The 67,280-nt window shown below is 39.4% G+C and overlaps 10 protein-coding genes and 1 pseudogene across 15 annotated transcripts; 6 read left to right on the top strand and 5 right to left on the bottom strand.

Annotated features, from left to right (window-relative positions):
• The first annotated feature begins 338 nt into the window (after nt 1–338).
• Nucleotides 339–5,028, top strand: LOC106416366 (phenolic glucoside malonyltransferase 2-like). Its single transcript, XM_048761310.1, has 5 exons — nt 339–598; nt 670–1,403; nt 1,558–1,673; nt 1,739–1,793; nt 3,466–5,028. Exon 5 carries the CDS (start codon nt 3,544–3,546, stop codon nt 4,933–4,935), a length of 1,392 nt encoding a protein of 463 aa, XP_048617267.1. The 5' UTR covers nt 339–598; nt 670–1,403; nt 1,558–1,673; nt 1,739–1,793; nt 3,466–3,543; the 3' UTR covers nt 4,936–5,028.
• A 120-nt stretch (nt 5,029–5,148) lies between these two features.
• LOC106416666 lies at nt 5,149–6,758 on the bottom strand (annotated as a pseudogene).
• A 5,393-nt stretch (nt 6,759–12,151) lies between these two features.
• Nucleotides 12,152–14,450, top strand: LOC106416739 (probable polygalacturonase At1g80170). Its single transcript, XM_013857653.3, has 9 exons — nt 12,152–12,505; nt 12,574–12,702; nt 12,790–12,960; nt 13,054–13,074; nt 13,149–13,356; nt 13,446–13,527; nt 13,602–13,710; nt 13,785–13,901; nt 13,983–14,450. Exons 1-9 carry the CDS (start codon nt 12,152–12,154, stop codon nt 14,295–14,297), a joined length of 1,506 nt encoding a protein of 501 aa, XP_013713107.3. The 3' UTR covers nt 14,298–14,450.
• A 425-nt stretch (nt 14,451–14,875) lies between these two features.
• On the bottom strand, nt 14,876–19,897 carry LOC106355434 (PH, RCC1 and FYVE domains-containing protein 1). The gene is made up of 9 exons (XM_048761309.1): nt 19,527–19,897; nt 19,228–19,314; nt 18,955–19,044; nt 18,762–18,848; nt 18,573–18,686; nt 16,461–18,491; nt 15,830–15,976; nt 15,314–15,747; nt 14,876–15,219 (listed from the first exon to the last, which is right to left on the bottom strand). Exons 1-9 carry the CDS (start codon nt 19,572–19,574, stop codon nt 15,096–15,098), a joined length of 3,162 nt encoding a protein of 1,053 aa, XP_048617266.1. The 5' UTR covers nt 19,575–19,897; the 3' UTR covers nt 14,876–15,095.
• A 12,933-nt stretch (nt 19,898–32,830) lies between these two features.
• On the top strand, nt 32,831–34,642 carry LOC106418292 (ADP-ribosylation factor 2-B). Of its 4 annotated transcripts, none has more exons than XM_048761307.1 (7): nt 32,999–33,064; nt 33,144–33,355; nt 33,475–33,636; nt 33,718–33,788; nt 33,903–34,022; nt 34,118–34,236; nt 34,312–34,642. In XM_048761307.1, exons 3-7 carry the CDS (start codon nt 33,489–33,491, stop codon nt 34,397–34,399), a joined length of 546 nt encoding a protein of 181 aa, XP_048617264.1. In that variant the 5' UTR covers nt 32,999–33,064; nt 33,144–33,355; nt 33,475–33,488; the 3' UTR covers nt 34,400–34,642. The 4 variants fall into 4 exon arrangements, with proteins under 4 accessions (XP_013714414.2, XP_048617264.1, XP_048617265.1 ...); XM_048761308.1 differs by having other exon boundaries at nt 33,022–33,064; nt 33,144–33,191; XM_013858960.3 differs by lacking the exon at nt 33,144–33,355 and having other exon boundaries at nt 32,831–33,064.
• Nucleotides 34,643–34,737: 95 nt separating this feature from the next.
• Nucleotides 34,738–36,764, bottom strand: LOC125574929. 2 transcript variants are annotated; one of them, XM_048761306.1, is made up of 6 exons: nt 36,514–36,764; nt 36,022–36,159; nt 35,779–35,922; nt 35,571–35,693; nt 35,359–35,502; nt 34,738–35,287 (listed from the first exon to the last, which is right to left on the bottom strand). In XM_048761306.1, the coding sequence occupies exons 2-6, from the start codon at nt 36,136–36,138 to the stop codon at nt 34,859–34,861; spliced, it is 957 nt and encodes a 318-aa protein (XP_048617263.1). In that variant the 5' UTR covers nt 36,139–36,159; nt 36,514–36,764; the 3' UTR covers nt 34,738–34,858. The 2 variants fall into 2 exon arrangements, with proteins under 2 accessions (XP_048617263.1, XP_048617262.1); XM_048761305.1 differs by having other exon boundaries at nt 36,402–36,748.
• Nucleotides 36,765–38,612: 1,848 nt separating this feature from the next.
• On the top strand, nt 38,613–39,637 carry LOC106416705 (transcriptional corepressor SEUSS). Its single transcript, XM_013857624.3, has one exon. It carries the CDS (start codon nt 38,839–38,841, stop codon nt 39,355–39,357), a length of 519 nt encoding a protein of 172 aa, XP_013713078.1. The 5' UTR covers nt 38,613–38,838; the 3' UTR covers nt 39,358–39,637.
• Nucleotides 39,638–39,872: 235 nt separating this feature from the next.
• On the bottom strand, nt 39,873–43,316 carry LOC106416704 (proline-rich receptor-like protein kinase PERK13). The gene is made up of 8 exons (XM_013857623.3): nt 42,082–43,316; nt 41,502–41,984; nt 41,343–41,429; nt 41,184–41,254; nt 41,004–41,080; nt 40,679–40,826; nt 40,432–40,593; nt 39,873–40,191 (listed from the first exon to the last, which is right to left on the bottom strand). The coding sequence occupies exons 1-8, from the start codon at nt 43,010–43,012 to the stop codon at nt 39,934–39,936; spliced, it is 2,217 nt and encodes a 738-aa protein (XP_013713077.2). The 5' UTR covers nt 43,013–43,316; the 3' UTR covers nt 39,873–39,933.
• Nucleotides 43,317–44,387: 1,071 nt separating this feature from the next.
• On the top strand, nt 44,388–46,214 carry LOC106418529 (probable inactive poly [ADP-ribose] polymerase SRO3). Its single transcript, XM_013859254.3, has 5 exons — nt 44,388–44,890; nt 44,977–45,215; nt 45,328–45,464; nt 45,546–45,659; nt 45,877–46,214. The coding sequence occupies exons 1-4, from the start codon at nt 44,451–44,453 to the stop codon at nt 45,645–45,647; spliced, it is 918 nt and encodes a 305-aa protein (XP_013714708.2). The 5' UTR covers nt 44,388–44,450; the 3' UTR covers nt 45,648–45,659; nt 45,877–46,214.
• On the bottom strand, nt 46,148–49,826 carry LOC106418527 (serine/threonine-protein kinase BLUS1-like). Of its 2 annotated transcripts, none has more exons than XM_022710140.2 (19): nt 49,546–49,826; nt 49,253–49,423; nt 48,885–49,139; nt 48,698–48,822; nt 48,540–48,584; nt 48,376–48,457; nt 48,242–48,310; nt 47,975–48,145; nt 47,850–47,906; nt 47,697–47,774; nt 47,523–47,636; nt 47,371–47,453; nt 47,134–47,272; nt 46,932–47,042; nt 46,797–46,839; nt 46,670–46,710; nt 46,531–46,589; nt 46,395–46,446; nt 46,148–46,313 (listed from the first exon to the last, which is right to left on the bottom strand). In XM_022710140.2, the coding sequence occupies exons 2-19, from the start codon at nt 49,418–49,420 to the stop codon at nt 46,260–46,262; spliced, it is 1,746 nt and encodes a 581-aa protein (XP_022565861.2). In that variant the 5' UTR covers nt 49,421–49,423; nt 49,546–49,826; the 3' UTR covers nt 46,148–46,259. The 2 variants fall into 2 exon arrangements, with proteins under 2 accessions (XP_022565861.2, XP_013714705.2); XM_013859251.3 differs by having other exon boundaries at nt 47,706–47,774; nt 49,546–49,824.
• A 12,842-nt stretch (nt 49,827–62,668) lies between these two features.
• Nucleotides 62,669–63,749, top strand: LOC106417664. The gene has a single exon (XM_013858443.3). It carries the CDS (start codon nt 62,800–62,802, stop codon nt 63,616–63,618), a length of 819 nt encoding a protein of 272 aa, XP_013713897.2. The 5' UTR covers nt 62,669–62,799; the 3' UTR covers nt 63,619–63,749.
• The last annotated feature ends 3,531 nt before the right edge of the window (nt 63,750–67,280 follow it).

Raw genomic sequence — 67,280 nt, 5'->3', positions numbered from 1 at the left:
TTTTTAGATTATTTTATTATTTTAATTTTTTTCTCTGCTTAAAAAAAATAAAAGAATAATAAAAAAAGAGCCAATCGCGGGTTTTCACATGGCGATGGGACCCGCGCACAGTAACGAGTCTGTCGGAAAATTGGTCCTTAACTAGAGACTGCAAGAGACTAATTTGGCACAGATTCTTAAATTTTAAGGACCCCACAAATTATTATAATAACTTAATGCTAATGATTCTTTGTTAAGAATCATTGTTGCTCTAATACCATCATTATCGCTGATCCTTAATAGGGGTTTTTAGCTAAATGAGTGATTTAATTAAATCAAAAATAAATATAATTATAGTTACCGATCCCTTAGTAAAGGATTTTGGCAACCGATCCTTAATAAGTCGTCGTCTTCGTCGACAGCCAAGGATGGACGGAGATCGCCGGATCTGACTCGTTCCGGCGGGAGTTTGTTATGGCTCTCGAGTTCTACACGATGGTGCTGGAGTCCCGGAGATTCGGCGGCTCCGGGATGAGGTCGATGCAACTTTCACGACTATCGATGCTTTCTGGCTTTCTCTCTGTAATCTCTTCTCCCTCCTTCTCGCCTCCATCTTCAGGTACTGTATATACGTTTTCTTCTTTCTTGTTCCTTCCTCTGTTTTTTGATTAATGGGCTTTGTTTTATTAGAGTTTATTCAGACAAAGAGACAAGCTTGACCGTGGTTAAGACTCACAACAACAGCAACAACTCAAGCGAGTCCTCTGATGATGGGAGTTTTCTGGTTTCGATCAGCAAGAGATGCGATTATTTATCCGACAAAAGCATCATTTGTTATGTAGAAGAACCTAAAGCTTTCCGCTTTGTTTTTCATGATTATTACTCCTCTCCTATACAAGAGAAGATGAAGATGATAACTTTCTCTGATGAATCGAACACGAGTTTTGTTCTCGAGAAACCGTTTGTAGTTGAGGACAACAAGTTGAAGATATCACTGTCGGAAGGTTGTTTTATAAAGGAACACGTGAAGGAAGAGATGTTGATTTACAAGTTCATGAGTTGTGGTGTCTTTATGTTGGTTTACGAGTTCATGAGTTGTGGTGTCTTAAAAGGACTATTAGCTCACAAGCGATCATTTTCTATTAACATTCAGCTAATTATAGGCGCCGCTCATCGTTTCCTTTGGTTTCAAATGTTAATAGCAAATGATCTCTCAGTGTTATGTGCATGTTTAAAACGAGTGCTTATGTGTTGTTGCTGTTCTTGTTTCATGACAGAGAAGATTCTGGCAAAGGCAGCAGAGAAGTCGCAAGTGGTCCCTGGTGATAACATTTTGGGTTAACGTTGATGTTCTTATGACTCATGATATCTGTGGCCCTGGTGCTTTTGGTATCTTCAAGAGAGAGTTCGGTGACAAGGCTAAGGTAATGCATCCAGTGATCTCTTCTTTGCTCTGTTTCTTGTGGTAGTACGTAGCAGTTGGAAAGAGATTTAGTCGTTTTGAATCTTGCTATGATGATATTATCTTAGTTGTATCGTTATTAGAGCTTATTGTAATTTTTACTTTCCACGTTGAAGGTTTGGGATTCAGAGAAGATCGTTGTTATACCAGACCATTACATATTTACAACTGATAAGCGTGCAAACCGCAACGTGGACATTATGAGGGAGTACTGCAGGGAACAGAACATCAAGTATTTCTTGCTTGTGAATCCCTATCTTGCTTGCATGTGAATAAAGTTTCATTTCTCATCTGTAGGCTAATCCTGACTACAAAGGTGTTTGCACAAGAAGGTCATTGCAGGCCAGGAGAGGTAACAATCTCTCTCGCTGGATATGATTAGCTTTGTTTGGTTTGGTTCGGTTCTATGTGTTGTTGCTGTTACGATTAAAAAAAGTTAAAAATTTTTTTTTAAGAAACCCAAATTAAGAAACTACCATTGTAGTTCAAAAATCAGGTAATTTTTAATTAAGATCCTTAGCTAAAATTTATTAATTAAATAATCATTAAAGTATACTTAAGAGACCTTATGGGTTTTTAGGGATAATTATGCTCTTATGAATGTTAGTGTTAGCAAACAAATAATTATTTTTAAACAAATATATGGACTGCTCCTACAGCTCACTTTGTTTATGGAGACTAGCATTTGCGGAAGATTATCATTGGTTCTATATATTTGATCATAAAAAGGCAAGTATTTGCATATTTATACTCTCTTAGTGTTTGGATGAACACAAGACTATTGTAAGAATCTTAATATGCTTGCTCTTACAAAACTGAAGAACACATCCAAATATCTTTAGTCTTAGCACATGATCCTCACGTGCTCATAATAACCCACCTTTTATAACATCTTCGGGCTTAGACAAAGTGTTGCAATACTCCTGGGCATCTCTAAAAGACACTCTATAATTTCAAATATTAAATTTTTTGCTCTTCAAAAAGAAACTTCAAAACTTCAAATTTAAAGTTTTAATAAATGAAATTCTATATTTGAAGTTTCATTATTCAAAACTTCAAATTTTGTTTACATTTTGGTCCCTATAATTAAATATCACATTTATAATTCTTATGTATTTTCTCATTTATCATTTAAACCTTAAAAATTTCATATCTCATAACAATTGTAATTATTTTTATATATTTAAGTTTTACACATAACATTGAGTAAAAATTTAAAATAAGATTTAAAATATTTTACAACTAGATTTATACAACAACAATACAAAACAAACTTAACAACAAAACAACTTTTAAAATTTACATGAAAGCACAACTATTACACAAATTTAAAGATTACAACAATACTAATAGTAAGGTAAATTTGATTTGGAACCTCCAAAATCTCCAAAATATTGTTCAAACACATTTTGTGTCACCGAAAATGGTTGTTGTTGTTTTTGATGTCATTTTTGTACGATTATTTCTTGTTTAGATCGAATGTATTCACGAGTATTAATATCATTGTTCGATAGAAGCTAAGTGTTTTAGCAATATTTTATTTTACTCTTTTACTTTTTTTGTTCATATCTAATGTATTTACAAGTATTAAGATCACCCGATTTCAACAATTTTATCTTGTAATCTACAAATTAAAAATGAAGAGAGTCATTTTTTACTTCGAAATGCACTAATTGATCATATATACATTACATAAATATTTTTATGGAATAATATGTTATTTTTCTTGAAGTTTAATATTAATTATGTTATTTCTATTTAAATTTATATTTTAATATAACATTTTATTAATTGATACTCTTGTAATATTTTTATATATGTACTAGTTATTTATAAAAGTTTTATGAGTTTAAATTAATTATAACAAATATAAAGACCATAATATAAAATACAAATAGTTTTGAAGTTAAAATTGAAATTTTGATCTAGGAGAAGAACCCTTTTAAAACTTCTATATTCAAATATAGAGTTTTCTAAACTTCCAAAAATTTTGAATGTCTTTTATTTTTTAAACCAAGTTTCAGATTTCTTCGTGATGAATCATATCCAACATTTATAAAGGATCGTGTCGAGTATTGGATCTTCTGTTCCATCACCACCAAATGACAATACACGTCGTTGAGGTTTCCCGAGTCACCCCCGCTCCTGACTCGGACTCGGTCCTAAACTCAGCCAACTCACTCACCATCCCGTTGACTTTCTTCGATCTACCATGGCTAGTGATCAACCCCGCCAAGCGAGTCTTCTTCTACAGACTCACCGAGTCGACTCGCGAGCATTTCCGCTCCTCCATCCTCCCTAAGCTCAAGCTCTCCCTTTCCCTCGTCCTCCGCAACTACCTCCCTCTCTCCGGCCGCCTCATCTCCCACCCAAACGAGCCCAAACCGAGCATCGTCGTCTCTCCAAACGACGTCGTTTCGCTAACCATCGCTGAAACCGACGCAGACTTCTCTCTTCTCTCCAGCTACGGACAACGTCCAGCTTGGGAGTTGCACACTCTCATACCCGAGCTACCTGTTTCCGATGACTCAGCAACCGTCTTATCCCTTCAGATCACGTTGTTCCCGGGCCAAGGATTCTCCATCGGCGTCGCCGCACACCACGCCGTTTTAGACGGAAAAACGTCAACCATGTTCGTCAAAGCTTGGGCTCACACGTGCAAACGAGAGAACACAGTCGTCGCCCCTCTACCGGAGACTCTAACTCCGTCTCTCGATCGGTCGCTGATCAAAGATACAACCGGACTCGATGAGCAGATGCTCAAGATCGTGAGATCTCTCAACGACGGCGGCAGAATCGCCGGGAGCAGAAGAAACCTGAGTTCTATTCCCGCTTGGGAGCGGGGAGACGACGGCGTCTTCGCCACGCTCGTGCTGTCGCGCGGCGACGTCGAGAAGCTCCGGGAGCGAGTCAAGAACGAGTCGCCAGATCCGAGTCAGCTTCTTCACCTGTCCACTCTCGTCGTCGCCTACGCTTACGTGTGGACGTGCCTCGTGAAGGCGCGCGGAGGAGACATGGAGAGGCCCGTGAGTCTCCTATTCGTCGCGGATTTCAGAGAGCGGCTCGATCCGCCGCTTCCGGCGACTTACTTCGGGAACTGCATGTTTCCGGCGGGTTGCTTCAACAGCAAGACGGCGGGGGATTTTTCTGGAGAGGGAGGTTTTGTAGCGGCGGTGGAGATGCTCAGCGGTTTGGTGAAAGGGTTGAGTTCAAGGAAGATAGAGACTATAGCGGAAGAATTCAAGATTGGTTTTGATTGCGTGGGTGTGACGTCACAGTTGGGGTCGTTAGCCGGGTCGACCCGGTTGGGTGTATACGAGTCGGATTTCGGGTGGGGAAAACCCGTTAAAGTTGATATTGTCTCCATTGAAAGAAACACAATCTCAATGGCAGAGAGACGTGACGAATCAGGTGGCATCGAACTCGGACTGTGCATGAATAAGGCTGAAATGGACATTGTCCTTGCTTTGTTCAACAGTGGTTTACAGAACTAAACTCTGTTTTGTCTCCTACAGAATTTCAAATAATGTTAAGTTGCTTCTTGTTTCTTGTGATACTTTGGTTAGAGCATCTCCAAGTCCTTATGATTATTAAATTTTTTTTTTTTTTAGAATAGTTAAAGGATTCTAATCAAAATAGAATGTCCAATAGTGTTTTCTAATTTAGAGTCATTAGGAATAAAAAAAAAAAAAAAAATTTAAAACATGTAATATGATCAAATGTGTATGGAAGATTTCTCAATCTTTTTTAAAGTATGCTGTTATGAATGAGCGTTACCAATTTCCCCATCAAAACTAAAGTTTCCAAACTCAGACAATGAGACTGACAAAACAGAAATCGACAAAGCAGTAACAAAAAATAGAAATCGAAAGGTCATTCTCCCCTGGAACTTCTCTTCTCTCTGTCAAAAACCAAAAATTCTCAGACCATTGCAGCAGCTTAAGGGCTCTGAGTAGCAAATCCATTGGCTTCTACATGACCATTCTGCTTAGCTTCAACCACTTCTTCTTCTTCACTCTCAGTTTCATCATTGTTCCCATTCTTGAGCACATTTGCCAGCTTCAGCCCTTCCTTGTTCTCCATCTTGTCGCACAGCTTCCTCAGCTGCTCGGTGTTTAGCGACATGCAGAGATCCTCCACGTATGCAACAGAGATGCCAAGCAGACGCTGGGACAGAACAGGTGCAGAGAGAGTCCTGAGCCGACTCCGTTCCTTGGAACGAAGCTTCTTCTCCTTCTCCTTGTTTTTTCTTTTGCTGCTGAGCAGCCTCTGCAGCGAGTTTAGCTTCCTCTTCTTTTCTCCTCTTCTCTTCCTCGATAGCTGCAGCAGCTTCTTCCTCCAGCTTCTTCTTGGCCATAACTTTTTCATCCTTCTTTGCCTGCTTCTTCGCCTTCTCCTCCTCCTTCCTCTTCACTATCCTCGGGTCCTTCTTATAAGCGTTGTCCACAAGAGTCCTTATCCGAGCGTACTCCTCCTTTCTAGCCTTCTGTGTTTTCCTCGCGTTCTCTCTCTCCATCCACCTCTTCTCCTCGCGAGAATCCGCCTCCTCGAGATCGTGCTCCTCCTCCTCGGGAAACTCTCTCCAGCTCTTGAAAGCGTACCAGAAGTTGTAGTAGCTATCAACCTCTTTCACCGGCGTGTTCTCATCTCCCAGATCAGGCACACGAGTGTTAACAGACCACCTCGCGTTCCTCTTGAACGCTGGACCAAACACCTTAAAGAAGTCATTCTCCCCTGGGTTCCTGATCTCTGTAAATCAAAACCTCTCATCAACACTATCTCTAACAAGTGATCAATCAATCAGTTACACACAAACGACTCATAGAGATTCAAAGATTTTGACTTTTGCCTCAAACGTTGAACCCAACATCAAAAGACAGGAACTTTGAGAGGACTAACTAACCTGATAAGTTTTTGTCACCGACGACAAGGCCGTGAAGGGAAGACCAAACGAGAGCATCGTAGACGAGTTTCTGAACAAACCCATCGTCGAACTTTTCGAAATCGAGGATGGGTTTCGGGGATTCCATCGTTAGTGAGCTCAGACACCTTAAAGGTGCAGGCTTTCTCAGATTTAAAGGGCACTGGATAAGGAAGCTTCTTGGAAAGAGAGATGTAGGAGAAGACAAAGTAGTAGTGGCAATGAAAGTGGAGGAGGAAGAATAAGACAGGGGAGAGCAGCCACCGACCATTTGCTCCCATCTTCGAAGGAGAGTGACGGAGAAAGAAAGACCACAGAGAGAGAAACTACAGAAAACGCTAAAACGAAGAAGACCACGTCAACAAGGATTCATTCATTTTATTCCTTAATTAGGGACTGCTCCTTAGATTATTTAGGTTTTATATTATTATTGTATTGGTATTTGCTTAGGATTATGTGCTAAGGATTCATTTAAATCCTCCGTTGCGGATGGTCTTATTATAACGAACTTTATTTACGAAATCAAGCATTTGAGGAAGATTATCATTAGTTTTTGGATGAATGAGCTAGGCGTTGAAACAATCTTGCAATCATATATTAAATCTCTTAGGAAACAAAAAATTATAACAACAACTTTTCTTATTAGCTTTAAAAACTATTCAAAACTAAAGCTCTCAATGTTTCTCTCTTAGATCATATGAAACACATCTCCATTACACCTATATTTATATGAAAGACAATTCCCTTTAACATGTGGATATAGAAAACACCAACCTAACCTAAGTAGAAACTTATTTTTCTTATTTCTAGGTTTCCTTATTGTGTTTATCTTAACATATTAAACATCTAATAATATGTTAAGTTTCCAGAAGCTTGGAATTATCCAACAATATATTGCCCACAATGTTACTGCTAATACTTTGATACTTTTAGAAGATTGAAACACTTTTTTTTTTTTAAACACTAAACTTGCATTAATTTGAAAGAGTTTAGGCCCTGTAGGGAGCTGGTACAACAGACGCATTTAACAAGGCTTGCTTTGCCAGAGCATCAGCTTCCTTGTTATATGTACGTCGAATCCAAGAGATAGAAAAATGTTCAAAAGCCGAAGACAAGCTGATAATATCAGCTAAGATACCATACAGTTCTGCGATCGGAGTCCCTGATTTCAGAGCGTTGAAGAGGATTAGAGAATCCGTATTGCAGTGTAGCCGCCTAGTGTCCCTGGCGACATAGTCCGTCATTGCCTCTCTCAGTGCTAGTCCTTCCGCTACGAGTGGGGAAGCAACGAAGTAACAATGTGACATTCGTTGTGTAGTGGAGTTGTCCTCTCTGATGGTCCATCCTAATCCCGCTGTTCTCCGGTCTGCTTGCCACGCTGCGTCTGAATATACCACGGTTGTGTGCGGTGGTCTTGTCTCTCTAGGTAGAGGAGTCGGTGTAAGGGTTGGAGTCTTGACCTGTTCAGAGAGCCATTCCCTTGCTGCGCTTATGGCCGATGAGATGACTTCCTCGGGTGATGACTGCTTGTTGTTGAAGATCAGATTATTGCGCGCGAGCCAGATACCCCAAAGAATCCACGGAGCAAGTTGCCCTGAAACCCCCGAAGGTGGGAGACACTCTAGAGTACACAGAGAATGCCAGCAGGAAGCTAAATCTACCAGTCCTCTAACATCAACACTTTGTGAGAAAGGAGCGAGGCTCCATACTTTTTGAGCGAAGTTGCATTGAAGAAAAAGATGATTGGTAGATTCAGTGGTGTTACATAGATTGCATAGGGTCGAGTTTGTTATGTTGCGGGCAGCAAGATTGCTTCCTACCGGGAGTGCCGCACAAAAGACCTTCCATAGAAACAACTTGACTTTCGGGGCAGTTTCTATCTTCCAGATATATCGAACCCAGTTGATGTCAGTAGCCAGGGGGTCTTCTAGATTAGCGTTCTGCTCCTTCAGGGCCGTTTCATATCCTGAGCGAGTCGTGTACTCTCCAGAGGTGGTGCCTAGCCATATCAGTTTGTCCGGAGCCCCGGTTTTACTTGGTTTCAAGCTTAGAATAGTCTCTTCCTCCTGCGGTAAAACTCGTCTAATTTCCTCTATGTTCCAGTCTTGCCTGTTCGGTTGGAGCAAGTGACCGACTTTCATGTTTAGCTGCTCAAGAGGAGGTGGTCCCATTGGTCGTCTCTTTTCCTCAAGACTCAGCCATGGCGCTTCCCATATGTTGATAGATTCTCCGTTTCCAACAACCCAACCAGTGTTTTTCAGTATGAGGTCTCTGCCTATCATTAGCCCTCGCCATCCATGTGACTCCACAGCTTTGTTTGATGCTTCGAGGAAAGATGAATTTCCAAAGTACTTCCCCTGCAGAATGCGACTGAGTAGGCAGGAGGGGTTATGGATCAGTCGCCAACTCACTTTGGCCAGGTAAGCGTCATTGAAACTCTCAAAGTCCCTGAATCCTAGGCCTCCTTTGTCCTTTGGTTGAGTCATCTTAGTCCAGGAAACCCAATCAATCTTTTTCTTTCCATCTTTGTCGTCCCACCAAAATCTCGTTACCGCTGATTGGATTCGAGTGATGAGAGATTTTGGGAGCTTGAAACACGTCATGGCGTGGGACGGGATAGGAGAAAGGACACTGTTGAGCATCACCATTTTACCCGCTGCGGATAAGTGCCTTTTCGACCAACTGCTTGCCTTGATCTTTATTCTGTCCACTATGGATGTGAAAAGATCCCGTTTTCGTCGACCAAAAACCTCGGGTAAACCAAGATATTTCCCGGTGCCACCTTCTTTTTGGATTTGTAGACAGTCCTTGATCTGTGTCTTGACGGAGTTTGGCGCTCTTCGAGAGAAAGTAATGGAGGATTTGCTGGTGTTGATTGATTGACCGGATGCTGTCTCATAGCTAGTCAAGATCGATTGCAAGGCGGTTGCATTTTCCGGATCGGCCTTGAGAAAGAACATTGTGTCGTCCGCAAAGAGAAGGTGATTTATCCTTGGACTCTCATTTGCCACTCGAATGCCGGTCAGCCGACCAGCTTCTTGAGCTCTATTACAAAGTCCCGAGAGCACCTCACTACACAAGATGAAGATGTATGGTGAGAGTGGGTCACCTTGTCGGATACCCCTACTCGGTTTAACTCTTCCTCTAGGCGAGCCGTTGATGAGGAAGGCGTAAGTAACAGAAGAAACACATTCCATGATCCATGAGATCCATCGATGATGAAATCCAAGTCTTTCAAGAACAAGCTGGATAAACTCCCACTCCAATCTGTCATAAGCTTTACTCATATCCGTCTTGACAGCCATAGAGACCCGCTGCTCCGCTTTAGAGGTTTGGAGGTAGTGGAGAACTTCATGGGTGATCAAGACATTATCTGCAATTGCTCTTCCCGGAACAAAGGCGGATTGAGTTTCTGAGATGATTTCCGTGAGTAGAGGTTGCAGTCGCTTTGTCAAGATCTTAGAGATAATCTTGTAGTAGACGTTGCATAATGCTATCGGTCGATAGTCCGTGACTGCTTGCGGCCCAGTAACTTTTGGGATGAGTCGGATAAAAGTCGCGTTAATCTTCGCTGGGAGCTTACTGGTTTCGAAAAACTCTTGCACTTCTTTGACAATATCAGTTCCAATGGAATCCCAATTGGTCTGAAAGAATCCCGAGGAGAATCCATCCGGACCTGGTGCTTTATCCGCATGGATTGAGTAGGTAGCCGCTTTAATCTCCTCAGCGTTTGGTATTGATATCAGCCTTTCATTCTCCTCCGCTGATACTTTTGGTTGCAAGGCAAGCTCAACTATTTCTTTTCTTTCTCCCGGGGAACTTGTGAAGAGGTTCTGGAAATACCGGACAATCACTTGAGCGATCTGCTCCTCTCTATAGACTGGATTTCCCTCTTCATCTTCAATGACAGAGAAGCTGTTAGCTCTTTTCCTGTTCTTTGTGGTCGCATGGAAAAATCCGGAGTTCCGGTCTCCCAGCCTGAGCCAAAGCAGTCTACTCCGCTGGCGCCAATAAGCTTCTTCGGCCTGGTATGCGCTTTTGAGTTCGGTGGTGATTTTGTGGATCAGTTGGACGTCATTGACTCTGCTGGTTTGGGCTTCCTCCAATTCTAGCTTCTTTTGCGAGATCACGAGTCTGCTATTTGTCTGCTTCGTCTTGTTCCATTTGGAAATTGCTCCTCGTACTAAAGCGATCTTCTTCGAGACTGTCTGATGTCGAGCTTCAGACCATACAGACTTAATAAGCTCTGTTACTTCCGGGTTATCCTTCAGCCTCCTATCGTATCTGAAGATGCCCTTGTGTTTCTTATTTCCCGGTTCAAAAACAGATATAAGCGGCTTGTGGTCTGATCCCTCGTAGGGGAGGTATACACATCTTGCTGTCGGGAAAAGCTCTGCCCAGCTTGTGTTTGCAGCTGCCCTGTCTAAACGGCAGCGGACTAGATGGTCTCCACGCTTGCCTCGCCAAGACAAAAAATCCCCTGAGTGCGGAATGTCAAATAGGTCTCCCTCCGCATAGAAGGTTCTCAAGTCTGAGAATGATCCTTCTGGTCTTTCGGTTCCGCCAGTCTTCTCGTCGTTGTTGAGTAGGTCGTTAAAATCGCCAGTGATGAACCATGGTTGGTCTCTAGCATTTGATAAATCTATCAGCTGGTCCCATATCGCTCTCCTCTTGATTCTATCAGTGTTCGCATACACAAAAGTCGCATAAAAAATTTTCCCTTCAACTTCCATACAAGTATCCAGTACATTAGTTGTAACATCTAGAACTTCTAGCTTGATTTCCTGTTTCCAAATTAGAGCGAGGCCTCCTGCGCCATGTCCTGTCGGAGCTACTAGTTCATAGTACTCATAATTCAAGCTCTCCAACTTCTCGAGGACAAAGGCGTTGGGGTTTTTTGTTGATTGAAACACTTTCAAATTGCGAGTTTTCTATTTTTTTATAGTAGGAGTATCAGAAGTGGAATTTGTCAATAGTGATAGTGAAAATATGTTCAATGATTATTCTCCGGAAATGACTTTCTTTGGCTTCTAGAGGCAACATCATCTTCAAATTCTTGGACCTTATCACCAAACAATTCAAAGTTGTCTTGACATGAGGATGTAGTTATCTACAAAACAAAGTACACAACATAAGTTATAAACCTACCATCAGTCACATTCTACCTACCACTCTCATTCAACAATCATTTGAAGTTAGATTCTAAGCAACTTGAAGCACACAATCTTCAAATCCCACTGCCACAAAAAAACCCTGGACCATACATATTCATTGTAGAAGCCAATTCAGAACATGATTTCATACATACAACTGATATGGAAGGCATGACACAGTTTGCGTGTTATGCCAACTGCCAACTACTTGTCTGAGACAGTTGTTTATGATTCTCGTTAAAAAGAAGATAGAATCCATTAGAAAGCTCACCTTTTCAATCTATCTGCAATGAGAACAAGTACACAAGTACAACAAACTCGTTAACCTAGTACTTCTATATATTTTGCTATGGAAAACAACATCTTGAGGTTTAGGTATAAAAAAAGCGCAAAGCTTTCTGGTCCTTCTTTCTAGATTTGTCTTCTAGATTCCAGGGGACCAATATTCACAACTATGTTGACCAAGAAAATCTGTGTAGAGGTTTTGGAGTAAAGCAAAAGAAGTGGAAAGGCACATGCCTTGTGCTTTAAGTTTAGATGTGTTGAAAAATAAGAGTTTTTTCTTCATTTACTTTTAAGCCAAGCCAATACAAAACTCACAAATGTCCTTAATTAGTCCGCTTATAAATCCAAACAATGTATCATCTACTACAAACCAAACATGTTTGCATAGAATCTCATTACTTAACTATACAGAAAAAAATCTTTCTCGATCGTTGCGTTTTCTTAAAGAATAAGATGGATAGGCTCTTCATTTTGTCTCTCTTGGCTCTGTTAATGGTGACTTCTTATCGAGCTGCGGGAGAAACATCTTATAGGGAGCTTGACATTCTTGGAGAGCTTGAGAACCTTGATGTACCTCAGGATGATATTGACGATGACGTGACGTTCTTTGATTTCTCTTTGTTTACTAGCCAATTTTCTGGTAAGAATCTGGTGAATGTGGATAGCTTCGGTGCAGCTGGAGATGGAGTTTCTGACGATACTCAGGTGCGTTTGACATATTTATATGCTCCAAAACCTCCACTAGTCTGATGCAATGCTCTTCTTATAATCAGGCATTTGTAAGTGCATGGAAGATAGCCTGCTCTGCACCAAGATCCGTGTTACTGGTTCCACAAGGACGTAGCTATTTAGTAAATGCAACCAAATTCAATGGTCCATGTCAAGAAAATTTGATTATTCAGGTTATCTCTTAACATTTTAAAATTCTTTTTGAGATGATACATATTACAATATTGTCTTATGCATATTTTAAAACTTGATTTTTATAGATTGATGGAACAATCGTTGCACCAGATGATCCCAGCCAATGGAACCCTAGATTCCAAAGGGTTTGGCTCGAGTTTTCCAAACTCCAAGGAGTTATATTCCAAGGAAATGGAGTCATTGATGGTTCTGGTACCAAATGGTGGGCTGCTTCTTGCAAGAAGAACAAGTCAAACGTAACATCTTCTTCTATAACACAACTTGAACATTACTTCTAGTTCTAAACTGAAAAAAAATCTGACACATATCTTTCTTGTTTTGTCTTATAGCCTTGCATAGGTGCACCAACGGTATGATTTTGTTTCTCCTTTTGGTGTTCATCTACCATTAATTTTCTGTTCAACTAAGCTCTTGATATATACAGGCACTAACTATAGAATCAAGTTCAAATGTGTATGTGAGAGGCCTAACAATCCGGAACAGCCAACAGATGCATTTGATCATAGCTCGGTCAAACACTGTTAGAGTCTCTAGAGTTATGGTCACATCTCCAGGAGACAGTCCAAACACTGATGGAATCCACATTACTGCATCAACTAATGTTATAGTCCAAGACTGTAAAATCAGCACAGGTTCTTCCCCAAATCCTATACTAAACTGTTATGATAGATAATTTTAAACTCATAATATTATACCACTTTAAAAAAAACTTGATAAACAGGAGATGATTGTGTCTCAATTGTGAATGCAAGCTCGAGGATAAAGATGAAGAAAATATACTGTGGACCAGGGCATGGAATCAGGTAAACCATCTCTATCTAACCTTGTCAAACCAAACACTTTTTTCAAGATTCTTATATGCATTCTTGTTCTTTAGCATTGGAAGCCTTGGAAGAGGAAACTCGACAGCAACTGTCTCAGCTATTGTGTTAGACACTGCTGTTTTAAAGAACACAACTAATGGTCTAAGAATCAAGACATGGCAGGTAACATCTCAATTCTTGATTCTTGTTTATTTGATACTTTTGGTTCCTGAGAACTATGATGATCTTCAAAACAGGGTGGTAATGGTTACGTAAAGGGTGTACGTTTTGAGAACGTAGAGATGCATGACGTTGCAAATCCCATTATAATCGATCAATTCTACTGTGATTCACCATCAACTTGTCAAAATCAGGTTTCTTTCTTCTTCACGAAAACCATCGACTCAAGATGAGATCAAGAATCTTTGCTCATTTGTTTTTATTTTATTTTGCAGACATCGGCAGTTCATATAACGGAGATAATGTACAGAAACATAACCGGAACCACAAAAAGCAAAAACGCCATCAAGTTTGCGTGCAGTGACGCAGTTCCTTGCAGCCACATTGTTCTCAACAACGTCAATTTGGAAGGCAATGATGGAAAAGTAGAAGCATATTGCAACTCAGCTGAAGGGTTTGGTTATGGAGTGGTTCATCCCTCTGCTGATTGTCTGGATTCACATGACAATAAGGGCTTGGACCAAACTCCGTATTTGTCAGAAACTGTTTTGGTCGGTGAAGATGCTAAAAATGCTCACGACGAGCTTTAACATAGCTGTACGCATTCATCGTAGCACTAACATATATTTAGCTTCTAAATGAAGCGAATACAATGAGATTGACAAGCATTGTGGTATTTGATATACAGCAAATAATCTAATATGTATTATTAAAAAGAATGATTACTTAGTTTTGTCTGAGAACTTTTAGGACAAGGGTAAGCTCTCTCTTTCTCTCTCTCTCCCTCTCTCTGTTCATCATCTAACCATATCAAAAACCAAACTCAAATCATGTTCTTTCCTCATACATGAAATAGAGAAACTGAGGCTAGACAAATTATCCGATGTTTTTATCCATATTATTCAAAATTACCCAAATAAATCAGAGCCGAATTGGATCCAATTTTTTTTTGGATATTAACCGGTTTTCAACTTTGCTAACCGAAACAAACCGAAAACCAAAATAACTCAACCAAAACTGAACGAATTCAGATATTAACTGTACGCCCAGACCTAATCTATCCATATAAAAAACCAAACTCACAAATCAGAATCAATGAAAAATTCAGAATCTTCTTTCCTCATACATGAAATAGAGAAACTGAGGCGCACTGTGGTAGATAAACAAATAGCCAAAACGATGATAACTAGAAAAGAGAAACTGAGTGCAGTGTAGTCAAGAAAAACCTAAACATCATGAAGTTAGCACATACATCAGACTGGAGTTGATTAGTAATAAATTATCAAACTCACGACACACTCTTTGTAAACAACACAATAGATATTCTCTATAATATACAGTGCAAAAAGACCGCTTCCTATGCCTGTTGCTTTCGTTGTTTAGTTGGATCATGTCTGGAACTGTGATTGCACACTTGGTCTATCCGTACCACGAATGTTATACTTTTCGTATACTCTTTCTCGGTTCTCTGTCCACCATGCCTCTGCTTGTTGTTCCTTGAATCTTCTCCGGCTGCAAACAAACAAAAAAACACATTGTTCTTTATCTAATCTCTACAATGCATTGGAGAGATAAGAACTTGATATTGATTCTAACAAAATGTTACCTAAAGCGCACACGTTTGAGATCTCTGGTTCCATCTCCTAAGGCCAGTAGTGTGATATAAACACCAGGCTCATACTGTTCGATCCACTCAGCCTCCACTTGAGAGGCATTTGATGTTGCTACCGAGCTTCTCGAGTTTCTGCGAGTGTCACCATCTTCTGAGAAACCATTACTGATTCTAACACCGTCGCTTTGAAGCTCGTCTGTGTTTCTTGGCGACTGGGAGCTTCTCCAGAGTCCATTCATCGAACGTGAGGGAGGGGTCAAAGGCGATGTAAGAGGGGTGTCGCTCACTGAATCAGATCGTGATGAACGCTGTCCCTTTGCATTAGCAAAATGAATCCCGTTTTGCTCAAAACCTTTCAGCAAATTAGTTGTTCTTGCGGTCTCGGCTTCGTGAGCGCCAGGTGGTAGTAGCTTCACTATATCCTTCAGCTGGAAAGATCAAACTTAATCATGTTAATGGGAGTCACAGAGAGACGGTTTAAGAGAAGCATAGATAAGGAGTAATCAAGACCTGTGTTGTAAGAGATTTTATAACTTCTTTTGCAGCTTCTGATTTGGCGGATTCCTCTGATGCCTGTTTCATTGCTTCTTGTGCTTTCTTCAGAGACTTTTGGACTTCAAGTTCTTGGACCTCACATCTCTGCCTCAAGCTTTCGGCCTAGACAACATCAAAGCTTCTTTTAATAAAAAACAAACAATTTCGTATGAATTGAGTTTAAGGTAGGCCTGCTTATTTTGTCCGAACCGAACTGAAATTTTCGGTTCTCCGTTCAGTTTCGGTTTTGAGTTGGGTTTGGTTCGGTAGGATTTTGAAAAATTATTCAATTTGTTTTCGATATTCAGAAGAAAAAAAATTTACCAAACCGAACTAACTAAACTAACCAAAAATAACCGAATTTAACCCAAAAAAACGATTTTAACCAAAAATATCCTTTTTTTTTTGAAGTGTATACCGAATACTAACAGAAAACCAAAAATTTGTTATTTTCAGAACTAAAAGTAAAAACTGAAATTAACCGAAAACCGAACCGATTTTTTTCAGTTCACTTCGGTGGGATTGAGGCCGAACCGACTAAACCGAAACCGAAAATACTTGAACGAAACCGCGGGCCTAGTTTAAGGAATGTAGTGGACAAGTTTACCTGAGCACGCAATCTGACCACTTCCTGATTCAAAAGCTCATTAGTTTTCTTCAAACTCTCAGTTACACTAGTTGAAAAGCCAATACCAGCCATTGAAGGAATGGGAGTAACCGAACGAGTAGGACTAGATCTCCTCGAGAAAGGCGACACAGATCTAGAGTTCCCTCCAGATGGAGTTACTGCTACTGCAGGTTTTGGCGGCACACGCCGTAAGTCAGCCACATTACTCAAAGCATCCCTAAGCTGTAACAAAGGCGTCTGAGAAGTTCTGACAAGAGAGAACGTCTCCCCCTTCCTCCCTTGTCTAGCCGCCCTGCTATCCAGCTGCTTGATCAAATCAATCTTCGACGGTATTCCAGATTTCGCCAGCCTCAGCTCGGCTTTATCCAACCTGTCTTTGTTCTCCCCAGAAAGCCGCGGCATAACGCTGCTAGCTTCCGAGGCTTTGCTGAGTTTGGAGTAACACGAATCGCAGACGCGGTAAGGCTTCCCTGGATTAGGAGCCAGGGAAGCCTTCAGCGACTTCTTGGAGCTGCACGAGTGGCAGTGGACGAGACCACAGTTGTAACAGTTGTGACTCTTCTTCGTGAATCCGAACGCCTGCTTACAAGCTGAGCACTGAGTCTGCTCAGCGCCAGAAGCCCACTTGTGAAGACATATCGCCGCCGTGAAGTTTGCGCCGCACGCAATGTATTTCACATGTCTCTCTTTCAAAGCCTCAACTAGAGTCGGCGCGTTACGATCCTCCACATCTCCGTGACCTAGTCTCCCATTAGCACCTTTCCCCCAAGTAAAAACTTCGTTCCGAGATGTTAAAACCGCTACATGATAAGCTCCGCACGCTACTTCTTCAACAGAGTCGTTACTTGCTAAGCAAGGAAGCTTCCCATCAGCAGTGGGGTTCCCTAGCTGACCGTAGACAGTACTACCCATAGTGAAAACTTTACCAGATGTTGTTAACCCGACTGTTAAGCTATGTCCACACGCAACTTTGTGGAAATCATTGTCGATTAGAGATGATACACAAGTGGGTTTAAGACGAGTCTCGTTGTCTCCGTGACCGAGACGGCCCTTGTCGCCATCACCCCATGTGAAGAGCTTCCCTGATGAAACACTCGAACTGACTTCCACCACCGCAGCAGCGTGCCATACACCGCAAGCAACGGCAATAGTCTTCAAACCGGATAAAGACTTGACTTCCCTCGGGTAAAACACAGCTTCCCTGTCACCGTGTCCTAAAACACCAAACGTCCCATCTCCAAAAGTAAAAAGCTGTCCGGTCGATGTTATCAACGCAGTGTGCCACGGTCCGCATGACACCGAAGCGATCCGAAGACCTTCGAGAGGACCTGAGATTCTCTTAGGTATCCAGTGACTCACATCGGTGCCATGTCCCAAAAGCCCTGCGTTGTGCGTTCCGTCACCCCATGTGTATATCTCTCCGTTCATTGTAACGGCGCACGTGTGGAACTCACCACATGCGACAAAGTCAACGCTAGAAACAGCTAGAGACTCAACGAGCTGTGGGGGCCCACCAGTAACGTCTTTCCCCATCCCATGGCCAAGACGTCCTCCGGATTCTTCGCCCCATGTGAACACTTCGCCTTGCCTAGACACTAACGCAGCGTGCTTAACACCGCACGCTACTTGGTGTACATCTAAAACCACGTTGGACTCCAACGGCTTCGGGATCAGGACGTTAGACTTTGAACTAGCGTTCTTATCAGATGGAACTTCACCCCATAGATAGACATCACCTAGAGCGTCACGATCGTCTGGACCAGAGCCGTGGCTTGAAGTGGTGCTTTGAGCACTGGAGACACTAACGCGGAACACGTCTGTTGAAGGTCCTCGTACTGACATGTTCGGGCTGCCTGAGGGCACATGTGACCTTTCGGAACTGACGGAGTTCTCTGTTCTGATAGACTTTGAGAAGGCGGTTGAAGCGTAAGGAACGTCAACGCTGTTGAAATCTCGAGAGGCACACACCGAGCTGTTTGTAGGACTGCCTAATGTCAAGTCTCTGCTATCCTGAAAAAGAAAAAACTTCAGGAAAAAAATCCAAATAATACTGAAGGGGTTGGCTTTTAGGGGAATATTTATTTTACTTACAGCGATGGAGAGGCCGTCACTCCAGCCGTCGATTTTCGCGCGGCCGCCCTGACCAGATATTAGAGCTTTGAGGCCAGCTATCCACACCTCTGCCTCAACTTTGTCCTTGCAAATCTGAAAAACCAAGGCAACCTCTTTTCAGATACAGAGGCAGATAGTACAAGAGTGACTAAGTTATGATTCACAAACCACGTCAAGAGTCCGCTTCCTGTTGGAGTATATGAGAGAGAAAGATAAGTAGTCCTTGTCAGGGCGAAGGTAACGTTGGAAAACAGCCTGATAAATATAAACACATGATCAAAGTCATGATTAGTTAATAACAAAAAGACTGGCAATTTTAGCTGCTTGGGAAACAGAAAGTAGAATTTGAAGAGGAGGTTACAGTTCTTTGGCCTGGAACAATCTTAGATACAGTAGATAACTTCAAACGTTTTTCTCCACCATTTGAGATCCATATCAAAGACGTCTCATCCTGCAAAATAACATGTCCTAGACGGTTAAGCTATCACTTGCCTTAAAGCACTACTTGGATGGGTGAATCATAATAATTATAAACAAAGAACCTCTAAAGGCTTTGTAAATATCACAACACACAATTGTACATTTGGTCTAGTCTTCACCACTAGACCAAATGTGTGTTTGAAAGCATACTCACATTGGAGAGTCTAAAGGGACAGAACTTAGGCTTTCCTTTCCGACCATACTTCAAGAGTTGAGCTCCTTTCTTCAGAGCAATTAGAGCCTGCAAAATAAAGGCAGAGGCTTTTGAAGATCTTGTGTGAGAAAATACAAATTGGTTTAAAAATATAAATATAAAAATTCATCGTTTAGACAACAAATTACAACATTAAAATAAATCACATTTTTCAAAAAAACAGAATTGGACTCACATTTAGGACAAGCAACAAAGACAAAAGATCATGGGTTCATCAAGACATAGACATATGGAAGTACCTGTTCGATGTCTCGCTCGATGCTACCGTAGCTCACGAGATCAGCCATTCCATGAGAGAGAGGTTAAACCTAGATTCAGAAACCCTCTCCGATCGCAAAAGGGAGGAGCACCGTTCATCCTAAGCAAACAACACTAGGTGAAGTCTCCGCCTTTCTAACCATCAAATTCCGCTCTTTAACTTTCCCAATTCAAGTTTATATCTTCGCCGGAGCAGGGAAGAAGCGCCGTGAGAGACCGGCTAGAGAGAGAGAGAGAGAGAGAGAGAGCGCGCGCGCGAATGAGAGAATCAACTTCTTCCTCAAACCGGCAACGAAGCTAGTCTTTGCCGAGGAAATCTAAAAGCACGGACATACTCAAGGTTAGGGGTTTAAATAATTAACAAAAAAAATCAATCTATATTCCACATTTTATTAATTTTCTTTAATCGATTCATTTTGACAAAAAAAAAAATAACATTTATCATTTGAATTTCTTTTCTTTTGTACAATTTTTCAGACTAAAGAAAATGCAAAAAAAGGCAGACTTTCCTTGTAAATTAATATTATGGACGGGACCTCTATACTGTTTTCTTGTCTTACCAAAGAAAACAAAAATATTTTAGAAAAGTGGAAGTTTTCTTTTGACATTTTGTAATGGTCTTTCAGTTTACAAAATTTCAATAATTTTTAAACCGTAGCTTAGCTGCTGATAATTACTTGTCGAACCTTAAATTAGAGGAAGACACGAAGCGGCGTGACTTTGGAAGATATGATTAAAGAACCATAAAAATGGAAGTCACGATGAGCTTTTGAGCTTGGAAATGAAGTGTATACTAAGTCTCGTTTTTTATTTTATCTATATAATAATGAAATGAAGCTAGTTGTCCGTCTCTCATTGTCTGTGTCTTTTTCATTCGTGCTAAGCTCTCGTTTCTTTCACATTTTTATATAGAAACGTCGCCTCAAAAACAATACAGTTTTGCCGTCTCCTAAAGTGCTTTCGTGGAACTTAAAGAACCATTAGAAAAGTGAAATGAACAAAGGAAAATTTTGGTGAGCTTGCCTAGGTGGGACAGAACTATCTTGAACTCCTCCCTTGTGGCTTGTAGTTGCAATATTGGAGTAAAGGCCCATTGCTTCATCTTGAAGGGTATTAAGGCAGTAAACATTTGGAACGTTCAAACAAACACCAATTTACAAGTAGCATGCATCGATGAGAACGGCAAAATGTAAATAATGCTTTAGATTTTTGTGTCTCATTTTGAAACTGATAACGAACCATCTATTTTGAAAATGCATGATTGCACAGTTGTATTTAAGATCTGATGGAGGCTGAATGAGTCTTGCAAGCAATATAAACTTATAAGTGTCCAAATGTGATTGCAAATGCACATTTTTTTTGCTAAGAATGTAAATATCATTGCAGTGAATGAAGGTTTGGTTACAATTGTGATTGAACCAGAATTTGCTTATAAAGCCATTTTGTTCTTAAAGGCCGCAAAAAAAATAAAAAACCCCTAAGAACTAAGATTAAGATCAAAGCAGTCCGATGAAGGTAAGCCATGAACTTAATAAGTGAACTAGGACAAGAGACAACATATGACTTCCCAAACATACCACTTCTCGATCACCAAAAGGAACCAAGAGAATAGTTGTAGGCCGTTCAGACGAACACTCACCGGAAGGTGGCTCCAAGCAGCTTCAACGGAGGCGGCTGGCAACGGCTCCGGGGCACCACAGGAGGAGGACGCCGATTAAACTAGCCTTCAGCTAACACGGGAGAGAGTGGAAGTGTAAACCCGACAGTCCACCGCTGAAGATGAAGAGCAAGCTCCAGTCAAACGTAGGCGGTACAAACAAGCTCCTCAAACCGGCCACGCGACCACAATATGCGGCAAGAACCATCAAGGGAAGACACAAACGCTTCAATCGGAGATATGCAATAAGGGAACATGAAGTACATATAGAGTTGACTGAGAACTCCACAACAACAGGCGGGCCACTACAAGAAAACATAATCTTAACGAGGGCGGTTTTCCTCGTTATTTCGTCGTAAAAGAGGCTTTACGACGAATTAGCGAGGAAACGCGTTTGCTCGTTACACGTCCGTCGTAACACATATTTCCTCGCTAATTCGTCGTAACTTAGCGAGGAATATATTTCGTCGTAAAGACGAAGTAGAACGATTCGTCGTAAAGACGTCGCTACAATTCCTCGTAAGGACGTCGCTACTATTCCTCGTAAATAACTCGAAAACAGTTCCTCGTAATCTACACGTAAATACCTTGAAAGATTTTCCTCGCAAAATACACGTAACAACCACGAAATGAGTTCCTCGTAAAATAGTCGTAAACATTTCCTCGTTATTTCCTCGTAAATAATTCCTCGTAAAATACTCGTAAACAGTTTCTCGACATTTCCTCGTAAGATTTCCACGTAAAGAGGTCGTACTTTAGCTACGAATTTACTTCATTTTTATTATTTTACAGAATTTTAAAATATAATTAAAAAATAATTAAAATTATTTAATTTAATAATAAATTAAAATTCAAAATAAAAATAAATTCATATGAAAATATTTTATAAATAAATAAGTTTTGAATTTATATAATACAACAACAAAAAAAAAACTAAGGGTCGTTCATCGCCCGGTAGAATTCATCACTCCTCCTCGAAACATCCGCCTCGTTATGTACGTCGTCGGATGACTCGCCATGAATGGGATGTTGTTGTCGCATGTTCCTCAACATGGACTCCCATTCCGGATTTGTGGCCGCAATAACGTCCAAGAAGCCCTCGACTCCACCCATACGAGATTTTGTCGCGGTCAACTCGTTACGCAGCTGAGCGGACTCTCTACGCAGCTCCGTGACCTCATCATCCCGTCGCTGACCATAAGACGATGTCGCTCTCGGAACATCATTGACGGAACCAATACCCAACGTCCGTCCCTTTTTTTTAGGGACAACCTTAAAAACAAAAAATAAATATTGTAAGTAAATATTTAAAGTTAAATTAAATGAATAATTAAAAATTAATTTTTTTGAAAATTTACCTCCTCGTAAATCTTATCCACTTCAAGTGTGGATAAGGTGACGGGTAATCCGTCGGTAGACTGCTGGGTCAGCTGAGTCTGGCGGTCTTCAACCCGAGCAACTACGTCGTTGTAGATTTGCTCGGACTTGCCATCTACAAATACGCCCGCCTTGTTCTTGTGGGTCCTCTCGTAAAGTTCCATAAGAGACGGGAGATGTCCCGTCTCTTTGGCCTAAAAAAACAGTTAAGAAAGTTAGAATAAATTAATATAATTATTAAAAAATTATTTAATAAAATATTTAATTACCATTTCCAAACGGACACCGGCGTGGGGTTTTTGGCCCGTAGTGTGAAGCATCGGCCCGTTCCCGTGCTCATCGACCGTGTTACGGGAGTTAGAGCAAGCCTGGGCGATTCTAATCGAATCAGGAAGGCGCCAATAACGGATGAGGCCATCCCACACGTCCGTGGTGAGCTCAGCGGGTTTGCCACGCTCATACCCCTTCACGATCCAGTCACCCTTCCAGTTGGAGACCGTGTCCAACAAGCGAACTTTCGCTTTCGCGTTAAACTTCTTCCTCACCCTCTCAGTGATCCCCAAAGCCCAATTATATTTTTGCTGTTGGAAAAAATAAATTAACAATTAGTTTTTTAGAAAGTATATATATAAATCATGAAAAAATTAAAATATATATAATTAATTAATAGAAACTTACAGCGTAAATTTTGAACCACGTCTTTCTGACGTAGTGAGGCGTCTTACTCCAGTTTGGATGTGGCATGGAGAAGTAACCCTTGATCGTGTCGGTTACGTCCGATGCAAGACATCCGTCAACCCCCCACCTGGAAAATACAAATTTAAAATTTAAATTATTTTTTAATGTTATAAAAGATATTTAAACGAATTAAAAAAATTAATGCAACATACCACAACGTTCCGTCCGGTCTGTCTGGGTCGATGACTGGTAAACCTTCTCTGCCTGGCAGACTGAGAATGTCCTCTACCGTGTACTGCGAGTAAGGAGCACTCGGAGGCACCATCAGATCAGGATGAATATCAGCGACCATCGGAGGTGCCATCGGAGGAGGCACAGGAGGAGGCATCGGAGGAGGCACATGAGGAGCCGATGGTGCACTAGAAGAAGTAGACCCAGAGACTCTCTGAGTGTACTGAGTCTCTGGGACAGTCTCCTGGCCCGAAGAACTGGGAGCGGAAGAAGAGGTCGGGTCTAAACGACTACCCGGCTCACCGAAGATCTCTCTATATGGGCAGTAAGTCTTCCTTTTCGAACCTGGAAAAAAAAATGAAATTTTTGAAATTAACATCAACAATATATTTTCCAACATTATCCACCTAATCAACACTAAATAACATAAAATCCGCAAACCTATCTAAATTCCCTATACGAACCACCTAATCTATCCTAAACTAACCAAATTAGAGAGGAATCAGGCTTACCATTGCTACGAAATGGAGAGGAAGTAGAGAGGAAGTAGAGAGGAAAGAAAGAGTGAGCGGTGGGGTGTATATATAAGATTACATATCGTCGCAAATTCGTCGTAAATTTACGACGAAATAGCGAGCAGTTACAAAGGCCCGTGTTTTTTTTTACGAGGAAATGGCGAGGAATCACAAAGGTCCGTGTTTTTCTTTACGTGGACTTTACGACGATTTTGCTTACGTGGAATTAACGTGATTTATGTTTAAGTCTTTTTACGTGGTCTTTACGACGATTTCATCCTACGTGGAATTAACGAGTGTTATGTTTAAATCCCTAAAACCCGAAACCCGAAACCCGAAACCCCAAACCCCAAACCCCAAACCCCAACCCCGAAACCCCAAACCCCAGATTCCTTATTTTCTACTTCATATATTCCAAACCCCCATCTTTAATTTTCTACTTCATATATTCCAAACCCCAAACCCGAAACCCCAAACCCGAAACCCAAAACCCCAACCCCGAAACCCGAAACCCGAAACCCGAATCCCCAAACCCGAAACCCGAAACTCGAAACCCGAAACCCGAAACCCCAAACCCGAAACCCGAAACTCGAAACCCGAAACCCGAAACCCGAAACCCGAAACCCGAAACCCCAAACCCGAAACCCGAAACTCGAAACCCCAAACCCGAAACCCCAACCCCGAAACCCGAAACCTCAAACCCGAAACCCCAAACCCGAAACCCGAAACCCCAAACCCGAAACCCGAAACCCAAACCCCCATCTTTAATTTTCTACTTCATATATTCCAAACCCCCATCTTTAATTTTCTACTTCATATATCCCTAGAACCCCAAACCCGAAACCTGAAACCCGAAACCCCATACCCCAAACCCGAAACCTGAAACCCGAAACCCCAAACCCCAAACCCCATATTCCTTATTTTCTACTTCATATATTCCAAACCCCCATATTTAATTTTCTACTTCATATATTCCAAACCTCATATTTAATTTTAGGTTTCGTCGTTATTTCCTCGTTGTCTTACGTGGTTTTTACGACGATTTAATCCTACGTGGACTTTACGACGATTTCATCCTGCGTGAACTTTACGACGATTTCACCTGCGTGGACTTTACGACGATTTCATCCTACGTGGACTTTACGACGATTTGTGCTTACGTGGAATTAACGAGGCTTGCTTTCCTATAAATATACCCACAACCCTCATTCTCAAACCACACACAAACTCCCAAATTACACCCTATCTGAAATCACATTCCTTAGCAAAATCCTATTCAAATTATAAATATTTGAAAAAAATAGGAAAAGGATAAGATATTAGAATTCATGTGGGCGAGACTTACGTATTATAATTGCTGGAAGTCTTGCCACATGTTATTCTGGTATTTTGATCCTTTTCCCTTTTTTTCTAGTTTTTACACTACGAGGTATTTACGACGATTTCTGCTTACGTGGAATTAACGAGTGTTTTGTTTAAATCCTTTTACGTGGTATTTACGACGATTTCATCCTACGTGGTATTTACGACGATTTCATCCTACGAGGAATTTACGACGATTTGTGCTTACGTGGAATTAACGAGGTTATGTTTAAATCCCTAGAATCCGAAACCCGAAACCCCAAACCCGAAACCCCAAACCCCAACCCCCAAACCCAAAACCCAAAACCCGAAACCCCAAACCCGAAACCCGAAACGAGTGTTATGTTTAAATCCCTGAATCCAAAACCTGAAACCCGAAACCCCAAACCCCAAACCCCATATTCCTTATTTTCTACTTCATATATTCCAAACCCCATCTTTATTTCCATTCCAAACCACAATTCCCACATTTGCTTATTCATAAAACATACTCCCGCATTACCTTATTCATAAAACAAACCCCACATTATCTTATTCATAAAACAAACTCCCTCATCTTATTCATAAAACAAATACATCAATCGGATACATCGACATTCTCGTCATCACTAGAAACATCATCATTTTCATTAAACTCGTCTTCAACAGCTTCGTCTGTGGCATCATCGGTAAGATCTTCGTACTCGTGATTATGCGGATCAATGAGAAGGATGTCATCAATTTCTTGTTCAGGTTCCTCGACTTCATTTATCTGTTCTTCTTGCAAAGGTGGTTCTTCTCCACTGATGATTCGTCCTCGAGGTGTAACTTTGATCACTGCTAACCAATTTATACCTGAATCTCTCATCCGAGGGTATGGAAGGAAGCTAACTTGGTCTGCTTGTGAAGCTAAGATGAAAGGCTCGAATTTGTTGTACCTTCGTCCACCGTTGACATCAACTACACCGAATTTGTTAGACCGAACACCTCTGTTGACGACGGGGTCGAACCATTCACATTTGAAGAGGACGCATTTCAGCTTCAGTATCCCTGGAAATTCGACTTCAATAATCTCCGTCAAGATCCCGTAGAAATCTGTTTCCCCTTTCACACATATTCCATAGTTACTGGTCGCCCGCTGTCTACCATAGTCATATGTATGAAAAGTATAGCCCCGTGTGAAATACATCTGTGATGTGGTGACCTTTACAAGTGGAGATTGAATTACTTCGTGTAACCACTTAGGATAATCTGCATCGTCGTCGTCATAATCAACCTGCAAAAATAAAGAGAATGTTAATGAAATACAGATAATGTATGAAAAAAAGTTTTAGTTAATACCTGATTCCGCAACCACTTAATGAAGTGTTGATCTTTCCTTTTGTCTACGTCACTTGTGGATATACCAGGAAATGTTTCTTCGACTTGAGAAACAAATAGGCTGTAAAATCACATTTTATAGGAATGAATCTCTCGCAATTATACAATTATTTATAGTTATATGTGTTTCGAAGTGTCAATATATGTTACCTTTCAAAATAACGCATCAATGGATCTTCGCAATTGAGTAGAATATAGGTGTGTGCACTATGAGCGTCTTCTTCACTCGACCACCAAACCTCTTTACACTTCCCACCGAGTCGCCCAATCTGGCTAAAGATGTCTGGAACACCAGCAACTGCATATGTTGGCGCAACACCACCATCATCATATCTTCTTGGAGCTCTTCTCCGTGTACGTACTTTTGACGCAAAGTAGTACGATGTGAAGTGAGAAACTTCTTCCGTCAAACTTCCAGCAATTATAGAACCTTCAACTTTGGCGAGGTTCTTTGCTTTTCCCTTCAAATATTTCATGGCTCGCTCATACTGATACATCCATCCGTAATGTACAGGTCCACGAAGCAATGCCTCATATGGGAGGTGGACAGCTAGATGCTCCATGACGTCAAAAAATCCGGGAGGAAATATCTTCTCCAAGTTGCACAATAAGATGGGAATGTTCTCCTGAAGCTGTTCCACAACTTCTTCTTTAAGAGTGCGTGTGCTCAGATCCCTGAAAAATGCTCCAATGCCTTTTATATTCAAAAAAAAATTAAACACATTGTTAGTCATATATTATTTTGTAAATTATTGTGATATAATACACTACGTACCTGCAAGTGCTTCATGTACGTTTGTTGGAAGTAGCTCCGCAAATGCAAAGGGCAGTAGTCGTTGCATAAATACATGACAATCATGACTCTTCATCCCGGAGAACTTTTGACCCTTTTCAACACATCTAGAGAGATTCGAAACATACCCATCGGGGAACTTCACTTCTGATGCCACCCAGTTGAACAACACCGACTTTTTTTCTGAAGATAATCTGAATATCGGAACGGGAACTTGTCCATTGCTTTTAATATGTAACTCGCTTCTTGAGCAAATATCCGGCAAGTCCAACCTCGATTTTATGTTGTCTTTTGTCTTCCCTGGGACATTCAATATTGTATTCATGATGTTCTCAAAGAAATTCTTCTCTATATGCATCACATCGAGGTTGTGGCGCAGAAGAAGATCCTTCCAATATGGCAACTCCCAAAATATACTCTTCTTGTGCCAGTTGTGATGAACACCGTAAGAATCTGGCATATTACGAGGGACATGCCAATTACCACCCCAACGAACTGTTTCGTTAGCTCCGTAGTAGTCGATTTGCGCTTCAATTTGTTCTCCAGTTAGATATGGAGGAGGAGTGTCTCTCACAACCCTTTTGTGCCTAAACAAATTCTTGTTTCTTCGGTAAGGATGGCCAATGGGAAGAAATCGACGGTGACAATCAAACCAACTTGTCTTCCTACCATTCTTCAGTTGAAACGCATCTGTCGTTCCATTACAATATGGACAAGCTAATCTCCCATGTGTAGTCCATCCAGACAACATCCCATAGGCAGGGAAATCACTTATGGTCCACAAAAGCATCGCTCGCATCGTAAAATTCGTCTTCGTTGAACAGTCATACGTCCTCACCCCTGTTGACCACAAATCCTTCAACTCTTTTATCAGTGGTTGTAGGAAAACATCCAGGGACCTTTTTGGATGGTTCGGACCAGGTATTAATATGGTCAAGAATAGTAACTCCCGTTGCATGCACATCTCCGGTGGCAGGTTGTATGGAGTAAGAAAGACTGGCCACAATGAATATTGTCTCCCTGACATTCCGAACGGACTAAATCCATCTGTGCATAATCCGAGATACACATTCCGGATATTGCTAGCGAAATCTGGATGTACTTTGTTGAAATGTTTCCAGGCTCTTGCATCTGATGGATGAGTCATCTCACCATCCGTCTGAGTATGCTCGGCATGCCATCTCATCTTTCCAGCAGTCTGCTCTGATTGATACAATCTTTTCAATCTGTCTGTAATTGGTAGGTACCACATCCTTTGGTACGGTACCCTATTACGTCCCCGTCCTTGCGGCTTGAATCGTGGCTTCTTGCAGAATCGACATTCTTCTAGCTTCTCATCATCTCCCCAATAGATCATGCAGTTGTCGATGCAAACATCTATCATCTCCGAAGGCAACCCAAGACTATAAACCAGTTTCTGAATCTCATAATAAGAATCAGCAGACACATTGTCTTCCGGCAAATACTCTTTAAACAAGTCCGCCCATTCGTTCATGCAACTTTCAGGTAGATTGTGATCAGTTTTAATATTCATCATTCTAGCAGCTAACGACAATTTAGAGAGACCTTCTCTACAACCACTGTAAAGTGGTTGATTCGCCGCGCTTAACATTTCGTAAAACTTTTTTGCATCTATATTAGGTTCTTCATCTCCATCATGAGCTACGAATGCATCAGCTACCATATCATGAACCCTATCATAATCTACCATCTCCTCCTGCTGGTAACTATGTTCATTATGCAAATGATGATCAACCGGTTCTTTTTCCTGAAAATTGCTATTACTACTACTAGCTTCATTCTGATCATAATTAAAACCTTCTCCATGTTGAAACCAGATATAGTAATTTGCCGTGAAACCTCTATTTATTAAATGCTTCCAAACATTTTCACGGTTTGCCAGTTTCGAATTGTTGCATTTCCGACAAGGACAGAACATCTTACCACTTTCTTGGGCGAGCGGTGTTGAATCTGCTTGATGCATAAATGTCTCCAGACCCGCAAGGTATTCTTTCGTCACTCTCCCGTTAGCATCTCTATGCATATACATCCACTTCCGCAACTCGTAAATATTCCCGGAGCCAGCCATTTTTTTTTCTTTCACGTTTTTTGTTGTTGGTGTGTTTAAAATGATGTTTAAACATCCATATTTATAGGAAAATTCGAATCTGGTAGTTGTAATTTTGCTATGAATTTACGACGAAAATTAATTAGGTGGGCAAAAAAAACGTGTAACACCTATAAAGTTGGTGGATTCAAAAATTTCCTCGCTAAATACACGTAAACTATTCCCTCGTAAATACCACGCAAAGTTTACGTCGCTAAATACACGTAAACTATTCCCTCGTAAATACCACGCAAAGTTTACGTCGTATTTATGAGGAAATAGTTTTTCCTCGTAAAATACTCGTAAAGTTACATCCACTTTACGACGAAATATTTTTGTCGTTACATTACGAGGAAATAACGATGACTTTAGTTTTTCACGTAAATTCGTCGTAAACTCGACGCAAATTTACGAGGATTGTTTTTCCTCGTTAATTTTCGTCGTTAACCATGTGTTTTCTTGTAGTGTATATTAGGTTCTTCATCTCCATCATGAGCTACGAATGCATCAGCTACCATATCATGAACCCTATCATAATCTACCATCTCCTCCTGCTGGTAACTATGTTCATTATGCAAATGATGATCAACCGGTTCTTTTTCCTGAAAATTGCTATTACTACTACTAGCTTCATTCTGATCATAATTAAAACCTTCTCCATGTTGAAACCAGATATAGTAATTTGCCGTGAAACCTCTATTTATTAAATGCTTCCAAACATTTTCACGGTTTGCCAGTTTCGAATTGTTGCATTTCCAACAAGGACAGAACATCTTACCACTTTCTTGGGCGAGCGGTGTTGAATCTGCTTGATGCATAAATGTCTCCAGACCCGCAAGGTATTCTTTCGTCACTCTCCCGTTAGCATCTCTATGCATATACATCCACTTCCGCAACTCGTAAATATTCCCGGAGCCAGCCATTTTTTTTTCTTTCACGTTTTTTGTTGTTGGTGTGTTTAAAATGATGTTTAAACATCCATATTTATAGGAAAATTCGAATCTGGTAGTTGTAATTTTGCTATGAATTTACGACGAAAATTAATTAGGTGGGCAAAAAAAACGTGTAACACCTATAAAGTTGGTGGATTCAAAAATTTCCTCGCTAAATACACGTAAACTATTCCCTCGTAAATACCACGCAAAGTTTACGTCGCTAAATACACGTAAACTATTCCCTCGTAAATACCACGCAAAGTTTACGTCGTATTTACGAGGAAATAGTTTTTCCTCGTAAAATACTCGTAAAGTTACATCCACTTTACGACGAAATATTTTTGTCGTTACGTTACGAGGAAATAACGATGACTTTAGTTTTTCACGTAAATTCGTCGTAAACTCGACGCAAATTTACGAGGATTGTTTTTCCTCGTTAATTTTCGTCGTTAACCATGTGTTTTCTTGTAGTGGGCAAAGAGGGGATCGAAAACTCCACATTCAGGCAAGGACACCTTCGGAGAGGGTCGTCCTCAAAACCCAACCTTTAGACATCAACCAGCGAGAAGGGAAGCTACAACGATCGCCGAAGCACGTCATGGGGTTGGCTCTCGACCTATAGAAAGAGGTTCTCTGTGACAAGCCTCGAGACCACATGTCACTCAAATCTGAGCTGAGAAGAGAAGCTCTAAACAAACCTTGAAACGAGCTGAGGAAGAAGGCGATTGGAGCGAGACGGAGAGGCTAGGACAGCGTTGGCAGCGACGCGACGCACAATCCCGACGAGACTCGGGTCTCGAATCTGACCCAGATCCGAGCACAATCGGAGTATCCAAGTCAAATCAAGGCCCCAGAGAGACCCACAACTCGTCGCTTCTCGCCGGAGCTCCAGAGAAGCCAAGGACTCTCGTGGATTCTGTAAGATCTCGAAGAGAAATCCAGAGCATCCGAGCAAGGAGAAGAGAAAAGGCAGGGACCGCAAAGGGTAGAGGCTAGAACGAGAACTCGAAATCGTTGTCCCACGGTGACCGGAGACGGAACGTCACCAGCCACCGCGAGAAGCAGGGGAATCTGGCGGTGGTTCTAGGGTTTTTGTCGTTGGGGAGGAGAGACTCTCGAGAGAATAGTGCAAATGAACATTTGTGTACTGCTATAAAATTCAGGGTATTAGTTCTCCGAGGAAAAGAACTATCAGAAATAGATACATGAGATTTAAATTGGGCTCTAGACTTTTGCCCGAAAATATAACTAGTTATATTAAATTCGTTTCATCACTACAAAATTCATATATTTTAGTTTAACCAAAAACTATATTAATCTAAACCAGAAATTGTACTAAACGCAATAAAAAAAACTGAATGTAAATCAAACCGAATTCAATTTACTTACGATTCTATGACATAACCGAAAATGCTTTTCTTTTTCCATTTAGTTTTTATTGATGACATTAGAAAGATACACAAGCCCTGTTCGGCACACAGTCGCGGCTACTAGCGTCAACGTCAAAATTTAAAGTGTGCATCTGAAAAGAAAGTTCCAGAGTTTGGACACAGCGATCATTTCAAGCTTTAGATTAGACATGATTTGGAACGCTGGAATTAACAGCATCATCGTTTTCAAAAAAATTCAGTCAACAACCAATCGCTAGCGTCCAAACTCCAACATCGTTGCCGGAAATGTGAAGTCGGTTGCCGTTGTTACTGTGCTTTTTTGTTTTCTGGTCGCTTGATGCAGCGTCTTCGTCCCAAACAGGGCTATAGCTGGAACACTAAACCAACGGATCACTTAAACATTTTCGGAAGCAAAACACAAGGGAATCCAAAACCCAAGTAGATAGGTTTCACACCTGCAACTAAAACTAGGACTAGACATAATATCTACATCCAAAAACTCAATTTGGAACCAATCCGCAAATCAAAATACCAAGTTTAATTAGACCATGTCTAAATATTCCAAAACTATTATTTTCAAAATCTGTAACCAAAACTGAAACCGATCCGTACCGAGAACCAAATGAGTATTATATATACTTATTTATTATAATTATACTTATAATAATAATAATATCTAAATTAAATATATTAGTTATTTTGGGTATTTATGGACATAAATGAATGTTTCGGATACATGATTCCCAAATCAAATTGAATCAATGGTTAACCAATTCTAACCATATTTATTAAGTTGAACGAAAAAGATAACTAAAAAAGAATAAATTGATAATGACATGGCAACTTCATATTTTGGTAGCAGCCATCGCTGACGTATCTATCAGCTTTTGATTAGCTAGACAGCATGAGCCCGTGACGCGAAGACAAAAACAGCTGCACTCGGTCAAGGAAGATTCGAAGGAAGGGGTACTTACGTAACTTTACGTTATTTTTCTCGTTAATCGGCGTGAAAAGCGACGTACAAGCCGGTACCCTTAAAAATTAAATCATCCCACTGATTCTTGTCGTCGCGCATTTAGCGTTTCTCTTAAGCTTCTCTCTCTCTCTCTCAGAGGTACACTTTCCTGATCTGGATCTGTGCTTTCTTTCGCCTTCGCGATTCTTAGACTATTCTGTTTTTTCTTTTTGCGTAGATCTCTGTATGTTATTTGCTGCGGATTCATTTTAATGGTTTGCGAATTGTGAGGATTGATGATTCTCATGATCTATGGATAATGCGATTAGATTTTGATTTATTCTGATACGATCAGTGTGGATCTGTAATCATTTCTGAGTTCTTCTCGTCGTAATTGTTTCTTGAGAGCTGATTTCGTTACGAGAGATCATGCAGATTTCAATTTAGCCTGTGTGTGTTGGATCTACCTGATCTCGTTACCTTTTAATCATTTCGATGTTGATCAGGTTCTTAGAGAATGTGGATGAGGCTTTAATCTCTCTTTCTCCTTCGTTGTGGTTTATATGCAGTTTAAAAGGACAAGATGGGGTTGAGTTTCGCGAAGCTGTTTAGCAGGCTCTTTGCAAAGAAGGAGATGAGGATTCTGATGGTTGGTCTTGATGCTGCTGGTAAGACCACCATTCTCTACAAGCTCAAGCTCGGTGAGATTGTCACCACCATCCCCACTATTGGTAATGCTTCTTCTCACCTCAACAATTGCTTGTTTCTGGTTTTTCAACTGGGTATTGAACTCTAGATTCTATCTTTTGCAGGTTTCAATGTGGAAACTGTGGAGTACAAGAACATCAGTTTCACTGTGTGGGATGTCGGGGGTCAAGACAAGGTCTGATCTCCAGTTATCTGATGATTGTTCGTGTATCTTCTGTAGCTGTAGAACGTAAATCTCTCTGCTATGTTGAAGAATTTTCTTAACCGAACTTTTTGATTTGGTTCTCAGATCCGTCCCTTGTGGAGGCACTACTTCCAGAACACTCAGGGTCTGATCTTTGTCGTGGACAGCAACGACAGAGACAGAGTTGTTGAGGCTAGAGATGAACTTCACAGGATGCTCAATGAGGTCCATATCTCCTTACGCAGAGTGATTTGTTGTGTAATATTCCGAAAGTCATATACTTACCAACTATGTTGTCGATATTTTTTTTTTTTTGGCAGGATGAGCTGCGTGATGCTGTGTTGCTTGTGTTTGCTAACAAGCAAGATCTTCCAAACGCGATGAACGCCGCTGAAATCACGGATAAGCTTGGCCTTCACTCCCTGCGTCAGCGTCACTGGTAAATAAACCTATCCTAACAATTCTCTGAAAATTAAAACCTTTCTTTTGTTTTTAAATTTATGTCAATCGACAGGTACATTCAGAGCACATGCGCCACTTCAGGTGAAGGACTGTACGAAGGTCTGGACTGGCTGTCCAACAACATCGCTGGCAAGGCGTAATGAAGTAAAACAGCATCGCATCGGGATGATTCTTCCTGCCGTATGTTGGTAAAGTTTCTGGATGCAAGAGAAAGATTATAAATATTATTTGAACCTTTTTGCTACTGGCTATTATATGAATGTTCTGATTGTGCAAGTATAGATGTGTACCTAAAAACCTTATGAGCCCCTTTAAATAGTTTTCGTGCATTTTGATTTGTTCAAACCTTGGATTGATGATTGAATGTTATTGCTTTCTTGTTACATTATGTACTTCATTTGCAAGCGTGAGCATAATAAGATAAATTCTTTAGTACATACTGAATATTTCTTGTCATTCGTAGTTCGTAGAGTGGCTGTAGAAAAATTTCAACATTCTCCATTAGTGCAAGCGTATACGTATCTGATCCCAAAAGTCATGAACATTTCTATGACCAACCAAAATCATGGACTGGGTTACAGTTTTCCTTAAGAACTGAATCAGCACAAATCTTTTCGACGTCTCCTTGATGTTCTTCTGTGTGCAGCCCATCTCTCCTTTATATCTCCGGGATTCACAATCTGCTGCTCATCCAGCGAGTGACTATCATCCGTTTCGCCGGTTGCCAAACGTTTGCGGATCTTAGCGGTCTCAGCCAACAAGTCATGGATGAGCATCTCTGTTGTCTTGGCCGTGATGCCTCTAAGATACCAAGAAATGGGAGGCGGTGGAACAATCGCCGGCTGTATTAGCTGGTCAAGCGTCACTTTTGATCCGACCCTCCCTTTACCTCCAGTGCACTGCTCATACTCCTCCAGTGTTTTCGGTTTCAGACGATCGCACATATGCTCGTCCACAAACAAAGGCTTAACTTTCCAGTTTCCTTCGAATCTCTTCATGAACCCGCTCTTCACTTGCTTGAATTTCATCTGCAAACACATTTCCTTTTCACAAACCATTCAAGAAAAAGACTCAAAGACTTTTTGTTTAGTGGTCTTACCGAGTGATCTGCTCGGTTTTGATCAACCAAGACATGAACTGAGATCGTTCCAGACCACCAGAGAAATCTCCACAAAGCAGCTTGTTCTACTTCCACCACTTGCCTCAATCCTTCATCCACCACTACTTTCCGCGACAGAACCTCCTGTAAATGTGATCACAGTCAGGCTGGAGCATAACCTCTAATGGAGGAAGAAGGTAAGATAGAAGTACCTTGATATTCTTGAAGACCCTTCTGTTGTCAGGATCAATCACAATGTTGTAGACTGCATCAGGGGGTAAACCAACGTTCACCTCAGCTTTGAGATTGCAAAGCGACCCTTTTGGAATACTCACCTGCCAAGATTAAATTATCTCTGTCATATAACAAGATTCTCTCACTAGCGCTGAAAAGAACCGGCTAGTGAAGTCTATTGATCACCTTAACGACTGGTGGTTGATCAGCCCACGAAGGGTTTCCTCTCCAACTATCTAGCTGCTTCTCCAGGTCCATTTGTATGGAGTTAGATGAGATTTCATTATCTTGCCTCCCATGCTTATCAGCGGTCAAATTCTTCAGCTGGGACTGTGACAAAGAGCGCAAAAAAGCTTCTTTTTTGTCAGCACCTTGAACGATAAACAACATCACAGGACATTGAAAGCATGTGTGAAACCAAATTATAACCTTAACACGGGCTTGGAGCTTCTGAGAGAGTCCAACGAATCTAGAGAATGCAGGATCAAAAACACTTGAGACAATATTTCTCTTGGTGTCTGAACCAGCATTGTTAGCCTTTCCCATTTATGTCTTGAATATAAGGCACTGGAACAATCAAAAGTTTATCATCATGGGACATGGCTAGAAAAAATCAACTTTGATCGTCAGAACCAACAATAGCACAGACAGAACAGAACATGAGCTCAAGCCAATTCGGACATTAAAAAAAAAACATGAACAAAGAACAGAACATCCTCTTGAGGATGAATAAGTTAATCACGCAATCAAAGTAAAGCTGACGAATTAATATTTTATCTTAATTATAGTAAAAGCAACTTTTATTTTACCCACGACGACGAAGCACTTGACAATCCGTAAAATCACTATCAGATCTGAAGGAGAGAATCAATCTATGAGAGCATTAGACTGAGTTTTTTTGTTTCCTCCGACAATCCTCACCGAGATCGAGAGGATACAGGTCGCGTGATCTTCCCAACAGCGATCGACAAAGCGTAAAAAAAAAGAACAAGCTTCTTCTAGTGGTCCAGTCGTATGGAAGCTTTATGTTTGGTGTTTGGGTCACACAAACCACCATGTGATACACATGGACGAAGAAGATTGCGATGCGACGGTCCTAGAGTGGCAAACCTTGCAGACAAAAGAGACCAGACCATTGAGGAACACGATTGCCACGTGTCGTTTTCTAGCTGGGCTTATCGCGAGAAAAAAAGAAGGTAACGTTGAAAATCTCGCCACGGTGTGACGAACTGCGTGCCGTTTTGCGAATACGTCATCAATGATGAGACTCCTTTGCTCATTCTCTATTTTTCTTTATTTTTAACACCACTTTTCTTATCGAGAAATTCTTTTTGACAATAGTTATTTTTAATTTTTTGTCACAAAAATAGTCATCAATAAAAAAAATAACCAAAATAAGTTTTATTAAAATGACAAAAATGTATTTTTATCCTATGGTTAACTAATTTAGACTTATGATTTAGAGTTAAAGGGTGGGATTTTAGGATAAGATTTCAAATTTTTTTAAAAAATAAATAAATATTAAAAATTTCAAAATAAAAAAAAACTATTTTGATCATTTTATTTTTTGAAAATTATTTTTGTGACAAAAATTTTTTTAAAAAAAACTATTTGAGAGAATTGTCTTTTCTTATTTCATCGACTTGGACCAAGTTCTTTCTTCCATTTTCTCAAGAAGGTGTTCATTAATCTAAAGCATTATTAGTTTGTGTATATGCTTAATGTAGAGACTACAGAGTTAAACCGTATAGAAAGGGAAATAAAATTTACAAAACACATAAAATCTCTAATAAATTTTCAATAACAATTCATATTGGTAAAGAATAAAGAAATTCAACAATAACTATTAAAGATGTATGCCGTTTCGGCGAAAACATCATCACTGAGTAGTGATGGCTCCTTTGCTCTATGCATATGGTGAACGAAATTACTTTACTTTTGGACATAACTTATCTTATTTCACTAACTTGGACCAAATTGTTTTTTCATTTTCTCAAAAAAGTATTAATGATTCAGAAACATTATATTGGCTTCTTTTTGTATATGCTCAATGTACAGAACAAATATTAAGCAAAGAAGGGAAACAAAAGTAAAAGTAGACAATTTATCTGACAAAAATTCAGTAACAAACAAAATGTTCCTGCTAGTGAATAACTAGAATGAGATAATAAGTCCAGCTGCGTAAGTGACCCATTACAATGAGTCCTTACATGGATTTGGTCCATCAAGAAATTTTGGACTTATCTGCAGTTATCATGCAAGGAATATTTTTCTTTCTTTGTAAAAATAGAACAGCAAAAAAAGAATCAAAATTCAAAATCTAAAGGTGATCACATTAGGCCATTGTGATTGATAAGAATATGACATTGTGAACGCTTCAACTTTCAACATTATCTGAGGAAGAAAAGGACATTCAAGGAGACAAAAAGTTTGAAAATAATATGAAAAAGGAAAAGATGAAAACAGATATTTGCGTGAAAGAACTCAAAATGTGTTTTACACTAATCCCTATGTTGAATACATTCCAATTACATCCTCTCTTGTGGAACCCCACTCTAAACCTACAAAACTAAAGTAAATAAATGCTATTAGACATCCACAAGAAAAGTGACCTCTTAATACTAAAGTAGACTTGATGGTGTAAAGTATTTTATGCAAGATTAGTGGATCCATATTCCTCTTTTATTTGAAAATAAAAAAAAATCTGATGATTTCACTCCTGATATTGAGGCCAACTTTATAAAAATCAAAAATTATTTTGGTAAAGAATACACAAGATACATACAAGCACTAGGGGATTGAAAATTTGAGACTGAAAAATAGTGAAAGAGGTGATGATTGGTAAAGCAGCATGCCCACTCATCGTATCTTTATTTGATATCTTTATTGGAAACAATGAGTTGTGCGTTTCATCTAAAAAATACTTAACCAAATTCTCACTTTCTCTTCTTACAAAGCAATCAGAAATTGTTCGAAAGTGCTTCTCTTTAAATAAATTCACATTGTTGATGACAAACAATAAAAAACAAACCCACATTACTTTTTTATTAAAGCAATATGTAACTTTATTTCAAGAAGAAAGACCATGCCTTGCATAAACTTTATTTATGGAGAATGATGTTAGTACTATTAATACATTGGCCACATTTCAGATGGAAATGACATAAATTGTAGTGCTCTTCAACATCACCGAGCTCCCAAAATCTCACAATCAAAACCAAGCCCACCAACAACAACAACAAAAAAATGGAAGACCAACAACAGCAGCAGCCACAGCAGCAGCAGCAACAACAACAACAGTTCCAGCAACCTCTGGTTGTGTATCCATCTTCTTCTTCTTCAACACCTTCCTCTTATGCGCCACCTTCGTCATCTGGTTCAAGTGGCTCATTTGGTACAGCTTTCATAGTTATAGCTGCCATCCTTATCTTAGCAGCACTGGCTTGTGTGTTTGGAAGGATATGCAACCGCGGTCGCAAAGAACACAAAAACAAAAACAAACCCTCAAAGCATGAGAAGCCCTCGTCAAAGAAGAGCCGTGAGATCAGACCTGTGGAACGTGAGCCAAGAGAGAGAGGTGATGATTTGGAGTTTGGGTTTGATATAAAGCGTCCTGGTCCAATGAGCAAACCTTCTGGTCCTATGAGCAAACCATCTGGTCGAAACGGAGGAGACATTGAGTTTGGGTTTGATAACAAGAGAGGAGGAGGAGGAGGAAAGAAAGGACCACCTCCAGCTGTTAAACATGGAGTAAGGTTCCAGTGACCGGCTAAATGGAGGTTGGCTTCAGACACGGTGGTTCGGGCTTCAAGCACCGGTCAGGGAGAATGATCTAAATAAGACAAGAGACTTACTCAAGCTTGTTTAGTTTTATCCTTTTCTTATTTTTTTCTGTTTGTAGTGTTTCTTGTTTTGGGTCTATTGGTTTTGTTTCATATAAGTATGGAACTTTGGATATTAAGTTATATATGAAATCAAGATGATAAGTAACATATAGCAGGGTCTGTAAAAGATGTTACATATCAGAAGATGAAATTCTTCATTATCCTCATCACACTTAAACAAAATTCTGAAACCAAACACAGATAAACAAAAAGCAAACAAGATTCAAATCACACTCATTCAGAACTTCTATGAGTTCTTTTTCTTTCTTTTTCTTTTTGCTTTTTCTTGTTCTAACCCTATTATAAGTTTTTTTTGAGGCAAATGGCCATTATGGAGCAAAACCAAAAGGTGGCTATGCAAGAAAATGCACCTCACACAAAAATACAAAGAGCATTAATGATGTTCAGAGAGCTCAAGCATGAGTGAAGAGGTATAATAACTTCACCTATGTTTCAATCAGAACTGCCTGTTATTGAAGTTTCGGTTCTCAGATTCGTTCCTCGTGAACTCAGTAGAAGCTCCATAGGATCCTCTACTGGAGCTTCGGACAGAGTAGTCTCCTGAATCTGAGCTGTCATCAAAACCAAACGCCATTTTCCTGAACTTCATGGCGTCTGAGTTATACTGACCAGAGTCATTAGAACTGGTTTGTCCCACTTTGCTTCCGTTGCTGATGTCTCCCATGTCTCCTTCACTGTCCAGTGCTCTCACAACCTTATTCAAACCAAGTTTTGTTTCAGAAGATAAGTTTTCAAGCTTGACCAACTAAGATGTACATTGTAGCTATGTAGGTGAAATTTGATTAGTCAATATTATTGCTACTAATATGGATTTTCAGAGTTAACTAATAAGAGAGTGAGTCATAGTCATATTAAGTTTCTCCATTTTATGGATTTGAATAGAGTTTATGTCTATTCATAAGGTGGTTACTAGAAAGTGTAATAAGAAAGTTACCTGAGCCATGCGTGGACGTTTAGGACCGGAATGCCTAATACATGCAGAAGCCGTTTCAATCATTCTAAAAACTTCATTTTCAACGTAATGATTTTGGAGCCGTCTATCAACCAAATCGCTGAAATCGCCAGTCTCAATGGCTTTGTGAAGCAGCGGACGAGCCTGTGAGTTTATGGATTATGTCTTTTTAAGTAACTATAGACAACCATATACAACAGGAGTGTTTGCAGACTAGTATTTTACTTACCCATTCGACCAAACTCTCTTCTCCTAGAGGCTGGTACTGGTCGACTGGTTTGCGTCCAGTTACAAGCTCTAAGAGAACAACCCCAAATGAGAAAACATCTGATCTATCCGTCAGTTTCCCGCTTTGTGCATATTCTGGTGCCAAGTACCTGAAAAACAAAACGCAATAATTTAGAGGCTTATGTACTTTTCAATAACTTAAATATTTTGGCAAGAAAACATTTCAGACTTATAACATCTCTATGTAAACAAACTAGTTCATCATTGTCAGTTCTAGAAGTTAAAACAACTAATACTAGAAAAACCTTTTCTACTCATATGCTTACCCAAATGTTCCCATAACGCGAGTTGATACATGGGTTTGTGTTGAATCATTGAGCTTGGCAAGTCCAAAGTCAGCAACCTAAACACCGAAAAATCAGAGAAGAACACATCAAGTCTCATAACTATAAATTTATAGCCAAACAGCAAAAGGTTTTGAAAAAAAGGATGATTGTCTTTATTGCCTGAGCTTCAAAGTCATCGTCCAGCAGGATATTTGCTGACTTTATGTCCCTGTGAATGATTTTTGGGTGACCTGCAAAACAAAACATACAGATATATTCAGATTCCCTATATGATTATGAAAGGCCTAAGTATTGCCTTCACACGCATAAAGAACTTACAGTCTTCGTGCAAATACGCCAATCCTTTGGCAGAACCTATAGCGATTCGGACTCTCTTAGCCCATTCTAGGACTGGCCTTCCCTTCCCTGTCAAGAAATAAAACCCATGTAAGTTTCTAAAACCATGTCACCTAAGACAAGGGATAAATGAATCCTCACCATGCAAATGATGCTCCAGTGTCTGGTTAGGAACATACTCATAGATAAGCAACCTCTCAACATCCGAAATGCAGTAGCCAACCAGAGAAACCAAATGACGATGGTGAACACGGCTAATGATCTCAACCTCTGCTTTGAACTCACGGTCACCTTGTCCACTACCAACCTTAAGCTGCTTCACAGCAACTAGTTTTCCGTCGTGCAGTTTACCTTTATATACACAACCAAACCCACCTTCACCGAGAATGTTTCGCTGAGCGAATCCTTCGGTTATGTCCATTAGCTCTTCATAAGTGAAATGCGTTTGGCCACTTCCCATCACGGCTGAATCAGGTGGGTAACCTCTTTGGCTACCTCTTTGGCTACCAAAGCTGGTTCTGGTGTTGTCGGACTGTTGTTGTGTGTTGTAAGACTGTTGTTGTGTGTTGTAACCGCCAGGAACAGAGTATCCCTTTGTTGTGTTCTGTCCGTGTAACAAACCATCTATACATGGTTTTTAAAAAGGGTTAAAGATTTGTGTTTTTTTAAGACAGAACATGAAGATGAGAGATTGATCAGGATTTTTTTATTTTTTTGTTACCTGATTGGATGGAGAAGTTTGGAGGAGGCAAGTATTGTGAGTCACTGTAAGCATCAACGTTTCTCTTTTTCTTTCTTCTGACAAAGAACAAGACGGCGACCACGGCGATGATTGCAAATCCGGCTACTGCCATACCAGCCATAGTCTTCCCTTGATAGCCATTGTCATTGCTGTTTGGAGGCGGCGGCGGGAAGCTGGAGACTCCGGTAGAGGGAGATTTGAGAGGTCCGCCTGCAGCGGCGGACTTGGGTGGGAGTGCGTGAGGTGCTTTGAGCGGTGGCGGCGCGTTTGGAGGAGATTTGGTTGGTGCTGAAGGAGATTTGGTGGGTACTCCAGGAGGTGGTGGTGGTGATTTTTTCTTCTTCTTGGGTGCTGCCTTCGGTGAAGATGCTGGAGGAGGAGAAGATTTTTCTGAAGGCGGAGAAGACGATTTCTCCGGAGGAGGAGGAGACGACTTCTCTGAAGGCGGAGGAGATGATTTCTCCGGAGGTGGCGGAGGAGGAGAGCTGTCTTCTTCATTCGGCGGAGGCGGTGGTGATTCAGATTCCTCGGGCGGAGGTGGAGGAGAGGTAGTGGGCTTCGGTGGTGGTGAACCCGAGTCTACCGGTGTGGGGTCAGCTGGAGGTGGAGCATCCGGGGGAGGAGGGGGTGGGGAATCAGGCGGTGGAGGCGGGGGCTCGGACACCGGAGGAGGAGTCGCCGGCGGTGGAGATGATGAATCGGGCGGCGGAGTTGAATCAGCCGGTGGACTAGGAGGTGGTGCTGAATTAGCTGGTGGAGGAGCAGAACCACCGGTGGAGTTATCAGGCGGAGGAGTAGGAGGTGGTGCTGAATCAGCTGGCGGAGGAGCAGAAGCACCGGTGGAGTTATCCGGCGGCGAACCGGAATCGGCGGAAGGTGCTGGTGGGGAAGAACTCGGCGAGTCAGACATTTGATTCCTCTTCCTCTTCTGTTTCTTCCCCAGAAACAACACTCAAAAACCAGAAAGTCACTAGTGAAAACCGATCAACTTGATAAAAAAAGAACTCAAGAGATTACAATTGAATTATATTACTGTCTTCAACTGGAAACAACTAATTAAAAAATCTGAAACAGAAGACTCAAATTAACTAATTATTTTTTTCTAGTTAAGGTTTATAAAGCGAGGACCTGGACATAAGCTGGACAGAGAGAGGAGATATGCGTTCCATTACAGAAGTATGTCAAATGCAAATTAAAAAAAAGAAAACATGATAATGGAGGTCCTCTCTCTCTCTGTCCTTGTTTCGTTTTCCCGGGAAAATATAAAAAAGAATATCGGAGGTAAGAGGTCGCCATGATCGTTCTTATTTTTGAATTTTTAAGTGACTGAGAGTTGGAGTCACGTCGTGTACCGTTTGATCCGAGACGACGACTCTCTTTTTTCTTTACTATTTGTTTCTCCCCTAGAATTCATACCCGCGCAAATTTAACGGATTCTCTTTTAAATCTTTTCCAACCCGACTCGTGTAACCCGTTTTAATTCTTCCACGTCGGATTGCTAGGAGAGAGGGAAGAGATGACGTGTTTCGCTATTTCTAAGATACGAGTTATTAGAAAGTCATGGATCAGATTTTCAAAGCCCATAACTTTGTTGAGCCCATATTTCAAAACCGATAGAAAAATCTAGTCCGTTTTTCATCACTCATAATATTATGAGGTTTTAAACTGCTTGATTTTATAATTAATTTTTAAAAATTAAATCAGTGAATATTTTCTTCGTTAGAATTATATTTTCAGTTATTAAAACTTCAGAAATATGTAATGGAGTAGGGAAGATTCTGTAATGCATAATTTATCTACATTTAGTTTCATTTCATACATAAATATTTTTAGTCACCCTTGTCATAAAGAAAAGTAAGAGATTCCGTACATTTGATCGCCATATACGGTAACCGACATTGAAATATGTACACGCAGTACATGTATTGTATTTGCCTATTTGGTTTAGATTCAACTCATGCATTTTGTATTCCCATATGTATTTCAATCAATTTTAATTTTTGTACCCATCAAAACAAAACAAAAAACAACTGTAACAATGAGTTAACTCACAGGTGACGCCAATCAACTTATGATATAGCTTGCTCATCCACTAAAACAATATTACATCAATTCCAAAATCATTTTTTAATCGTCACGCAAATATCATGAAAACGTTGTTTGGTAGTCCATTTTGGGAAAAAGGGTAAAACGGTAATTGATGTATGATATGAAAGTGGGAAAAAGGAGTTTGCTTGTTCTCCAAGCCTTGTTGCTTTTCAACGTCACACTGTATTCACCTTAAAACCGCCATTACACTTTCCTCTTTCCCAAGAAAAAATCAAACCATCTCGCTCTCTCTGCGATTGATGATGATGGCGGCGCAAGTGGAGATCGTGGACAACGGCGAGATCATCGATTCACTCTCCCCTCACACCTCCGGAGACTACTCATCAACGATTCTTCTCCGCGAGGAAAACCACGAATACGACGTCGTCAAGAACTGTTTCCTCTCCGGGATGGGTCACCACGCCGCCGAAACCACCGTCGTCTCCGTGCGCAAAACCTCCGCGCAGAGAATCACAGCCAAGGCGAAGCTCGCCGCGTCAAACGTCTTCGCGGAGGCTATGAAGAGGAAGAACGGCGGAGACGCCAACGTGAGGTACGGATGGTACTCGGGTTCCAAGGAAGAGATCGAACGCATCGTTTCGTACGGGTTTAGCAGCAGCGAGGTCGAGAAGGACGAGAAGGACGATCGATCTCACGGCGTTGGAGTCCATTTTCTTCATCATACATGCTCTCTCGCTGCGTAAGTTTTCCTGTTTAGGGTTTTATAGTTTACTTGCTGAGGAAGCAATCTTGTAACCGTGAGTTTTTTTTTTCTCTCTTTTTCAGGGCTGTACTTGGTGAAGCTGACGAGGAAGGGATACAACGTCTTCTCTTGTGCCGTTTGATACTTGGCAAACCTGAGAGAATCATATCTGGATCTAAGCAATCGTACCCAAGCTCGAGTGGGTATGATTGTGGTGTGGATAATCTCGAGAATCCGAGGAAGTATGTGATATGGAGCTGTAACATGAACTCTTACATCTTCCCGAGTCATGTCGTGAGCTTCAAGTCTCCTACGCTAAGAGGTATATAATACATTACAAAACTTATTTCTTCTATACATATTATGTCATTTAAGAGTGTTTTGTGTTAAAAAAAAAATGTAGTGCAAGAGTGAAATGTTTTGTAATCTTTCAGGTCTTATTAGAGGTGGTGGTGGTTTGGGGAGAGCGAGGTCTCCATGTGTTAGCTTCCCAATACTCATGTCTATACTTTCAAAGTCACTGGACCGTCCAAGAATGAACGTGATCCTGACAACTTATGTTGATTTTCGGGTATGATGATGAGTGATATCATTTTGACTGTATGGAATGTGGTTCAGTTTGATCTTTCTTTTCTTTTTTGGGTCTTGTCAGAAAGGGAAGGTGAGGAGAGAGCAACTGATTAGGAAGATGAGGGAAGTGGTTGGGGACGAACTTCTTTTGGATATAATCAAGAACCATAGAAATTCAGACTAGTATTTTGATCAGGTACGTAAGTTTCATAATCAGACGACCAATAATAATATTTACCCTTTTTTTTTCTTGCGTCAATATATCTAAAAGTACAAATGTTTTCTTATGGACCAAGGTCTTTTACTTTTCTTGGAGAATACGTATAGATTAAGTCAACAAGATTGCTAAAGGATGCTATTACTTTCATTAATTCCGTAGAAAAATAGTGACCCATTTTTTGTTATCTTGGCAGAGGTACTGACGTCAAAGATATGCCAGATTAGGCCAAAGTTAAAGCAAAGCAGGACTTGATGATGGTGCATAATAATGGAGTAGGTTGAAAAAGAAGATGCAGGTTTTAGACAATAGTATATATAGAATATATGATATGTTAGTTAGTGTGTGTTTATGGGTTTAACCAATCGGATCTTACGTACAAAAACACTTTAAATAGACTTTGTTAAATAGTCCAATCAGATTACCTTCTCTTGCTTGTGGATTTCTAATTTGATTGGAGGAATGAATATGGGATTCACAGCAACTGTGATTCTACGGAATTTGATATATAATAACAATTAAATAATGAATACATACAAAAATAATAATTATTATCATCATGTCGGAAGAGACAAAAGCTCAAGGAAGGCTGTTGCTGGTGCTACTAGTTAGAGATCTGATCTGTCCTTCTAGCTGCAGATGGACAGAAAATTTTTAGTTTATATATTATTTGGTCTCTAAAATCAGTTTTTTTTTTTTTTTTATCTTTTGTACCTGATCATTTATTTCTTTTCTTCTCTTCACTTCCTCTACAAGAATCCCAACACTGAAAACTCATAAAACACCTTATCTCAACTTTACTAATCATATCTTAATTAATAAAAGGAAAGAAGTTAAGTTCATTCATTACCTTTTCTCCAAGAAATCAACCTGAGATTGTAGTTCTCTCTCCCTTGATGATGTATATATCTGTTAAGTATCAATGCTCTTAGTTTTCTTGTTTCTAAGTATACATAAGATATACACATAAGACAAGAAACAGAACATACCTGCACACCTTGGGTTGTTTTAGAGATTGGATTTTCAGTTTCTGTACAAGTAAAGACTAAGGTCATCAAAACTTATTGTAAGAAAGACTGAAACAGAGCAGACCATGCTACAAATGAGAGACATTACCGGCAGTTGGATCAAAAAATCTAATTAATCTAATGAATTTCTCCTGCAAGGAAAAAAAATATGTGAAACGCTCAGAAGTTAGGAGAGTAAATATCTATAAAGAAGCATTTGGATATACATAGGACACACACACACCCTCTGAATGCCATTCTGAACCAAGAGACTCTGTAACAGTGGGAGTATCTCAGTAGCTGTGCAAGACGCGCTGTTCACATGACTAACTGTGTAGCCGTTCTTTGGTTTCTCCTGATAAAGTAAATATTGTCATGTCAGATTCTTTGGTTCCACAATCTCAAGACTTCATGAAAGTTGATATTCAAAGCATATATTAAATTACCTGCTCACTTCCTTCTGTTCCCACTTGCTTGGTATCCGCTAATGGTTCTTTTGGTTGATGTGGCTCTTCAAGAGCGAGGGACTCTGCAGTTCTTTCACTACGTGCTTTTCTTTCCTCAGAAAATGTACCAACTTTATATCTGCGTCCAACATTTCCATTTCAAACTATGTGACTCTTGCAGTATAATTAATGCGTCCAAAACTGATGTATAGAGAAGAGAAATGTTGTAGAGAGTACTCTATAGCTGGAAGGAACTTGCGATGAAAGGAAGGTAGTACTGCACCGTATGTTAGACTATTACTCGAACTCATCATCAGATCCTGAAAATTTTGATAATGCCAAGAAGATGTTTAGCTGCAATACAGAGATTTGCTACAAAAGCGACTTGCCTTATCAGAGATCTTGAACATGTCCAAAGACATAGTCTTTGACCTTTGCATCATTGGCTTTCTTTTTGGTACTTCATCCCCAACCTCGGAACTGCACATTTCACTATCTGGATTCTGGTAACAGAAACATTAATGAAAGCATTGAGATTAAAAGTATACTATTGAGACCACGACCTTACTTACAAGTGATGCCTGCTTCCTCAAGTCTTCCAGATCAAAGTTCCAAGCACTGATTCCTCTCATATACTCATGCTGCAAGAAAGTAACACAGCCTTCAAAATAAAAAAAGACCGCAAAGATAAATTGTATATGGATTTATCTATGTACCTGAGATAACTGTTCTTTGTCACCATTTATGCCTTTAAACAATTCAGCTTCTGCCTCCTATAAAGACAAACATAAAGAGATGTTGCACAGCAGCTTCAATCACATCTAAGTTCTTATCAACTTACCTTGAGCTTTTTGAAACGATCACCAAGTGGAAAAAGACCATGGAGAATCTTACGGGAGAGATAATCTGTAGACCGAGCATGTTTGAAGAAGGGGTGTTTCAGAAGCTTTGCTGAGGTTGGACGCTTTTTTGGATCTTTTACTAAACATGCTGCGATTAACTCTCTAAACGACTGTTGGAGAATATGATACAGAGTGTCCCTCTCTCAGTGAAAATACAAATGTAATCTACTCATTGCATATTGTTACATCATCAAAATCACATTTACCTTTGAGAACTTCTTATCTCTCTCATAGTCAAGGCGAGGAGGAGCGTTTTGTAAGGTCATTAGCAGCACCTGAAATATAACTAAGAGATTAGAGAGCCAAAGAGCAGAGACTTTAATAGAGTAAGGACACTGACCTTCATAGGTGGATATTTGGAAAACGGGGCATGACCATGAGCAAGCTCTAGTGCAGTTATGCCAAACGACCAAATGTCCGCTCTAGTTAACAGAAAAAATGAATTAAGTTTAATGCTTATTCACGCTTGTGATTGCTGTTAAGATAGAGTAGAAAAACATTTACTTGAAATCATATCCGTCTACTTGCTGCATAACCTCGGGTGCCATCCTTTCAGAACCCAAAAGATTCCATTAGCTTAATTAAAACATTAATAAAAAGCTTCGTTTTTTTTTGATCAAAACATAATAAAAAGCTTATTGTAAGAGAATCTAAGCACACACCAGCAAGGAGTTCCAACGAACGTGTTCCTTGTACGCATCCTTTCACCGCTATCAAACATGCACGCCGAAACTCCAAAGTCTCCAAGCTTAACCACACCTCTTGAGTGAACCAGAATGTTCCCAGCCTAGAACAAAACATTTAGATGGCAAAACTAATGATCTCTATCAAACACAAACATTGACTTACCTTAACATCTCTGTGGATGTGTCCTTGTCTATGGAGATAAACAAGAGCCTTGAGCACTTCTCTAAGCAAAGTAGCGATGATAGGCTGCTCCAGACCTTCTGGATAAACAGACTTCATGAGGTGAAAGCATGACCCACCAGACATGTACGGCATCACAATCCACAAGCTGTTACGGTCGATGAAAGAGCAATGCGCTTTCAACAGGTTCGGATGGTCGATTAAACTCATAATGTGGACTTCCTTGCGTATCGTGTCCTGCATTAACAAGACCAAAAAAAAAAAATTACATTTAAAAAAAAAAGAAAATGTTACTTTTTTATATGTTAAAAAAAAACAATTTAAAAAAAAAAGAGGTGGAGATAACAAACCAAATCGTTTCTGCATTTTTCAAGATCCATGATCTTAATGGCGACATTCTCGTTAAGAGCAATGCACCTGGCTCTGTACACGGTGGCGCTAACACCTTCGCCTACCTCTTCGAACAGCTCGTAGTCCTTAGCGTAGAGAGGGAACCTCTTGGTAGATGTACCAGCCATTCTCTAATTCATGCACAACATCAAAAAGGATAATAAACCTTTAATTCTTCTCTCACAAGAATCAAAACTTTATTAACCGAAGTGACGAAATGTAGCGGGAAAAAAAAGACAAAACTTCAAGGAACCTGTGTTGTTGTTGTTGTTGTTGTTCAGACAAGAGGTTGAGTTAGAGATTAACGTTTTGAGTTGAGAGGAGGAGAAACAAGTAGAAGAAGGAGAGGAGAGGATCTCGTGATGATGATCATGTGAAAAGTAAAAGATTCGAATCTAATGAGAGAAAAAGAAGGCCTTAGGGAGTTGCCAATGTAAATGAAGTTCTTGAAGGATATAATCAAATCCCAAGTTTATTTCTTCTTTTTGACCAGACAACAACAACACAGCCTTGATTTAGTATTAGATCCTATCCGATTTTCAATTGGATCCTCTCTTTCGTCCTCTTTTGTTTTTTTTTTATTCCTTTTCAGGAAATTATTATATAAAATACCCATTTGTTTTTTAATGTACTACAAAAATAGCGATTCTATTTATTCTTTAAGATTAGAACATGTTGTGTATATAAAAATATTTAAATTGAGTTATCTTTTTTTCCGAAAATGGTTTATATTAATCAATAATTTTAATACAACATTTGTTTGGATCTTGGAGTATTAAATGACAATATTTAAAGGAATAGTATTTCGTTGTCAAAATAAAAGGAATAGCATCCTTCTTACAACTTTTGTTTTAAACAATGTGTATAAATACAGAAACCAACACATGTATATGTTTTTCTTTCACATGGAGGAACTTTGTTGGCTTGCTTAGTTCTATAAATGCTAGGTCGAAGCGTGTATAAGAAAACATACTCCTTGTACTTTACAAATAGTATAATTTTGGGAATTGTAAATCTAAATGTTCATTATTAATTCGAGATTAAATCAATAAGGAAATTCTTAAGAAATTGCACCCATAAGAATGACATAAGTTATGCGTCAGGGAGATTTTAGGCTATATGTAATTTAGTAAAAGTTTTTATATTTTTTTTTTACAAATTTGAAGGTTTATGTTTATGTAAACTATTTATTAAATTTGACTCAGAACCGGTTATGGACCTTATGGTTATGGCAGCGTGAAGGTAAACAAGCTTTTCATCTCTGACATAGGCATATGTCCAACTCCACAGTGAAGTAATAAACTCATGTAATACTGATTAGGCTAGTGCATGAGCATCCAAATGATGGTGTGTATATACTTTATATACGCTCTCATACTCAAGCATATAAAGTCAATGAATTCCGTTGACAGAAACAAAGTCAATGATCTCTTAGATCCTTTTTGAGCTACTACAAGTAGATTATTAAGGGTCAAACTCTAAAGTTCTAAACAGAAAAGAGGAAAAGTTGGAATCAGCGGTACATTAAAAACAAGATAATAAGAAGATTAATTGGTAGAAGATGCTGTGATCTTTCATCTGGAAGAGAACGGACATAACAAATGCGTGGACCGTAAAAAATCCAAAGAGAACGGACTTCCCGAAAACATGTTAGCATTTGCGGCGGCTTTTGGGTATCAAAGTGTCACTTGTTTCATTCCAACCAAATCCAAACAAAACAACTTGTTGTACACCATTGTCGGGTTAGAGCATTCATTAAAGCCACATGTGTGGGACAGCCTTCCACGATTAGACATAATATCGGATAACATTATCTTTCAAATTCGTAATATGATGTATTACAGTACCATTTAATTAATATATAAGGTCTACTCAGAGAGAATAAAAGGGTTTATTAATATTGAATTTTATTAATATTGGTGAGAGACTCAACAGAGTTTATTAATATTGAATTTTATTTTTTAAATATGTATTAATAAAATATAACATGTGTAAAAAGAGTTTTCAAGCATGTATAAAAACTGATTTTTTCATCTTTTATTTTCTCATTTTCTATTTTTATAATTTATTTTGATGAAAATTCATACATTCTGGTTTTTAGTCCAAACGATTTAGACATTATATCCACATAATCAGATATATAATTAGACACTTTGTTACATTTACCTACCTTCTCGATCATTAGAAAAAACTGCAAGCTCTGAGACAAATAAAATTTAATCAGATACAACAAAATTGAGTCCTTAAGTAGTCTTGGCATAACATAGAATTCCTAAAACTCGTCAAAGTGAAGTAAAAAGTCAAATCCAGGAACAACAGATAGACCTAACCAATATGTAGAGACAACAATAGAACTAAAGTCGGGGCACGTGACCAAACCGTACGTGATTATGTTGCAAAAGAACCTACACTATACACATCAACTACAAAGACATCAAAAAAAAAAACTACAGACACACCAAAATGGTATAAGGTCTAAATCCATGTCAATACTAACAGCTGAAGGAAGACGATGCCGCAACACCAGCATGAGATGGCAATGTGAAACCTTGGTAACCAAAGACAAATGAAGATATAAAAGGACTTGCATATTTTCAACTATTTTCCCATTTGCTTATGTGAATACAAATACATTTTTTTGAAAGAACGTTAAATTTATTCAAATCAAAAAAGGCCTTTGTACAAACTAATGCTACTTGAGCTTAAGCTTGTGTAATAGTTTTAAAACAAATTTTGTGGAGTAGAACCCGTCTAATCTTTAGACGAAAACCAAACCACCATCGCGTTGTTGAAAGATGTTCTAGCTCGTCCCCGGAGTGAACTGATTCGGTTGCGTATTTGCTTGTCGATGAATTTGATAAGAATGCTCGGAGGTCTCTGAACCTTGCCGTGTCTCCTACCATTTCTCTCCAACCAAATACTGTGCACTGAAACTTGAAAAGCGTATCTTAGGAGGAACCTTGTCTCCCCTGAGACAGTGTGTGTCGATATAAGATCAAGAACTTGACTCCATATGTGTGAGTAGTTCTGTCCAAGTAGGTTCCTTGTAAGGTTCCTCCAAATAGTCTATGTGAAGGTGCAGCTAAAGAAAATATGATTTCGGGATTCGACTGCAGAGTTACAGAGGATACGAGCGTTTGCCTGTGAGTTCCACTGCAGCAACCTATCTCTTGTTGCCAGGCGATTATGTACAGCAAGCCAAGACATAACAGAGTACTTTGGAGTTGATCCAGCAAACCAGAGACCCTTATACCACTGAACTTTTGACTGCGACACTCGAATAGAGTTCCAAGTTTGGTGTGTGTCGAAACAAGGTCGAAACACATTGCCTTTCCCTTTCCACTTAACCACATCGTCCTCTTCTGTAAGCCCCTGGGCTCTCAACTTCAGGATCTCCTTATCAATGGTGATCAAGTGTTCTGCTCTGTAGCGGCGGCTCCGGTAGTTTTGAATAACAAACTCGACGGTGGCGTTGAGATTGATCCCAAGCGCGATGCAACCTTGCATTTCTGTGAGGTCTATTATCCTCCCCAAGGGGGACTACTCATCAAACCAGAAAGAAGTAGTTGTTCCACTTCTTATTTCTACTTGTACAAAAGATCTGGCCAGAGCTCTATACTTCAGTAGCTTCTTCCAAATCCAAGAACCAAGAGAGCTTGTGTCGCTGATACTCCAGAAGGAGCCCTTTCTTATCAGATACCGCTGAACCCATTTGACCCATAGAGTAGTCTGCGACAGTATACGTCAGATGAGCTTAAGACAACATACCTTGTTTGTTTCAGACAACGACTGTAACCCTAAACCTCCCTCCTCTTTCGGTCTACATACGTTGTCCCAAGATATCTTGGCTTTTGTTGTACGCATAGCCGGACCAGACCATAAGAACGATGAACAAAGCTGATCGATCTCTTTAATGCACTGTTTCGGGAGCCTGTAAACCGACATCCAGAAGTTTGTTATACTGTGGATCACAGAGCCTATAAGTTGCAGGCGGTCTGCAAAGGAGAGCTGCTGTGCCGTCCAAGTTGTTATATGTTTCTTGACTCTGTTTACCAGAGGGGAATAGTCACTCGATGTCATACGCTTTGTTAAGAGAGGAACCCCAAGATAACGAACCGGAAGAGTCCCAATCTCAAAAGGAAACTGCTCCAATATGGCCTCTCTGTCTACACATACTCCAGCCAAGAAGAAAGTAGACTTTTCCAGACTTATATGTAAGCCTGACATACCAGCGAAATCTTTAAAGACTTGGAGAATCCCTTCCACCGAGCTCTTTTTGCCATCTGAGAATACCAATAAGTCATCTGCGAAACAAAGATGGGTCAACTGGACCTCTTGACAGTAAGGATGATATCCTATTTTCTTCTCCAAAGATGCTTTATTTAGCAACTTAGACAGCCCCTCCATACAGATAACAAATAGATATGGGGAGAGAGAACATCCTTGACGAAGGCCTCTAGAACTATTAAAGTAACCAGCTAGTTCTCCATTGATCTGAACCGAAAAGGAGGCCAGTTCAATACACTTCTTCACCCAAAGAACAAATTTTTCCGGGAGATTTATCGCAGAGAGAATAGACAACAGAAAAGGCCACTGAACTGAATCGAAAGCCTTGGAGATATCGATCTTTACCGCACATCTAGATGATATTGTTGGCTTGTGGTAGCTCTTGACAGCTCAGAAGCTAGCAAAACATTATGAGCAGGCGGTCTTTGACAAACGCTGACTGATTCGTGGAGATGAACTTTGGGAGTATCTTTTTTAACCTGTTCGCCAAAATCTTTGAAAGTACGTTGTATAAGACGTTACAACATGAGAAGGGTCTGTAATCTCCCATTTTTGTTGCTTCATCTTTCTTTGGCACAAGGGCTAAGATAGTAGAGTTGATTCCTTTGGGTAGAAAGCCTCTTGTAAAGAAAGACTGAACTGCTACAACGAAGTTTTTTCCAATAACCGGCCAAGCTGATTTATAGAATTCGCAAGTAAACCCATCAGGTCCTGGGGACTTGTTGGTTGCCATTGCAAATAAAACTTTTGTAATCTCCTCCTCTGATACCTCCTTATCTAAGAACCGCATATTTGTTTCTTCGCATTCAAATCCCAAAAGTTGTTTAAGTTATGCTTCTGGAATGCCTATGAAGTCATCCGGCTTGTGTGATAGGAACAGAGAGAAATGTCTCACTGCCTCCTCCTTAATTTCTACTTGATGTTTTGCTATTGTACCATCTTCTTTATGGATCTCTCTGATCGCGTTACGAACCTCTCTCACTCTGGAGGCTCTATGAAATTGCTTATTGTTGCCATCTCCAATGCCCAACCAATGCACTTTTGCCTTTTGACTGAGAATTTTCTCTTCAAGAGTAGAAAGAAAATTCCAGCGATCATAGGCAAATGACACCTCTCTCATATTCTCTTGTGTTGGGTTGAGCATAGTAGTATTTTAGCGATCACAGAGGATACCCTAAGCCTCCTTCGTTTTCTTCTCTATTTCCCCAATATGATCTTTGCTCAGCTGCCGCATAAGAGGTTTCATCAGCTTCAACTTCTTTGACAGGCGGTGCAAAGCAGAAGTAGAGTTAAAGAGAGGATCCGTAGTAGCCCAAAAATCTTAAACCAAAGGAAGGAACTCCGGGAACTCAGCAATAGCATTAATGAATTTAAAAGTTTTTCAAACTTTAGTCACCCCCTCCTAGATCACAATCCTACAGCGCATATGATCAGAGTAACTCCCGCCTCAAAGACACAATAAGCTTGAGGGAACTTCTGCAGCCATGAATCATTCATCAAGGTACGATCCAGTTTCTTGCAAATCAAGTCATTGTCCCTTTTATTGCTCCAAGTGAGCTTGGGACCTTGATAAGACATGTCAATAAGCGAGCAATAGTTGGCCATGCTTTGAAATTCTCTCATCCCATTTGACACCAACGACATGTCCTCATTCCCTGAGTGCTCTTCTTCATCCAATATCTCATTAAAATCTCCAAAAATTAACCATGGCTTGTTCCTTATCATAGGCGAGTCCTGATGAGATTTCAGCTCCTGCCATAGCTCCCTTATCTCTTCCATTGTGTTAGCAGCATAAACAAAAGAACAAAATATTTCTTCAGCCATCCCATCCAGTAAGATGGCACAAGTGATTACTTGGCCACTCTTAAAACATGGAGTCACTCTAACCTTCAGACTCCAGACAATCCAAATTCTTCCCAACCTATTATTTTCATAATTAGACAGGAAAGACCAATCACCAAAAATTGATCCAGCAATACGATTTGCTTTTGCTTCCTTTACTTTCGTCTCCAGTAGACAACAAAACTAGAACGATCCCTTTCTGATCCATTCTCGAACTACAGAGTGTTTAGTTTTTTTTATTGAGTCGTCTGATGTTCCAGAAGAAACCAGACATAAATTATTTTTGCGAGTGGACTTTTTGCTCGAAGCCAGAGGCGCACCCTCCTTGGCTTTCTGAGCACTCGGGTCATATAGAAACTTGTGCTTATCTTTAGAGTCTCTTGGTAGAGACTACCGCATGATAACCACAGTTTGGTCCTTCTCTCTTGTTTGATTAATCTTCCTCTGCGTATCTACTGACATAGGGTTTTCAGCAGACTCAGAACCTTCCTGAACAGAATCTCCAGACCCCTCCTAGACGGTATCCTCATTAACCTCCTCTTCCTCCTCCGTTAAAGCAAGAACCGAGAATCTTGAGGTAGTCAAGACCTGTTCAGGCTCTGTCATCTTCTTAGGTGATCTACTAGCTTTCCCTGGGGACACATCAGACCACTCCAGCTCCTTTGGGGTAATCGCTTCCGCTGATTGACTCCTCACTGTTACTTTTGTTAAACCCATATTTTCCCCTGCTTCCACATCCACCACCCGAGTCTTATCATTCACCCCATCAGACTCCATACTCTGCTCTTCTTCCTTATCCTTTAACTGATCTGAAGCAGGAACCTCCTCTCTCTACGTATCAGCTTGTTCCTCCAAGTTATCAATCTCATTAATTGATGAACCCACAATTTCACCATCTTCCACCTCTACATTTGTTTGTTCTTCCACCTCTACATTTGTTTTTTCTTTCAAAACCTTCTTTGGAGCTAAGCATGCTTGCTCCAGATGGCCCCACTTCATACAGTTAGAGCACCTCGAGGGGAGCCAAGGGTAGATATACTCGACAAGAGTCTCTTTACCGTTTAGGTTGAAACTCATCGATTTAGGAAGTTCTTTTGTGAGATCAGCATTCACAAATATTCTTGGCAACTTCAAATTGACACATTGTGTTGTTTCCGGGTGGAGCCTAATAGGAACTCCCACTGGACTTGTTATCAAACTCAAACCCTTCCAAGATACCATATTCATTGGGACATGTTTGAGATGTACCCATAACGGGATGGATTTCTCTTCTGGTTGATCCTCCTCAATGAAAGGGGACCAGTTAGACATGACCACTGGAATACCAGCCAAATTCCACATACCCCGACGAAGGATGTGTTTCCTCGTTGAAGAGTTTGGAACCCTAAACTTCATAGTGTTCGAGTTGATAATATACACCTCCACCATCTGTGTTTTATCTCCCAAACCCCAAATCTTTTTAACTATGGCATGAACTTTAGCGATGTGAGGTGCTTTGTCCAAAAACTTTCCCATAAGAAATTTATCCCATAAGAGAGATGCATCCTTCACTTCATCAGGAACCAAGATCGATCCCACTCCATCCTTCATCACCACGTTAACCTCGTACCTCTTTAGACCTTTCTGTTCACCTTGAACCGCTCGAACCCAATTGCCTTTTGAAGGAACCGGAGTCAAAATAGGCGGAGAGCCCATCTCAGACGAGTCGGAATTAGCCGGAGCCCCCATCGGTAAACCTTTGGCGGCGGCGGCAAGCTGCCTTGGGGAAGAAACCACCTTGAAACCCTAATCGCCAAAATATCGCCTCAGAGCTATGCCACGTCACGTTTTTTTTTTTTTTTTTTTTGCAAGTAATACAAATACTTGCATTACTTACTGTGGAACTATTAACATGATGAACAAGTCTAAAGTTTGAAAATGTCAAAAAGGACAACTCTAGTTTACTCTGAAGGTATATAGAGAGAGTTAAGAGTGAGAAATCATTTTTGTAATAGAGATAGTGTACAAGAGAGAATAGTTGTGCGAGAATAAATTTATCACATTGTGTATTCTCTTAGGCTAGAGAACAAGTATTTATATTAAGTGCCAGTGAAAAGCATTGGTGTGGGATACTTGATATCTTGCATTGTAAACATTATCATGAATCTAGTGGATTCCGAGTTACTAACTCGGCCAGAAGTAATTCTTTTTTAATATCGGTAAACTGGATTAAAGTCTTGTGTGTGCTTCTTTCTTAGGTTGCTTTTCAGAGTATCTTGTCTTTTCGGGTTATTCTGTGTCTTAATCTTCTGTTTTATCGCTTTGAGCTCTCATCTTGTTCAAGCTTCAAACACATACTCTTTATTCTTGGTTGTTGTGGTTCAGTGGCAAAGGGAGTCGACACCTTATGCTGAGGAATCCTAACACATACTCTTTACTCTATAGATACATTATTTTGTGAATTGAATAATTATTTTCTTTGTTAATTGCTAAGTAATCATACTCCTTTCTTCACTTATGTGAAATTCGTATTTCAATCGTGATTAATTCACGCGTTTAGATTAATTAACTTCAGTATTGATGAAACCCAAAATAGAGAAACGAAATTACTCTTGTGATACACATGATATCCTACTTTAAACTTATTTAGTACTGATGAGTAATGAGTGGGGCAGATTTTATTTCCCTGAAAATGTCCCTCTTTCCGGATTTAGAAACTCCTCTCCTACTAATAACTGAGTCACATACACTATTTTCATCTATATTATTAGAAGAGAAGTACCGATTAAAAAATATCCCTAAATTTTCTAACTTATTTATATTTTCATGCCACTGAGAATTAAATTAAACTACCTATTTTAATGCTTGTCTTTTCCAGTTAAATTAATAAGTTTTCTTTAATCAAATTTAAACTTAATGTCATTAAATGAACCTAACTATTTTAATGTTTGTCTTTTCCAGTTAAATTAATGAGTTTTTCTTAATGAAATTTAAACTTAATGTCATTAAATAAACCTAAAAATACATCATATTTTACGTAGCTTATTACAGACGAGTACGGCCCAATAATGAACTTGAATTTTATTTTTACGAAAACGTGAATCACTTGACTTATGTAATATTTAAAATATATTAAGTACAATATAACAAATGCATATAACCTACCTATGCTTTAGTTTGAAATGATCATGCTTAAGTTTTATATAGTCAACTTACATCTTGCATCGATCGATGTACAATATTCAAACCACCTATAGCTTTCGTTTTCTTTATAGGATGTATCAACAAACCAATCATCTCAGTGATTTTCTAAGCTTTATAAAAAAACAAATCAATAAATACAAACTCAAAATCCAATATCTTCTATTAATCAAAACAAAATATCTTCAATGTCGTATCTTTAATGTACCTATTAAATATAGAAACTATAATTACACTAATTATAAGAATATATTTGATTCCAACCAATTGATCTATTACTTCAGTAATTGATTTGCTTGCAGAAGATGAAACAATAAATTTAAAATTTATAAGAATATAAAGATATAGAGATTCCAACCAATTGTCTATATTTCCGTATGATTTTCGCATAATAAGCTTCAAATTGAACATTGAAAAAGATAGAGAGATCTTTTTAATATTTTACCGACACAGTACTTAAACAAAACGAAAAGTTAAAGGTAATTTTTTTTGTTACACTTCCCGGAAAAAAATGGTTACAACATGAGCTTTCATAATATGGCCTTTTAACATATTAATGTTATGGACATTTAATAATTATCTTGACGAAAAACAAAGACTATAAATAATTTATTATTAATAAAATTATGAAATTATTTACAATTTGATGACTAATTCATCGCCCTTTTTATACGTTAAATTTTTCATACAAGTTTAAAAATCATTTTATTTTATTTAAACATGTATAACTAATTTATAATCTTTTATGCCATACTAAGTCATAATATAATGTTTCTTCATATTTTACATTAATAACCATTGTTTTTATATATCGTCTACAATTCTCTAATTACGTCTATTTGTTTAATTTTTTATATGATATCGAATATTAGTCATAAATAGATGGTTTAAGATGCCAAAAAAATTATTTACTTGGTGAATATAATACATTAAATATTACAAATACATCATTTAATTAAATAAATAAACAAAAATTGAAAATTCATACCCCAGGTATAGTTTATTTTAATTTCAGTGCCAGTTATAGTCCATGATTGAGTGATTGGTGAGGCGAGCCATCTACGAACCAACAGCGACCAGATTTCATTTATACCACACAATAAATGGAACAATACACAGCCTAACACTTGCCACTTTGTTATCATAACTCTTGGTTTGTTCACATTGTGGATTATTCACGATTCAACACGTGACGCACTTGATCAGAGGATAATGTTAGAAAAGTGTTTTAAAAAACTCGAACCGACCAAGCAGCCAAACTGAGTTCAACCATAAATAGGATTGGTGGCCAACAAGTAAGGTTATAATAAAAGCAATCAGACCGAATTAAAATCTGCCAAGAACCGTCTTAAGACTCTTAACCATGTGATTAATGTGACTCAGTTGAATCAGTTGGCTTTGGTTAAATAAATTTCTCAGCTTTAAAAAAAACTATATTTATTCTAAAAATATTCATCATGAACAAAATAAATATGTTTCAGCCCATAACTAATTAAACACAATCATATCACAACTTTTAAAATTCGCACATCCTAAAACGAACATCATAATCAGTTACATACTTACATAATGTATACAACAAAGCAAATTATTTATTTTATGTTCTGTAAAAGGTATAAGAAAAAATAAACAATTTATAGAGTTTTGTTCATCCTTTATAAAAAAAAATATTTATGTACATATCTAACGAGCAGCGTGTAAAAATATGCCTAAAACAAAATTACAAAAATGATGCCCCTAGATAGGATCGAACCCACCATCTTGAAGAGATATGTAGGCTCTCTAGCCACTACATCAATGAGACATTATTAATATTTATGCCCTAAATTCGGTTATAATATTTGGTGCTCGAAGCTTATGCTTCACGGGCATTAGCCCAGGGCCAGGCCTGCTAACGAGTGATGTACGTTTTGTAGATGAGTAATTTACCACATAATTATCACCTCTCTTTGAACCGACAAAACCGTATAACGACCGAAATTCCAAAGCATATGTCTAATAGTATACCACAAAAGTATCTGCATAGATTAAACAAATATCTAAACAAACTTGAGAAACAAGAACCGTAGAGAAAGTTACTAAGCTTTTATCAAACAAACCATATTATGAACACTTTTAAACCCATGAGTCCATGATCAGAGCTGCATAATTCCATTCCTTAGGGGAATGCTAAAATTGCTAATACATTAATCAAATTGTAACATCCCGAATTGTGATATATGGGAAAGGCTTAAGAGAATTAATTTGGCTACCTATATCACCAAAGTTGGCTTACATTTTCTGTCACACATTCGTTTAAAACTCAAGAGTTAAGTGTGCTTGAACTGGAGTGGTGAAAGGATGAGTGAACTATCGGAAAGTGATTCGCGATACCGTGTGAGTGAAGCCAAATCACAGAAAAAGGTCGGATGGTGATTACAGGGTCAGTAAACATTGATTTCGGGCCTTGGAAAAATTAAAACGGACCGACCGTGGGAACGGGATGGAGCCCACAGACCGAGTGAGCGGGCGTGGGTTGTCCATTAGCCGTGGGCGGGTCAGAATGTTACAAGTTGCAGGTCAATTGGTGACAGCTTGTCTTGTGAGAATGTTGTTAAAAGGTGAGGTCTTGGGTTCCAGTAATGCCAAGCGCACCAACAACCTAATTAGGGAGTCAGTGAGGGCTCATAATTGAGGGGTTGGGGTCGGTGCCTTGCAGGATTGTGAACCTGGAACCGACAGGGCGGGTAATTCCCACGGGGCAGGTTGTCACAAAAAAAAAGTCGACTTTTTTTGTGACAACTCATCCCGCTCACTCGGAATCCGGCTCACAGTCCTGTAAGGCACCGATCCTAACTCCTCACCATCGGAAGAAACGCCTCCACATCCACCGGTAGGTTATTGATGTGTTTGACGTTACTCGAACCCAAGACTTCACCTTTTAACAACACTCCCACCGGACGATTTGTCACCAATTGAGCCTTTTTTTTCACGGTGAGAAGTTAGTGTCGGTGCCCTGCAAAACCGTGAACGGGATGGATTGTCACACAAATGCGAACCAGATCGGTGGGTCAACTTCTCAAACCAAAAAGCCAAGTGAGCTTCTCGAGGAAATTATTTATCTATAAGGTCAACACGTGAACCTCAAGCCACCTTCCACGTCAGTACACATGTCAGACCATTGAACAAGTCCTGTTTTGCTTCTCGAACAAGTTATTTCAGTAATTTACCCATTCCGTCGTGTTCATGTTTCTTTCCCATCACACGAACGCGCCTTTTATATTCTTTTTGTTATGTTTGATTTTTTTGGGTCAAATGGTGAAATATTTTTGTAAATAATTTATGTGTTTTGATTGGAGGAAAGTCTTTGTTAAGCTGTTGATATATTCTCAGCTAAAAACCAAGAAAAATCAGCTCAATCATATATCATGTGTTTTTCCATTAAGGGTTTCTAACTAGTTTATCCACGGAACAAAACAAAACAAAACAAAAAATATTTTATATTTATTGCATTTTTCTAAAGTCAACTATTAATGACATTTCTAAATCGGAGCAAACGATGTACTCTCTTCGTTTCTGAAATATTTATGTTTAAAAAAATATGTTTCTAAAAAATCTATATTTTATATTTTCAATATATGTAATGGCAAATTGTAAATTTCAAAGACATTAATTGTGTATACTGATTTTTTATTGGTTAAAAATCATAGGGAATAACTAAATACGGAAAACAATGCATTTATTGTCAAAATTTTACGTGTTTTTTAGTAAGTGTGAAAACTCTAGAATATACATTTTGAAACGGATGGAGTATTCAAGATTTTAAGAACACATTCAAATAGTTTTTGTTCTAGAATCCAAGTTCAGTTCCATGTATATATGCTTTGCTTAATAGACATGGAGAACAATTAATTTAACAAATGTACCAATTTTTCAAGTTCAACTTCGAGTCTTGACCAATAAACGATAATATTTGGCAATTAATTTAAAGTTATTTGATACTACTAGCTTGTAATATTATAAAAGAAGAAAACTAAATAAAAATAGGAAAATAAAAGTAGGAGACCGAAGAGGCTTTAAAATATCGAACCATGTATAAAAGAGAGCAACGCTTCCTCTGTTTTCATCAAACCTCTTCAGCACTCTTTTTTCCGTTTCAGTTTATCTTTTTCAAGAAAGAGAGAAACTTTCTATCTATTTGGATCTAATTGTTAAAAAGATGCAAGTTGTTTCTCCTTTATCTCTGGCGACGAGATTCGTCGGAGAAGAGAGCTTCGCCGAGCTTTACGGGAAACTAAACGATGACTTCAGCTCGAAACTGAAGGTCGGTTTTAAAAAGGAGGAAGAAGAAGAAGAAGAAAAGAACAGAGATGGCAATAATCTTGAGAAGTCTTGGTGGAATCAAGATGACGATGACGAGAGAGAAGAAGAAGGAGAAGATGAAGAGTTCTCTTTCACGAGCGTAAACGCAGATAACTCACCGATAACCGCAGACGAAGCCTTCGAAGACGGTCAGATCCGACCGGTTTATCCTCTCTTTAACCGGAATCTGCTCTTCGAACCGGAGGAGAGATCCCTCCGCTCGCCTCTCAAGAAGCTCTTCGTGGAGAGCGAGGAAGCCACCACCACCGAAAGGGAGGAAGAATCTGAGCCGATGGGACCGTACTGCTCGTGGTCAGGCAGAACCGTGGTGGAGGAAGCTTCGCCGGAGACTTGTCGGAAAAGCAGTTCGACGGGGTTCTCGAAGCTGTGGAGGTTTAGAGATCTCGTTTCGAGAAGCAACAGCGACGGAAAAGACGCGTTTGTGTTTCTGCATCACGGCGACAAGAAGAAGCAGTCTTCTTCTAAGCCGGCGGCTAAATTGAGCGGCGGCGTGAAGGAGAAAGAGACGAAAACGACGAGATCGGCACATGAGAGGTTATACATGAGGAACAGAGCGATCAGAGAAGAAGGGAAACGAAGATCGTATCTTCCTTACAAACATGTCGGATTCTTCACCAATGTGAATGGACTTACTAGAAATGTTCATCCTTACTGATTCCAACTTCTTGTGCGTTTAAAAAAACAAAAAATGGTTTAATTTCTTCCCGACAAAACTTTCCCTTTGTATATATATTTTGTCTTAACTTTGCTTGTATTATTATTTTTTTTTTTTTGGAACTCAACTTTGCTTGTATTATATAACCTTCTTTTTGTATATATATATATATATAGTAAAAGTTGCTTATTAACTTTTCAGTTCACTTGTATCATTTGAATAAATGATTATTTGTCATTTTTCTATGGAAAGTATCGTTTGATTCATAGGACTTGATAGGATATTAGCCATTTCTTGAATAAAACTAGGATTGCGCTCTCTTGCATGAAAATTTCCATACACCCCTTTAATAATCAAATCTTCACCGTATTTGACTTATTAATCTTCAAAATGTTAAATATTTACTAACAATAACAATAAATAGTCATTTTAACTCTCTAAAGTGAAAGCTTAAATAAATAAATAAATCACAAATAATAGTGTAAATATGTTCCAAAAAAATGTCCCAAATATGTTTTACCGACTTGGATACAGAGATGCCCTGTTCGGGAACGCGCTAGGCGCTAGTCGGGCGGTCGGGTTGAGCCTAGCGCCTAAAGAGAAAATCGGGGATTAATCGAAAATTATGCGGGGCGGAATTTTTAGATGGTTTACTGTGTTATAAAACATGTTAATCTTTAATTGTGTATAACATTAATACATTTTCATGTTTAAGATTGTATAAAACACACAAATAGAATATATAAACTTAATATAGTGTATTTTTCATCAAAATTATGAATATAAATGATATTTATAAAATTTTAGATCAAATAAAAAATAAAAATATTATTAAAAATAAAATAAAAAATAAATAAAAAAATAAAAATAAAATAAAAATAAAAATAAAAAATAGATTAGGCGGCCGCCTAGGCGGCTAGGCGGTCATTTAGGCGGCTAGGCGGTCATTTAGGCGGTCTAGGCGGAAAAAATCGGATATCCGATTTTTTAAACCGATTTGGCATAAATCGGGGCGGAAGAGTGACGCGTAGCGTCTAGGCGGCCGCCTAAGCGGTTAGGCGGCCGCCTAAGCGGTTAGGCGGCCGATTTTTATAACAGGGCAGAGATGTAATGTAAGCGCGGAGACGTGTAGTAATTGGGCCTCAATTTTAAACTCAAACCCAATAAGAAACCTGCACAAAAGCAAGAAAAGAAAAAGAACGTTTTTTGTGCTAAAAGAACGTTAGTTTCCTTTTTTTCATTAAAAGGTTGGTCAATATGTTGTTGACATAAAGCAGAATTAAGCAGCTAGACTTGAGAATTAAGCTGCCAAACTTGAAAATACTTATAAGGTTTTATAAGGTTTTGTAAGGTTTTATAAAGGTTTTATAAGGCTTTATAAAAAGCACCAGACTTGAGTTTAGAAGCAGAAGACCAGACTTGAGAAGCAAAGAAGAAGAAAAAGAGAGAAGAAGACCGTTGAGTATTTTAAACAATAAATATTTTATTGTATTGTGTATAGAGGCAACTTGCCTTTAAAAGACTTGGACCTAGATCCACAATTTGAATTTCAAGGGAATAGAATTTCTCTCAGATCTACTTTCTCTCTCTCTCTCTCTCTGTTCTTCAATGTTCTTCATCTACATCTCTTTATCCTCACATTCTTTCATGGTATCAGAGCAAGTAAGCTCCTGAGATTCATTCTTCTCTACTCTATTCTCTTTACTTCCACAAATCTCTGATTTTTCATTTCTATTTTTGGTAAAGTTCATCCTGCTCTTGAGTTGTTCTTCATTCCCAGAAAAAAAAAAATGGAAAACTCATACACGGATGTCTTTAAATCTGTGTCTATTCCGGTTACCCTCAAGGGAACCAACTACTTACTGTGGTCTAGACTTGTCAAAACCGCTCTTGGAGGCAAAGGTCTTTGGGAGTATGTTGTTGACGGCAAAGACACCAAGAAGACCATCCTAGGAGAGGATGGTAAAGAAGTTGTTGCTGCGGCTGAAGGAGGTGGAAAGACAAGTCAGAAGGATCTCATGGTCCTTTCCATCATTCAGAATAGTCTTGAAACCTCTATCTTGGAAGCTTACTCCTACTGTGAAACTTCCAAGGAGCTGTGGGATACTCTCCAGAAGGTATATGAAAATATATCTAACATCAGTAGGGTGTTTGAAGTCAAGAGGGCTATCAACACTCTCAGTCAAGAGGACACTGAATTTTCCAAGTATTTTGGGAAGTTCAGATCGTTGTGGGCCGAGTTAGAGATGCTAAGACCGGCCAGTCTTGATCCGGATGTACTTAATGAGAGAAAGGAGCAAGACAAGGTCTTTGCTTTGTTGTTCACTCTCAACCCGGGTTATAGTGATCTAATCAAACACATTCTAAGAAGTGAGAAGCTTCCATCACTTGAGGAGCTTTGTGCTCAGATTCAAAAGGAGCAAGGCTCAGTGGGATTCTTTGGTGGCAAAGGAGACCTTATCATAGCTAACAAGGCTGAAGGAAATGAGCACAAACATGAGGGCATAGCTAATAAGGGGTATTACAAGCCAAAAGACAAGAAAGTGTGGGTGTGTGACCATTGCAAGAAAAAAGGTCACGGCAAAGACAAATGTTGGATTCTTCACCCACACCTCAAGCCTCAGAAGTTCAGGACACCTTACTCTGATGCAAGGGGGAATTTCTCTGGTGAAATGGGCGAGCCATCTACTCCTCGTCCCATGAACTCGGTTGCGGCTGGAGAAGGGAAGACCTTGGGATTCAGTGGCTGTTCTATCATGAGGACTACCCAAGATGAGACAATCAAGAGGTCTGACCTTGATGCTCTCATCAAAGCCCTCAAGGAGAACTCTGGTAACACACTTGGTTTATCTTTGAATGCCTCTTATAAACTGTCCAATGCTCTTGTTACAACCTTGAATGCATCTGATAGCTTTAAGCCAGTAGTTATTGATTCTGGAGCTTCTCACCACATGATTAGTGATGCTAGGTTAATCAGTAATGTTAAGCCTGCCTTAGGCAATGTTATGATTGCAAATGGTGACAGCATACCAATAAAAGGTGTAGGAAACTTGAAACTATTTGAGAAAGATACTAAAGCATTTTATATGCCATCTTTTGCATCTAATCTATTATCTGTCAAGAAGGTTGCCACTGATCTTAACTGCAAGGTTATTTTTAGTCCTAATGATGTCGTATTTCAGGATATTGAGACTCTTAAGATGATCGGAAAGGGTGTTACTAAAGGGGACTTGTACCTGCTTGAAGACACCACGACTAGATCATGTTTACCTTATGCTTTTAGTTCAATCCCTGTCTTAGAAAATGATGTATTGTGGCATGCTAGGTTAGGCCATCCCCATTCTAGAGCACTGAACCTGTTATTGCCTAATGTTTATTTCAAAAATGATGGATGTGAAGCATGTATTCTTGGCAAACATTGCAAGACTGTGTTTTCCAAGTCATCTACTATCTATGAGAAATGCTTTGATCTTATACACTCTGATGTCTGGACTGCACCATGCACTTCTAGGGAAAATCATAGATATTTTGTCACCTTCATAGACCAGAAATCTAAATATACATGGCTGACTATGATACCATCTAAAGATAGAGTACTAGATGCATTTATAAACTTCCAGAGCTACATAACTAATCAGTTCAATGTTAAGATCAAAGTATTC

The sequence above is a fragment of the Brassica napus genome, chromosome C6, assembly GCF_020379485.1.
Source record: "Brassica napus cultivar Da-Ae chromosome C6, Da-Ae, whole genome shotgun sequence".
Lineage (NCBI taxonomy): Eukaryota > Viridiplantae > Streptophyta > Magnoliopsida > Brassicales > Brassicaceae > Brassica > Brassica napus.
Note: the sequence above shows the minus strand (reverse complement) of the source record. Positions and strands in the feature narration are given on the sequence as shown.

Excerpts from the sequence above, each read along its gene's own strand:
- LOC106418529 (XM_013859254.3), top strand. The coding sequence starts at position 44,451 with ATGATGATGGCGGCGCAAGTGGAGATCGTGGACAACGGCGAGATCATC. Across the intron at positions 44,891-44,976 it reads CATACATGCTCTCTCGCTGC|GGCTGTACTTGGTGAAGCTG; the intron begins GTAAGTTTTCCT and ends TCTCTTTTTCAG. Across the intron at positions 45,465-45,545 it reads CAACTTATGTTGATTTTCGG|AAAGGGAAGGTGAGGAGAGA; the intron begins GTATGATGATGA and ends GGGTCTTGTCAG.
- LOC106417664 (XM_013858443.3), top strand. The coding sequence starts at position 62,800 with ATGCAAGTTGTTTCTCCTTTATCTCTGGCGACGAGATTCGTCGGAGAA.
- LOC106416739 (XM_013857653.3), top strand. The coding sequence starts at position 12,152 with ATGTATCATCTACTACAAACCAAACATGTTTGCATAGAATCTCATTAC. Across the intron at positions 12,506-12,573 it reads GAGTTTCTGACGATACTCAG|GCATTTGTAAGTGCATGGAA; the intron begins GTGCGTTTGACA and ends TCTTATAATCAG. Across the intron at positions 13,528-13,601 it reads GGACCAGGGCATGGAATCAG|CATTGGAAGCCTTGGAAGAG; the intron begins GTAAACCATCTC and ends CTTGTTCTTTAG.
- LOC106416366 (XM_048761310.1), top strand. The coding sequence starts at position 3,544 with ATGACAATACACGTCGTTGAGGTTTCCCGAGTCACCCCCGCTCCTGAC.
- LOC106416705 (XM_013857624.3), top strand. The coding sequence starts at position 38,839 with ATGGAAGACCAACAACAGCAGCAGCCACAGCAGCAGCAGCAACAACAA.
- LOC106416704 (XM_013857623.3), bottom strand. The coding sequence starts at position 43,012 with ATGTCTGACTCGCCGAGTTCTTCCCCACCAGCACCTTCCGCCGATTCC. Across the intron at positions 41,081-41,183 it reads ACGATGACTTTGAAGCTCAG|GTTGCTGACTTTGGACTTGC; the intron begins GCAATAAAGACA and ends TTCGGTGTTTAG. Across the intron at positions 40,594-40,678 it reads AAGAGAGTTTGGTCGAATGG|GCTCGTCCGCTGCTTCACAA; the intron begins GTAAGTAAAATA and ends ATAAACTCACAG.
- LOC125574929 (XM_048761306.1), bottom strand. The coding sequence starts at position 36,138 with ATGGGAAAGGCTAACAATGCTGGTTCAGACACCAAGAGAAATATTGTC. Across the intron at positions 35,923-36,021 it reads AGCTCCAAGCCCGTGTTAAG|TCCCAGCTGAAGAATTTGAC; the intron begins GTTATAATTTGG and ends TCTTTGTCACAG. Across the intron at positions 35,288-35,358 it reads AAAACCGAGCAGATCACTCG|ATGAAATTCAAGCAAGTGAA; the intron begins GTAAGACCACTA and ends ATGTGTTTGCAG.
- LOC106418292 (XM_013858960.3), top strand. The coding sequence starts at position 33,489 with ATGGGGTTGAGTTTCGCGAAGCTGTTTAGCAGGCTCTTTGCAAAGAAG. Across the intron at positions 33,789-33,902 it reads ATGTCGGGGGTCAAGACAAG|ATCCGTCCCTTGTGGAGGCA; the intron begins GTCTGATCTCCA and ends TTTGGTTCTCAG. Across the intron at positions 34,237-34,311 it reads TCCCTGCGTCAGCGTCACTG|GTACATTCAGAGCACATGCG; the intron begins GTAAATAAACCT and ends GTCAATCGACAG.
- LOC106418527 (XM_022710140.2), bottom strand. The coding sequence starts at position 49,420 with ATGGCTGGTACATCTACCAAGAGGTTCCCTCTCTACGCTAAGGACTAC. Across the intron at positions 48,146-48,241 it reads GAGATAAGAAGTTCTCAAAG|TCGTTTAGAGAGTTAATCGC; the intron begins GTAAATGTGATT and ends ATTCTCCAACAG. Across the intron at positions 47,273-47,370 it reads AAGTTCCTTCCAGCTATAGA|ATATAAAGTTGGTACATTTT; the intron begins GTACTCTCTACA and ends TGTTGGACGCAG.
- LOC106355434 (XM_048761309.1), bottom strand. The coding sequence starts at position 19,574 with ATGGCTGATCTCGTGAGCTACGGTAGCATCGAGCGAGACATCGAACAG. Across the intron at positions 19,045-19,227 it reads GTCCCTTTAGACTCTCCAAT|GATGAGACGTCTTTGATATG; the intron begins GTGAGTATGCTT and ends GTTATTTTGCAG. Across the intron at positions 18,849-18,954 it reads TTGTTCCAGGCCAAAGAACT|GCTGTTTTCCAACGTTACCT; the intron begins GTAACCTCCTCT and ends TATATTTATCAG.